The sequence below is a fragment of the Pelecanus crispus genome, chromosome 2 (genome assembly GCF_030463565.1).
Source record: "Pelecanus crispus isolate bPelCri1 chromosome 2, bPelCri1.pri, whole genome shotgun sequence".
NCBI lineage: Eukaryota > Metazoa > Chordata > Aves > Pelecaniformes > Pelecanidae > Pelecanus > Pelecanus crispus.
In genome coordinates this window covers 133,775,130-133,847,218 of record NC_134644.1, presented here as the reverse complement: position 1 = coordinate 133,847,218, position 72,089 = coordinate 133,775,130, and the positions used below count along the sequence as shown (strand labels likewise).

The following is a 72,089-nucleotide window of genomic DNA, read 5'->3' as shown; positions in this document are numbered from 1 at the left end:
ACAGCATGACTTTTGCACCAATTCCACAGAGATAAAACTGCTTCTGAAAGCAGTTTTTGGTTGTTCAGGAAAGATCATTTTCTTCCCAGGTTTGAATTAGACAAGGTTGTTTTATTTTTTCTTCAGCTTCCTATTATTGTTATGATTATTATCATCAATGAATTATTTTGAACATCAAGCATATGGAGGAAACTATAATTTTTTTTTTACATCATCCTTTTAATAGTAAGTTTTGGGCTGCATTTTTAATAAATGAGGAACCACCACTTACTCTGTTTAGGATTAATGCATTCATGAGTCTTATTTTCAGTGGCTATAAGGGAAAGAAAACATTTTAAAGCAAAGAGGTAGCTGATATCTTCCCTAATGCATTTTTAATGTATGAGACTTGGTAAGGACCAGAAAAGCGTTCGGTGCTCTGCAATGCAATTTGACAACAAAAAAATTGAAAAACAAAGAAAGATAAAAGCAAGCTAACAGAACGTATGGAAGAGGGAAAGATTCAGCCATGCTATTAGTCTCCAGTTAGATAATTTTATTGGGATTTCCAACATATGATGAATGAACATGATAACTGGTGGGGGGATGAGGATGTTGTGATATTAATAAGAATGTAATTCCACATGAAACTGTCCTGTGATTTATAGCTAATAATATTACTAAAATGAGGATAATGAAGGCAATCAATCCTATATAATCTTTTTTTGTAAATCTGATTCTCAAAGCATTTTTGATAGAAAAAGGACAGATTTGTCCTCTCCTCCCAGCAATCCCTGCTGACGTGAGAAATCCCACTGAAATCAATTGACAAGCAGTCTGGGGCATAAAAAAAAACTCTGTGGATGCACTTCTGTTCTGCCTAGCTTCTGTGGTTCCTCTCTCATGACAATGTCCTTACCACATTTTCTTTGAGTAAGAAAACTGCCACAGTGCATCTGGAGCGCAGTTATAGATCTTACTGGTGTACTAATAAACTCTAGCTGCCATGAAAGTTACTTTTGGTCTTGCTGACTTGAGTACTGAGCACAAAGGCTTTTGCTGTGCTATACCAGTCTTTCCAGACCTTTGTGTATTTATACAATTAGCTGGTCTGCACTGCACCCCACACTGCTTGGTTTCACTGGTATTAGTGCTGGAGTAAACTGAAGTAAGGCAAGCTTCATTGCATTTACCCATGTTGTAGGAACACCACAGACTGCAGTGTTTCTCCACTTCTAACTGTCATCTTTTCCCACTCCAGCCTGCCTTCATCTAAGTAACTGAAATCCATCTTCACTGAGGTTTGGCAGATCCCTGAAAACTTACAGAGACGGGCACTTTTCCTCCTCTTTGTTCTCCTTGCCTGTTTCCAGTATAGTTTCATTTTCCATTTTCCTGGGAAGGGAGAATGTGATTTAGAATATGTGTCTTTATAGCATTTGGAAGAACACCTATTTCTTCAGAGAAATGTCATGGGATATATTTAAGAACACAGGCGTTTAAGAAATACTGGAAGTACTTTTACTTTGCTTCGCTTCGCTTCAAGTACAGAACTCAGTTGTCCTTACAAGGGAATGTCTACCATGAAATTATTAATCCTGTGAACAATTTTGTGGATACTAATGTGTGACCGCCATTCTTGGCACAATGTGAAGAGAAGCTCCCACACATATTTATCTCCTCGAGCCCAACATCTTCCTCTCTAGGATTCTGGAAATGGGCAGTCTAGCAGAGGTTGTTATCTCCGTCACCAAGCTCATTTAAGTCAATGGTAATAACCTTTTTTATGTCAGTGAGGCAGGATAAGATCTTGTGTAAACAGCCAGCGCTCACACCTTTCCTCATCTCAAGAACCTTGCTGATATCTGATTTAACACCTTATATGTCCACCTCACCCAAATACATGAGTAGGCACAGATATGTGACAACAAGGAGGTATGAGGGTGAAGAAAAGGATATGAATATAAACTTGGATTAAAGGTATGGCATTATGGATAAAATCATGCCACCTATTTTTCCACGCAAGGCTTTTTTCTGGATCTGTTCCAAGCAGCTGCTGAGGCTGGTGGCATGAAGCACAGGAGATTATTGGCAAAAATGCGTTTGAAATATCAGATGCTCGGAATAGCTGAAGTCTCATCTGAGCTTGGTGAGAACAGCCTGAGATATGACATGGACTGGAGAAACACCAGCGACACAGCAAACAAGGGAATGGCTACGGGTTTCAAAAGAAAAATAATTGATTACGTTTTGTCAGCAAACAAAAGATTTTAGAGTCCTGACTGGTTATTTGTGTTTGAGGTTACTTATGAAAACCACTTACCACAGAGCAGATTAGATCCTAGCACTGTTGTGCTGTCATCACTGTAAATTCATTAATGCTTCACTGAACTGTTCTAATGCCATTAGACTGCCCCATGTCACATGTGTTGTGTCTATGAATGCTCTCTTTGTCTCCATGCTTAGCATGGAAGGTGAAAGGCACTGGACTTGAACTGATTTTGCAAGCCAAGAATCTTTGCAATCATAAATAAAATAAGTCCCTTCAGCTTAACATTCATGGACTCCTTTCTCATTTAGAAACAGATGTCTGCACAAGGAGAAAGCAGGTGCAGAGTGCCTCTTTCAGCTGCTTTTGGAGGAAAGGAGGAAGTGAATAAGTCTCAGGGAGACGTGGTGTACGTATCTTTAGAAAGGCACTTATAACTTCTAGATACATTTCCGTTAATGAGGGTGTGAGACACCAGCTCTTTGGAAGTTACAGCATGCACTGTTGCACTCTCATCAACTCTGATGGATGCAGTTTGTATGGGAATATGATTTAAACATGAGGATATAAGGAATGATTTATTAAATTACCAAAAAAGTACTTATGAAAAAAGGCCTAATACTAGAAAAAATGTCTGCTTTAATTGAATGCTATTAGAGCCACAAAATTTCTTACAAGCTGGAATCCCCCAAATGGATACTCTCCACACATTGCAGCACTGTCTGAATCTGCATATAAATACTCTGGAGCAGTAGTTCTAAAATATTATCATTGACGACAAACAGTTTCTTAAATCCTGAACTTAATGCAGGCCACAATCTTATTGTTGCCAATGATGTTATTGTTTTTAAAGTGAACAGCAATGTAATCTGAGATTATGTTATGTTTGGGTGTGTGGTGAGAATTTGAATACTGCCATTTTCCCCCTAGGCAATCCAACTCTCACACAAAACTTTGTTTTTCAATAAGGGCAAGATGAGACCCAGTATGATCCACAGTCTCTACAAGATGCCAGATCGAGGTGAGTAGAAAGGAATAAACAGTGCCATAGCCTCTCTTCCCTCTCTTTCCACATCTATCAAGCAGAGCTGGTTTGATGTGGGTGGAAACACACTATTCTGTGTAAAAAGCTGGCACAATTTGCCCTCATTAGCAGAGCATGCCCACTTTTATTTGCCACTCTTGCAGTACCTCATTTAAACACCATGCCACAGGGATTTTGCAGGGTCTCTGGGATTAGAACTATGAAAGGAGAAGTTTTTCTTGTAAGCTCCTGCAGCTTCCTGGGCTTGATGCACTGCATTGCCTGGCACGGATTTCACTTTCCCCGTGACACTGAAAAAGCACTAGCCCTCCTGTCACAGAACAACTTGCTTCAATGCCCTATGCTAGCAAAGAGGTTCTGTGATAAACAAGCTTTTAATTTTGTATTTCCACACTTTTAGTTCGTAATTTGCAACTTGACAAAGCTGTGTGTCAATGACTGTGCCAAAAGCTCAGCCCCGAACAGAGACGCTGAAAGAAGTGTGAGGGTAGGGGAGAAAGTGCTCACGGGAAGTTCACAGAAGAATCATACTTTTAGAAGCTTTGTAGATGCTTTGATTTAGTGCCATCAATCTTATTGCTGCAGGCCTTCTACTTATTGCTAATATAGACAGTCCAGGAAAAGTCCCAAGAAACTATAAATGATGTCTTCCAACCTGCAAAGTATCTTCTGCCTCCCTGAATTCCAAGGAGGGATCTGCCAAAGGCAAAAACGTGTGGGGACTCACAAGGAGCCTGCCCTTTCATGTGATAAGGTCTCTCTGGAATGAACTGTTGTTTAATCAAAGTATATAGGTAGACAGATCTCACGGAACATCAGATTTTCAGAAAAAAAGCCCTGCTGGCTCCTTCAATATGACGCCAGCCCAAGCGTGTCAGGTAGAACTGCTGGAGATGGGCCATCATCTGTGTGAAGGGAATACCTGGTGCTCGAATGTATGCTAACATACCCAAGACAGAGCTTTTCAGTGCCAAAATGAGATTTTAAGTGCTAAGCAGGAATAATAATAATAATAGAATTTAGGAGAATGTCAGTTTGCTATGAGAAATAATGACACACAGCTGGGAGGCAAAAAAAAGCTATTTCAGAGAGACTGCTTACACACAGTTGAGCAGTTTGGGAAGCAGCACAGGAACATAAATAGCAGAGGACCTTTTCTGCTTACCTGACAGTAGTCTTGTTCCCTGAAACCTTCACAATAATCCTTAAGTACCGCACTGTCTCCCCTGGTGCTCTTCCTCTGCCCGTTTTCCAGATGAAGAGAGGCTGAGCTTATCTGCTTTGCTGATGCAGATACAACAAAGCACACTATGCTACGAACTAACTCCCTTCCTGTGGAACAAACATTCGGAAGCAGCTGAAGAGATACTTATGACTCCCATGTTTCAGTGTAAACCAGAAAATGCCTGTTTTCAGATTCTTAAACAGGAAGATGGAGACTGTGAAATACAAAATCTTATACGAAAAAATAAAAAAAGCTTATTTCAAAACCCTTTTAGTGAAGAAGTCTTCCCTGATGACTTCCCCCCTCCTCCCCCCCCTCTCCCATTTTTTATATCAAACTTCTGTATACGGATGTACTGCAGGACATTGATAAAATATTAGAGCCACTGGATAACTTACTGCATGGCAATCTGGGACGTTTTGGGCAAAGATTTCATATTCAGTGTGTGAAAGGATTTTTATTTTTAATGGCAGCTGTTTGAAGTTGTTCGATGGCTTGGAACGTTAGCAGTCCCTTTGCACTTCTGAATATGAACATTTTCTGTGTCCGTGTAAGATCTCAGTTTTTTGAGGTTGGGGATACAAAGATAAATCCCTTTAGTGATTCTTTTTACAGCACATCTAATATAAGGCAGGTATAACTACATTATTTTTGATGATATCACCCTGGAAGAATACTAATTCAAGAAATCAGTGTTCAGTGTGCCTACCCCAAACATTTAAATTAGAACAAAATCAGTTGCTTCTTCCTAGTTTTCTACACTGAAACATGATTAGTGAATGGTAAAATCTAAATCTGAATGGAAACATCTCCTGTTCCTAGGTTCCAGTTGAACCATTTTGAATTGCAAAACTGAGGATGTGAGATGAGAGTCTTTCTAGCAGCATTACAGCGTTATTTTGCATGGTCCTCTATCATTTACTGCCTGGTCTCCCTTTAAATACTTGCTCCTTCATAATTATTATCTGCAGTTGACCACTGGACTTTGAAACTGCAAACTGCTTTCCATATCTTTTGCTTCCTGTTGTATATACTTCAGAATCATATGGTTTGGTTTCTGTTGCTAAGATTACAAGTGACATGATTTGAGAGGAAAAAGGTAGAAAAAATGAATGAAAACAGGGAGCTCTCTCATTGCTATAAAATGTGACAAAGTGTCACAAATCTGCAACTGAAAAAAAAAAGAGCAGCTGTACTTAGAATCTGGTGCTGAATCAGTGGTGAATAGAAAAAATAATTAGAAATAAAAACTGTAATAAGTGGGAAAAGGAGTAGACAAATATTGATATGAAGTAGAAATTGCGGACTATAAAAATGTTGATGAACACTTCAGGGAAAAATCCATAACTCGATTTCACACAAATAAGTAACAATTTTCTAACTACATTAGTAAGAAAAGAAACTCAAAGTCAATTACTGGCTGAGACTGTGCATTTGTTAATGATGATAAAGAAGTAAAATATTCAGAAATATGTTGGGGGTTCCATGTTTGGAGAGGAGTCTGGTCTGCTTACGTCATGTGTAGGTAAACAGTTTTGCAGTTTATTAATAGCTAAGTGGTATTATACAATATGATAAAACTTAGAATTTTTAAATCTGATTTAAGTCTATGTACTCACACCCTAGAGTTCTACAAGAATTGGCTGAACAGATCTTCAGTCTTTTCTGTAAATTTTTAACAAATCCAGTAAAATGTTACAAGCCTTAAAGAATTTTAACGTTTTGTAAATATCAAAGAAAAAAGAGAGAAATGAGATGATCTAGGTAACTACTGTTTGGTTAGCCTGACAACAGTCCCAGGAAAAATATGAAAAACATTGATATAGGATTACAGTCATAAAAGCTTAATGGAGAGGAATATAATTAATGCTAATGACAATAGATTTACTGAAAGTATATCTTGTCAAACAAACATATATAATGAGATTACAGATTTTTATGAGGCACATGACTTATTAGTGTACAAGATTTTGATTAAAAATGAACACTAGGACTCTTTCAGATGAATGGCATTTTTGGTCAACGAAATGTAAAATGATAATGCAGGCTGTGTCCACATTCTGTAGACTCATTCCTGGATACCCTGACTCAGAAAGAGGATTTAATATTTATACGAAACAGCAGCAGAACAAGAGCTCCAATGTCTGATTCAACAGCAAAAAAAGACTAATGTGAATCATCAACGTGCAGATAAAAAAGAAATGAATGAGAACACAGAGGTGAAAACAAGAGCTGCATAGGAGAATTCTGGTGTCTGTATTTTTAAAGTGGAAAAAGGGAAATGTGCAGAAAAAAAGCTAAAACCAAGATATCCTGGTCTTAACCCTCTAGTAAGTGTTAATGAGCTCCTTTTGTTTAGATCACACAGAGGTGACCAGACTAAAGTGGGTGAGTACATTAGAGAGAAAACACAAAGCAATAAAGGCTCTTCCATCAAGACAAACAAGCATAATGTGAATCAGTGGCTGGAAGTTAAAGCCAGATAAATTCAAATTAGAATTGGGTATCCCTTAGTTAACACTGAAGGGGATTAACCACTGGAACAAACTGTCAAAATAATGAATTCTTCATTTCTTGATGTCTTCAGGTCATGCATGCATTTCTGGAAAATGTGCTGTGGCAAAACACAAGTTATTATTTATTGATAGCCAAATAATTAACTTAATACACGAGTAACTGCATGAAATGTAATAGCTTGTGATATAGGAAGCCAGATTGCACTCTGAATGTATGACTTCATAGCTTTACTAGAACAGAGCACGTGAACACTTTGTCATCTACGCATGTTTACACATTGATAAGCAAAACTTAGCAGAATAAATGAAGAACTGACTCTCCTTTCACCATCACTTTACAGACTCAAACATGTTGTTATTGCCTTGCCACTTGATCCTGATCAGTGCTTCTCCTTTCTCACAGGCTTCCCAGATGAAAAGCCAACACCTGTAAGCCAACACCTGCTTGTGCTCTTCTAGTGAAAAACTGCTCAGGCTCAATATTTAGCTCATTCTCTCCTTTTATTTTAAACAGTAGAAGATACTATGTCTTTCCCTGACTCAGTGCTTCTTTTTTAAACATTTAATTTGCGAGTAGCTTCCTTTCAATAGGTATTAGATGAGACTTATAATCGTTCAGGACTCTCATCTAATGCTAAAGATCTAAAATTATTACAGTTAGGTAAATAAATGTTTATCATCTCCTTATTGCAGATTTTTCCTCTGAGCTTCCCATTTTCTTCCTTGAATTTGGGTCTGGGTGTATCTTCAGTTCTGCTTCCTTCCTAAAGAAATAAAGAACTATTTACATAGGAGTTTTGCCATGTCAGAGCCCTTGATTATCATTTGCATTCCGTGTTTCAGAGACATCCTATTTCATCCTTTATCCCTCTTTTCCTTTTAGTCTACTAGGGGAAAAAAAAATCTCACTTCCCTTCTACTCTTCTATTGTCTGCAGGATTTCACTTTACTTTTGTACTTACTTTACTTTGTCAGCAATTCCTGTTGTCTTTGCCACTTTTTATAATTCTTCACAGATTTTTTCCAGGGCTAGACCCTGTTAGGGAAAAGAAAAGCTCCAGGAGACTACGCTAGGTTATTTTCTAATTTTTTAGTATGCCCTAATTACACTGTATTTTTTATTATTTCTTTGCTTCTCTTTTGACTATGGTATTTTTAGTGCTTAGAAATGGCTTCCTATTCTGTGGGTTTTCTTTAAAGAACTTGAAACTATCCTGTTGTAGTTTTAGTGTCCTCTAGCTGTATGTGTGAATTCTCATGGGCAGCCATAATAGTCCTATTTTACACATTCGAACACTGGGAGAATACATGCCGATTATGCCCATTGGTTTAGAAATATTAGCCTGTTTCCTTCTTCCCTTCATTTCTTGTGCATTTGTACAGATGCAGTTTTGCATGTAAGAGTTTTATACCTGTACTGTAGAAAAATTTGTGTACACACTTTCAGATCAATGAATTGATATTTTAATTGCCCCCAAAGCCATGTATATTGCAAAGTGAACTGTGTGAAGCGTGCGCAGGACCAGCCTGCTATCCTATTAGCTGGCAAAGCCAAGAAGCACAAATTTACACTTACAGACCATAAAACACACAAGACCACTGAAACCACCCTTTGGTGTGGATGTAAGGGGAAATTGGGATCCAGCTGACATATTTTGCGATGTTTGCAGGGTGGCATTTGCCAGTGTAAACCTGACTTGCAAACATACGGAGTCTTTCACTGTAAACTGTTTCTCTTTGCTATAAATGGTTCCTTTATTGAAAATGGTCTCTCTTTACCTTTTCATCTTGAACTATTTATACTACCCGACCATCCTTTTCCTTTTTGTAACACATTATTTCAGCTGCAGAAAAAAAAATGATAGGCAAATAATATTATTCCAGGAACACTGGAATATTATTCTTGTCATGAACTAGTTTCTTTTAAAATGTGCAGAGAGATTTTTGATTTTGTTATATACAAGCTTGTGCTTTAGTAGTCAAATACAGAAACTTTCTGCTTATGCTTCTAAATTTGGAAAAGAATCAAGCCTATGGGAGTAACCCGGCAAGAAATAAAGATAGAAACAAGACCACATGAGAGATGATTGCTGGCCAACCTCATAGTCCAACACAGGAAGTAAAATAGGAAGCCCTATCCACTGAAAAAAGCTAGATGCTCCTATGTTGCTGTATGGACATGGCCTATTCTTTTAGGACACCTTGGCAAGAACTGAGATCTGGCTTAGAGAGGCATAAATGGACTCTAAATTGCCCCAAATGGAATAGTCTCATATTCCACAGAACATTTCTCTCCTTATCACAATATTAAGTGCTGCGTGCCCCTCAACTACTCTATGCTGGCAGCAAGGTAATAAAGAAAAAAGTGAATAATAAAGGAAATACGGTCATCTCACAGTCTGAATTTCTCATCTCTTGCATCAGAGAAATAACTGTCAGTTCTGTGGCCTGCAAAGAATCCTGCAGGTAGGAATGTGTAGTTTAAAATAACTTGTATATAATTCTGGTTTTCTTTTTCCTACAGATTTCTTAGTAACCTGTACAGTCCTCTGCATTGGACTCTCCCTTTCAGAGTGGTGAAGGCAGTAAGTACAGTTGTTGAAATGTAATCTCTTAAAAAAATGTTGCTAGTCATTAATGACAATTTACACATAGAAATTTCACAGTGTTTGGATGCAGAATTTTGTTTCAGGCCTGGTTTTCCCAATATATACATTTTAAGGTGTTTAGGGAAGGTATATTGTCTTTTGAAAAAAATCAGTAACTGTATAACAAATAATAATATCTAGATATAGGAAATACAAGAATAGTTGTTTGCAATCTCACCAGGATTAAGTGTTATACCCAACATGTTTCAAAATGCCATTTCTCATTTGACAAAAGGGAATGTCAGAGACTCCGCTGCTTCTTAACTACTGTCCTCTGAGTTCAAAGAAGAACTGTTAAGCCCTGGATCTGTGCCTGAGCCTTTTTTTCCTGGTATCATCAGAGGGTGTGATCATTAATCCCAGTTAAACAAGAAGTCAGCATGTTCCACAGAATCAAAGGTTGAACCAGGATTCAGGAGAGAGGTGCCCTGCTCTTGCTTCTGCTGGTGAGGTCTCATGTCACTTACGAAGGTCACATTGGCTGGGCTTCTCCTACTTCTCACCCATCAATTTGATACTAGCTTTGATACTAGGGCCATAACTGTGCCTCCCTACAGATTTTTCAGTATGCTGAGCCAATGTAGCAAACACCACAAGCAATGCATTTTTACAGAATAAAGAGTGTATTTAAGCATATTATAATTATATATTTAACATTTTTTCATAGTAAAGTCAACTATTGGGAGCTTCTACACAAACCTAAACTTTAGATGTCTAGTAATAATAAAGTTTCTGAAGATTGGTATAAGGTCAGTTTAAGAGTGAGATGGAACACAGATGGCTGGCATAAACCATGTGGTCCCCAAAAAGAGTGCACTTAATTAAAGAAGAAAGAACTGTAAGGTGGAAGTGGATGCCTTGGGACAACTGTATCAGGTAACATAACGCTACAACAGCGTGTTTTTCTAGATGATTGCACAGTAGATCAATATGTGGCAAAGGGCAGTGCACAGGGCACCATCGGTATACTATACATAGTATAGTATGTTGCTATGTAGTATGTTTTTTCCTATACTATACATAGGAAAAAACATGGACTGACAGAGCACAACACTTTCAAGAGGGCGCACATCATTAAAGGAGACCAAATCCCACTGATCTTGAACAAGGCTTATATCATGCCACTATCTCCATCTGATTGTCTCAATCCTTTTACTTGAAGCAGGGTCCATAAACAAATGAGCTGGTTTGTGCAGAGATTGGTCATTGGTCAACTGCATTTGTGGTTGTAGTTAAATACGAAGGCTCTGCCCCATGCTCCATTTCATTGTGGACACATACCCTTGAACTACTTTGTTACTTACACACTTGTCCTGGTTTCAGCTGGGACAGAGTTAATTTTCTTCCTAGTAGCTGGTGTAGTGCTGTGTTTTGGACTTAGTATGAGAATAATGCTGATCACACCCTGATGTTTTAGTTGTTACTAAGCAGTGCTTACGCTAATCAAGGACTTTTCAGCTTCCCATGCTCTGCCAGGTGCACAAGAAACTGGGAGGGGGCACAGCCAGGATAGTTGATCCAAACTGGCCAAAGGGATATTCCATATCATACGACGTCATGCTCAGTGTATAAACTGCGGGGAGTTGTCCAGGGGCCAGCAATCGCTGCTTGGGGACTGGCTGGGCGTCAGTTGGTGGGTGATGAGTGGTTGCATCACTTGGGTTTTTTTTCCCCAGCTTTTGTTTCTCTCTCTTGCTCTCCTTTTCATTACAATTTTTATTACTATTATTATTATTATTTTATTTCAATTATTAAACTGTTCTTATTTCAGCCCATGAGTTTTCTTACTTTTGCCCTTCTGATTCTCTCTCCCATCTCACTGTGGGGGAGGGTGAGCAAGCAGCTGTGTGATGCTTGGTTGCTGACAGCGGCTAAACCATGACAACACTTCACCATTAAAGAAGTTGTAGCAATCTTCAGTGGAATCTAACCTGCTGATTAGACCATGCTATGCCTGACAGATACCATGGAAGAAATAAGGTATTTGCACAGAAAACAACTCAGCAGACATATGGAAATAAAGAAATGCCAACTATTCGGTAAGGCTTTACCTGCTATGCCTAATTTTGCAGAGAGATATGGAAAGAATGGAAAGGTTAAAAGGAAGGGCAACACATGTAAGTAGCTTAGTTCTTAAGTCCAGTTTAGAATGGAAGCCATGAAAACTATGGAAAGCCATGAGAAGTACTTATTGCAAAACAGGAACTCGCAGGTCTGATAATGTTGCCCCTCATAAGTGTGAAATTCTAGAACAGATGTCCCACAGGAAAGCTACTGCAGGAAAGGACTTAATAGAGGGCATGAATGAAGTAGTGTGTTTCAAGGAGCAAGGGAATGAACCCAGCCTCCTAGGACTGTTTTTTTTTCAAAATGTGAGACTCTGTTTAAAGAGGAAAATTAATTTCCAGTCAGATGGACCAGAATCAGTGATGATTTAGGGGAATGTTTGTTTTTTCCCCATGTGGCTGAGCATTGATTTAAAGAGACTGACATTAACAGAAACAACTAGTGTGTGTTTAAGAAGTGATTAGGGGATAAAACTTAACAACCAATAAAGCCAGTTTGGTATGGGACTTGGGTATGCATATACAACATGGTATCTCATGTGACTAAAATTGATATTAAAAAATCCAAGTTTTCTGTTTGTACTGATGTCAGGTGCTCATTATATGAGGAAAAATGTCTATTTGCTTTTTTTGCCTCAATAAAGCTGCACGACGGTTGTAGTTTGTTTGGGTAGTCTATATTCCTTTCAGCTATCAATAGTGAAGATAGTAACTAATGATCTTGCAGAAGGAAACTTGTGTTTCTGTTCTGATCTTGAAAAAACCCTAACCCAGTACCTTCTACTTCTTTTGTCCTATTTTCTTTTCATGCACGCAGCTCATGAACCAGTAGTCTCTTGTTTCATTAATGAAGTCCAGCTCAGTCCTTCTTCTCCTTCCATCTCACTTTCACACTGATGATAATTTCTGCTCCCATGTCAGCCCTGCACAGGAATCAGAGGTACTACTGCTGAGTTGGGGAACACTGAAGCACAATGTTGTCCACACCTACATCAAACCTTGTGGATCAACAGCACAGGATCAGGATGTTATCCTCTTGGGATACCAGAATGCAGGGAGGTCTGGTCACTGTCTTTACATGGCCAAGGATGGTAAGCAAAGGGCACTTCCACTTACCATTATAGCAACTCTATTTGACTGCCTCTGTTACCTTTCCTGGTTGCTGTCAGGGATTGCAGGCTGTCAGTGCTGGGTTCCCAGTCCCCTTGCTGTCACTGATGCAAGTGTTTGGGCCACTGCCTAGGGGAGATCTCTATTACAGAGGCCCCTTCTGTGCTTTTTCCCCTTGACAGAATGAATGCCCTCTAGGTCCATACAAGGAGAAGGAAGAGTCCTGTCATATCCTTGAATTGAGGCATCCTCATGTCGGGGAGAGACTTTCCTCAAACCCTACGTCCTGTATATTCTGCAGGAGGAGTTGAAGCCACACTCCTGGATCTGGCCTAAATGAAGGGGTCACTGTAAAGAGTATGGAAGCCTCAACCCTCCTTCAGAACAGAAGGGACAGACCTGGGCTCCCTTGCTTATTCAGGGGCTCCCTTGTCCTCACTGAGGGCCTCCATCCCTCCATAGGAGGGGTACAGTGCTGTGGGGTGAGGAGGAACCACAGAATCACAGAATGGCTGAGATTGGAAAGGACTTCTGGAGATGACCTTGTCCAAATCCCCTGCTCAAGCAGGGCCACCCAGAGCAAGTTGCCCAGGACAGTGTTCAGATCAGTATCTCCAGGGATGGAGACCACAACCTCCCTGAGCAACCTGTGCCAGGGCTTAGTCACTCTTACAGTAAAGAGTGTTTCCCGATGTTCAGAGGGAACCTCCCGTGTTTCAGTTTGTGCCCATTGCCTCTGGTCCTGTCACTGGGCACCAGTGAAAAGGGCCTGGCTCCATCCTGTTTGCACCCTCTCTTCAGGTATTTGTGCACATCGGTGAGATCCCCCTGAGCCTGCTCTTCTCCAGGCTAAACAGTCCCGGCTCTCTCAGCCTTTCCTCACAGGAGAGATGCTCCGGTCCCTTAACCATCTTTGTGAACCTTCGCTGGACTCTCCCCAGTATGCCCACGTCTCTCTTGTAGTGGAGAGCCCAGACCTGTACCCAGCACCCCAGGTGTGGCCGCACCAGCGCTGAGCAGAGGGGCAGGGATCATCTCCCTCAACCTGCTGCCATTGCTTTGCCTAACGCAGCCCGCGGTACCCTTCCCCTTCTTTGCAGCAAGGGCACGTTGCTGGCTCACGTCCAGCCGGGTGCCCACCAGCACCCACACAGCTCCTTTTCTGCCAGCCTGCTTTCCAGCCCGCTGGCCCCCCAGCCTGAAGCAATGCCCGCGCTGTTCCTCCCCAGGGGTAAAGCTTTGCCCTTCCCCTCCTTGCAGGTGCCCTCCCCGGGCGCACAGACCGCCTGTGCCCAGCTCGAGGGGCAGCCTGGGGCTGGGGGGGGCCCCCCCGCCACCCACCCAGGCGGGGGGAGCGGGCCTGCAGGGGAAGGCGAGGAAGACGCGGGGGGGAGAGGGCAGCGGCGGCCCACGGGGGACGCCAGCCTGGGCTGCGGGCTCCCGCGGCCGCCCGCTCCCCTCTCCCCGCTGCGCCGGCTGCCGCCTTACCCCCGGCGCCGCTCCCCGCTGCCCCTGCCCCGCCGCACGACGACAGCCGCCGGCGGGGGCGGGAGGGCGGAGGGAGGGCCGAGGCGCGGAGCGGAGCGCCGCCAGCCCGCCTCGCCCCTCGCGCACACACACTTGCACGAGCACGCACACACTCACAGTCTCACACACACTCACAGTCCCGCACACACTCACAGTCCCGCACACACTCACAGTCCCGCACACGCACGCTCTCACACCCGCGCAGTCCCTCACACCCGCGCCGCCCGGCCGACGGGAGCCGGGGCCGCTCGCAGGGCGCCCGCCCATGGCTGACGGGAGCCTGGACGAGGGCGCCGAGCCCTTCCCGCCCAGGGAGGAGGCTCCGGAGTGGGGCTACGAGGAAGGTGAGGAGCGGGCGGCGGCTCCGGCGGGGAGAAACTTTCGCCGCGGCCGGGGGAGGAGGAGGAGGGAGGTGGCGGTGGGAGGATTTCAGTGGCGGAGCGGAGGGAAAATCGGCCCCCGGCCGTCCCGAGCCGCGGGCAGCGGGGACGCGCCGGCCCGCAGCGGGCGGCGGGTCCGTCACCGCCGGCGGGAGAGCGGCGCGGAGCCGGCCGGCAGCGGCCGCCGGGGCGGGCGGGCCGAGGTGCCCGGAGCGGCCCCCGCTTCCCGCCGCGGCGGCAGCGGCCGGGCGGTCGGTGAGGCGGGGAGAGGGTCTGGCCGGCCCGGGGAGCCGCCGTGCCGCGCAGGGTGCCGGGTCTCCCCGTCACGGCTTTCCCTTGTGTCGCAGGAGTGGAGTGGGGGCTGCTTTTTCCTGATGCTAACGGGGAGTACCAGTCGCCTATTAACTTGAACTCGAGAGAAGCGAAATACGACCCCTCGCTCCTGGAAGTGCGTTTGTCGCCCAACTACGTAGTGTGTCGTGACTGTGAAGTGATCAACGACGGGCATTCAATTCAGATTGCCCTGAAGTCAAAATCAGGTATGCTGAAACACTGGCCTTCGCTTTCCCCGCTGAAGCTTGTGTTGCCCTCAGACTCGCTGTACGTGCGTGTCCCGCAGCGTAGGAGCAGCAGCTGCCCCCAGCAGCGAGCGGTTGTGCTCATTCGGCACGGACTGCGGCCGGTAAGAGTGTTCCTGTTGACTTCGGTAGGAAAAAGGAGCAAGTTTTGCCGGTAGGACCTGCGAGTTTCAATGCCAAACTGGATGGTCGGTCAGATTGCTTCAGAGCATGTCCAGAATTTCCTCATGTGGTGGTGTCATCTAATTTACTGGCGTTAACAGCTCTCTGCATTCAGAAGCAGTCCAGACTATTGCTAAGACAGTGTGATGCCAAACTATCTTGCACAGCTAGCAAAATTTGTCCTTGGTCCGAAGACCATGTAAGTTAAGAGAGCTTTTTCGCTTAATTTGAGTGGGTTCTGAATACTAACTACAGAATTGGGTAGGTTAAGATGGATGCTCCAGTGATACACACTTACAATATTGATGAAGAGCAGGTAGCAACGCAGTCCTCATTTCTTAAAAGTTTTTTTTGGTGTCACTCATCAAATAAGAATTAGAAGCAAATAGTAAAAGAAACGTTGCCAGCTTAAGTGAAATTACAGTATCTTGTTCAGACCTTTCATCTGGATAAACTATTCTCTATGAAAGAGACAACTGTCAAGAAGGTAGGGGGGAAAAAAGGCCATTGCGCTTTCCGGCACTGTGGTGGTTCTTACCATGTGTTTGGAAGAGCATCCAGGTTGTTCTAACCAATCATAGCTAGTAACAGCCTTTTGGGGGCATTTAAACAGCTGAACATTGTCAAACCGTGAGACATTCCAACTTTTGTTTCCTTCTGAGATCCCAGTAGTCCTAGGAGCTACAGCTGTGATCAGAGTGAGGGATTCAGTTCAGTTTTACACTGATTTTTTAGAAAGGAAGGGTTTGTTATTTTAGTAATGATGCTTGCCTTTATAATTTCCTTTCCATGATAAATTCCATGTATTATTGCAACACAGAACATTTCTTTCCACAGAATTTTGCAGATTTGCAATAGAATAGAAATTTTGTGCTTCCAGTCAGTTTTAGTGCCTTCATCAGAAGCAGAGCTCTTTTCCCAAGGAGTAAGGTTCTCTCTGCAGGATCAGGAAGGTTCTTGAATTCTCCTGTGGAGGAAGTGAGAGTGACCACAAACGTCATCACTTGCATGCCAAAATGCAACTCCTTCAACTCTACCCTTCCCAAGGGCAGTTTGTAACTTAGTAGCAATAATTAACGAGATGGGACCAACACACCTAAATGCATGTGCAAAACTGTTGGGAGACATAGAAGGAAAGACTTCTTTCTAAACTCGAATGCAGTGTGATGCCAGACTGATGAGTCTTGAAATATAAGAAAATGTGAAATGGAATAAAAGTTTATGACTGAGGTATGGAATTATGATTTAGGAAATCTTGTTTTAGTTTCAGCTTTTCCTTAGATTTCATGTTACATAATTTCCCATTCTCCATTTATAAACTGGGGATAATTTTTGCATTTTTGGGAGGGGGAAGGTGACGTTTGTTATCCCTACCAAGAGGAGAAGAGAGTTAATAAGCTGTATTTGACCTAGTATTCTGGCCAATTTTCAGCGATTGCAGAAACTCCTGCAGCTTCTTTTCCTCACAGGGGATCTCTGATGACAAATCCATTTAGCCAGAATATTTTAATGGGAACTGTTGAGCACTAAATGCTTTTCAAACTCTGTCCAATTAATGTGCAAGAGATCCTCATGTACTGTAATGTTAACAGTGAAAGGAAAACTTCTTTGTGGAAAAAAAGTAAACTGATTAAGATACATATTAAAAATCAATTTGTCATTACTGGTGATTGATTTTATTCTTTAATTCAGGATACGCAGTCCATCTGGAATTCCCAAATCCTTCTCATTATTTAATTGCAAACATTTTCACAAGCTGCTTCCAGTTTGATCATCGTACATGTGTTATGCATTAGGTGGAAGAAGCATGACCAACTGTGTAATGGAATTGTATATTGAAAAATGCTTTAGAGGATATCCTACTAACAGAGAGACTTCTCTCAAGCCAGCAGTGGATGTTGGTTTCAGAATAATTTTCTAATGAGGATCAAAAATTGCTGAAAGGCAAAGTGAAGTTAAACATGTTTCAGGCATTGACAAGGATCAAGATTTGATGAAAGGCAAAGGAAAGATAAACATGCTTCATGCATTGAAATACTTTTATCGCGGGATCAATGTTATAACTTAAGCCTCAGAAATAAACTCTTTGAAGCTCCTGGAGATCCAGAACTACATCATATAGAGAACATTTATTCTAGTTACACTTTCTCTAGGAGTAATATTTTAAAACAGAGAAAATGCTCCATTTTCCTAAGAAAGAGCACTAATTGAGTATCATGTTTCTTTTTATTTGTCCAGATTTCCCTAAGTACTGCAATGTTCACCAGATTTGTAGATTTTCCCTATAGGATATAGATACAGATAGACTATAGATAAAACAAGTTTAAGAAGCAAGTCTGAATCTATAACTACATTTAGGACATTTCATTTTAGAAACCCTAATGTTAGGTAAGTTATGAAGAATTATTAAAGGAGGATTAATTGGAATATTTTACTTTTTTCTCCAGTGTAATTGCTTATAAAAACCATAATTGATCAGTTTTCTTTCAGGTTTTTTATAGTTCTGTACTTTTGCGTTTGTACAGTTGCAATATGATTCAATTGCTAAATTATGTTTTAGTATTACACTATGTCTTATGCTACAAACTAAGGCCATTTAGTTTGTGTGTCAAGGTAACTTTATATTATGGAACTTTAATTCCCTAAAGCTGTAGGTTATGCAATTAAATAATCCTTATCAATCATCAGAGATTTTAAAAGATTCATTCAAAGTATATGAAACGTAAGCTAGAATTTAGTGGATTCTGGGGAAGACTGTGAATGCCCTCAAGTAAAATCCAGCCCTGCCTAGAAGCCAATATTCAATTATTTCAGTGGCAAGTTACCTACAGCTTGTGGGGTAATATTTGATCTGAAACAGATTCAGAAATCCCTGGCAAAATGTTTCCATTGATTAATTACAAAGTAGATTAGGCCTCACAAGGTACAATCTCTTGCTTTTACTACTTACAGTGGAAGCCTCTATTAATGCGAAAGTATAGAGCAACTATATCATTTTTTTTTTATGTGTTGCAATTGTGGACAGATGCTTTTAAGACATTCCGGATGTTTAAAAAACTGAAGTAAAAAAAAGCCATGGCTGTCTAGAAGCTGTTTTTAAGTAAATGAGGTATGTTTTTGCTCCTGTGTGTAGGTTTGATTATATTTGGATATGGAGTCACTCTGTATCTCAGGAGCCTGACAGGTGGTATATGACTGAACACCTTTACCTAGCAAAATGTTGGCAATCAAAAGTTTTCTATCCATTTCTGTGACTCATAGCAAGTATAGGTGATGGAGATTAAGCATTCGGACAAGCTGGAAGCAGTTACCAGTTCAATTCAGAACCCCTGCCATCTGTTTAGAGCACACAGCTACTGTCTTGATAAGAGCAATAAACATATTCGCTCTTCTGACTGATAAAGGTACAATGTTTTTATTTTGTGTTATGACCAGCTGTTCTGCCTCATAAAACAAAGAGTGCAGCATGACAGCAATTTCACTGTTGTTCGTAACTGCCTGAATTCGCATTCTGTACCTGCACGGTACTTCAAAAGTAAAGATGTCAAGTCTGTCAACTTTACTCTTCTCCTCTCTAGTACCGCTGATAATAAAGTAGCTTGCAACAATCTCCCCATTGTATTTGGAGAATATATTTAGAGGCTTGTCTGCTTCGAAAGCCAAGTTCCTTACCATTTCTCTTCTTTCCCAGTGTTAATAGGGGGGCCATTACCTCGAGGACACGAGTTTGAACTACACGATGTTCGATTTCACTGGGGGAGAGAAAACCAGCGTGGTTCTGAACACACAGTTAATTTTAAGGCATTTCCCATGGAGGTAAGTGTGACACTGCATTGCATAACACCCGCTAAATGCAAAAGATTTTATTTCATAGCCTGAATTCCTGATAGTTCAAAAGCGAGTTTCTTTTAGCTCAGCGTTTTATTGCTTTATATTTCAACCACAAAGGTGTCTTGCTGGGGTGTGCTTTAGTGCAGGTAAATTAGGATATGCATCTGGAATAGAATGCCTCCAGCATTCATCACATTCTGTGATTAATTGATCATAAAGTTAACTTGCAGAATTATTAACTTCTCTCTTAATAATAATGTTCTAACAAGATCTGCTGTTTCAACACTTCCTATGTCACCTTGACTGATAGCTGTAGATGGGGAGAACTAGCCACTGGAAATACTTCCATGGTGAATAATAACAACTTAGGTAAATTTGGAGTAAGTGTAGAGCAGTTCGTTCATGAAATAGCTTTACATACCTGAAAACTGAAGATTATGTGATATTCTTGGGTACGTTCTGTAATATCTCAATGAATTACAAATTTTGAAACACAAGCAAAGTGATAATGTAGTCTTAAAAAATTCAGCTGTTCATGGGCTGTCAGTTTGGGCTCCTAGGCAACCCAAATGCTGGGACCTATTTCACTTGCCCTCCAGCAGCCCTTCATCATATTACCTCACTTCCCACTGTCCCATTGCTTACACTTGTGCAGGAGTGGCTCGGAGTGTCCCTTAGACCCTGGGCTGCAAGACTAGTGTTAACAGATACCAACTCTGATGTTTGGTGTCTTCAGCTTTGCATCTTTTATTCCATTTGTTGTGCACTATTGGTTTTAAAAAACCTCAAGATTTTTTCAGAGTTCGTTGAGTTATTTTTGCCCTATTTATCTACCATAATTCCCCATGAGCCTAAAACTCTGTTTCCTTTTTCTCTGTGTTGTTCAGTGCTAGGAGATTTATTATTGTAGTGTTATATTCATGAGTGCCAGACTACTGGAATAGAACTGCTTTACGGAAAAGGATATAAAAAGTATTAGAGCAACTACTGCAGAGCTAAGTGCAAAAAGCTTGTGGACTTACACCGTCAGTCTAATTCTTAGGGTTATTCAGGTGCTTTCTTTAAGAGTTGTGGGTCATTTTGGTCTCTGCTGTTTGCTGTTTTGCACTTGTCCATCAAAAAAACCCATAAAGTCATAAAGTCACAAAGTCACTCATAAAGTCAACCTTTGCAGGTTGAGTTCAGGCAGATCATAGAACCATAGAATCACTTAGGTTGGAAAAGACCTTTAAGATCATCGAGTCCAACCATAAACCTAACACTGCCAATTCCACTACTAAACCATGTCCTGAAGTGCCACACCTACATGTAGATCCTCTTTGCAGGTTGAGTTCAGGCAGATCCTGGCAATGCAGGAGAATTACTTGAATGGAGATGTCTCATCAACCAAAGGGAAAGCAGAGGAATCACCTCTGCATCCTGGTTACCTGGCATCATGCATACAGCATGATTTATATGGGCAGTAAGACCTTCAGGATACTGCAGTGTTCCCCTGAGGCAGGAAGTAGCTTGTTCATTATGAAACAGCTCTGCTTAGTGCTTTTCCTCAAGGCTGATCCAGTATGTGGTGATCGAGAAATATTGACATGAATTATGTTGAGAACTGTACTTGGGAGTCTATCAGGGTCTCCTGTCTCCTTGTTTATTAAGGATCACTTCGCAAACAGTCTTGGTGGTATGTGAGAACAGTCTTGATAATCTGCAGGAACCCCAGAATTCTCTAGTCCAGATCAGTCCAGAGAAAAATATGCTTGACCTAGAGAAGCAAAACAACAAACTTAATCAATCATGAAGGGATTTCACTCTTCATCCGCTTTAAAAGCAGCACAGTAGCTGCACAAACAGAATTCTGGCACAGTTGAAGAACATCACCTGGAGGTGAGCAAGTCGGTGTTATCCTGTCTGTTGCATCTAAGCAGCCTTCAGCTAGACTCTGATCTCCAAGAAATAACTACTGATGCAAAAATTCTGTAGCAGAAAAAAATTGACTCATAATAGATTTTAAATACAGTGTGGATGTTTAATTTTACAAACAGATCCTTATGCAGATTAATTCTTCTGGCAGAAAATGACAGCATAGCTTGTCGTATCCAAGGTCAGTTGCACACAGGTGTATTGGCTGAGCCAGTTCATCATCTTCTGCCCCATGTTGCAAGAAAGTGCAGGGCTGTGTGTTCGACAGATGAGCTGCATTTCCTTCTGCTATATGCACAAAGAGCTGCTGTATTAAATCCGTCTCCACTTGTCCAAATCAAATATTATACTTGAGCAATTATAAAACAGGTGCTTGTGACCACTATAAATCTTTATGAAGTAGTACATCTGAGACTCCAGAATGGAAGATCTTCTGTTTCCATTCCAGGGATTGCCCCATCTAATTTTTTTTTGTGGAGAACAATCATTTTGATCAAGAGACCAGGAAATCTTATTTCCTTAACTTTTAACATTAACATTCGTTTATACAGTTGTTGGAAATCACCATATTCTGAATGCATATTGGGCTTGATTTTCTCTGGGTTTGTTAGTTGCTGAACACAAACAGTGATGGGTGCCTATTTTGGCTATATACAAGCAGTTTGGTGTAGTTTATGTTTTCGTCCTGTACTGAATACACAATAAGCTGGCAGTTGTTTGTGCACACATGCATGCCTAGAAATATGTTAAGCACCAAGTGCGTAAGTTTGGAACTTCTGCCAGTGGAGCAAATGCAGTAGGACGTTTTCGTAAGAAACTAGAAATGATTTACAAAGCAAATTATAAGGGTTTTAAATTCTCAAGGGGAATACAGTAGTATGAAAACATAAGTGCTTGGTTTAAGTGGGTACATTAACAACACGACAGACTAGGCCTAGATTATATACTCCGTTACACTATTATAAAACCTGAGCAGTTCTACAGAAACTGACTTTGAGTTTGAAGAGATCTATCTGAGATGGCTAGCTAAGACTCTTTATTGACTGGAGCAGCAGTCTGTTTTTTTAGGACCGAAGACTGTAAGGCTTTTATTTTATTACATTGCACCAAGTAGTTGTGGAACAGCTTCAGATTATCAGTGTAATGATCTTTGTAAAGGATGACTTTAAAAAAGAGTGTTATTTTTCAAAGTTTGGAAGAGCACTGTTCAGTTACTTCCTTAGTCTCTTCACCTTTGATACCATAACTGGTTTTATAGAAATTAGGCAATATCCTGTATTAGTTGGGTAATATCCTGTGTCTCTTAGTGCAAAAATCTATTATTTCTTACTAGACAGCTGGGCCCTTTGCATGTGGTTGAGATATATAGGTTCATGGTGAAATGGCTTAGACTACTAAGCTTATGTAACCTCTGGAACAGCTTCTTGAAGTAATTCACACTGTCAAAAAATGTTGTTCATGTGGCTTGGACGCTGACTTCATTGTTATTTTTATTATTATATGAAGGTCAGCAAAGATGTGTTTTCCACCTTCCTTGACTGAAGAAACCAGAATGTTGACAGTAATACGCCAGTGTTATCATTTTCACTGAAACATCTGTGTCTGCAATCAGTCAGGAAAGCAGGACAAAACAATAAATAGCTGTCAAAGGTAAATACTGTAACACGACTTTTTAAACAAAGGAAAAGCAGAGGGCTGTACGTGTCAGTACAATACCCCATGAAAGCAAGAGCATGAAGGCTGTTCTTGCCTTTTGGCCAGAAATTGGAAGGAGACATTTGTGCAACTTTCTCCAGAAATCTTTCTCACCAAGTACTTCCGCTGCATGTAAACAGCGTTGCTTTGCCTTTTGGCCAAACTTACTTGGGCCACCACTTGCACGAAATGTTTAGTAGTGGTCTTGACATTGAGAGACTGTTTCTTGCCAGCAAATGGAACAAGGTACCAAAGACTAGATTGTGCTTTACAGTACACATTTCCACAGAGCAGTAAAATCCACACTAATACCCGCATGTGAGTTACCTGAACATGATTTAGGTGTAAGAAAGAGAGGAACTATTTGACATCTTTATTCCTCTCCTTCATGCCAAGCGTATGGATTGGAGAAGGAGGAAGAACAAATGAAGAACTGATGAAGCTCTGACTCTCTCCCTTACCTTTGATGTGTAAGAGGGAGATAGAGGGAGATAGAGGGGGACAGGAATAGCAAATTACTGCTATTTATTTTTGTTATTAACGAAGTTAAAATAGGGCCAGCTAAAAATGGAGTCCCACTGTACCTAATCTCTGTGTAAACCCAGCATACTATAGTGCCAGGCCGAATCAACTTACAGTCAAAAAAGACAGGAAAGACAGCAGGAGAAAGTGAACTATATGATGGCATCAATGCTGTTTTATGGGGGGGGGGGGGGGGAAAGTTTTCACTGCTTCTGAAGTGAAGGGAAACAGGGAAAAATATTCCTTAAAAGTGTCTCTTCCTCTCAGTTACTCAAGTGGTAGCGTGACCAAAGGCACAATCTGACCATGAGGGAACAGTTGTTTCCAGGCCGCTGCTTTGAAAGAAAACTGTATCTGAGAAAATCAAAAGGTTCATTTCACCGCTTCTAATATGACCAGGAGGATAATTCTCTGTAATCCATCCCCTTTAAAATGTCGGATTATATTAGCTGTGAACCATGTGAAAGCTCTCAGTAGAAGAGGATTGGCAGAAAATCATTTAAAAATTGTGTCCAAGACATGCAGGAAGATTAAAAACTGTATTATTGTCTGTCCTACAGTTTTTGAGTAGAACAGAAGAAAATCCAGTTGCCTGAAGGACCAGAATCAGTTCTGTACAGGAAAAAAAGATGTTCCTTTCTGTTGTGTAATGAAGAGCAGACTCATTCATTCTGTAGACTCTTTCAGAATTACTGAAATACCTGCTGCAATGAAGTTTAATATAATGCAAAAGCCATATCCTAGCCTTGATCTGATTTAAACCATTAAGTTTTCTTTTGTTCACGTGAAATGATGCCTGCCAAAGGATCTCATCAAACAGAGTTACAGCTTTAGGGCTTCAGGTTAGGCTGTTAACCTTACGCCTATCTACACAAGTCTTTACAGTCTTCGGTGTGGGGATTTCTCTGTGCCCAGCTCTGCAATCAGATGCCTGCACACTGTGCTCCTTTCTGGCATTTCTTGAGAGGAGGTGTCATGCTTTCAACACGGAAATTTATTCTTTGCCAACCTCTAATATTCTTTGCCAACATTATTTAATCTTGCTGTCTGTTTTAATCAGTTTCTTATTAGCTTGTTAGCAAATTGTTTGGTTTAAAAAAATAAACCAGAGTATTTATAATTGTAATAGAAGGCCTGGGAGATAGTGTGCATGCAAGAGACTTACAAACTGCAGTGCGATTGAGTAGCTGTGAATGGCAAGAAGGATTTAATCCATAATGACGGTAGTTTCTAATATGTGAGCTCAGTTCTGATATCTGTGGATTTTTGCCAGTAGCTTTAATGGGACTATGATACCAGTCATAAACCCTAAAAGAAAAGGTTTTAAACTAAGGAGTAAATACTGTTGCCTTAGCTGATTGCATTGATTACCTGCTTGTAAAAAAAAATTCATTCATTCTGCTCACTTCGGCAGCACAAGAGCTATGAATGAAGACTATCTTGCTTAGGCAGTCATGAATTTAACAGGAGGCAAAAAGAACAGATTCCAGAAGGGAGTACATAGCTTCATGCTGAGGTCTAGAACTCTGCTCAGAAATTGTCCAAGTTTTCTGGTGGAAAATTAACTTGTTATTCAAAGACTTGGACGATTTTCTGAATTTTGGAATCATTGCACATGAATACTGTGAGCTGTGATTAAAACAGTGTGTCTTATAAGAAAATGATGACATTCATGTAATAGCTATATCCTTGAGAGGTTATGAATAACAGATTAATAATAGTTTAAAGTAGATATGCCCATTGGACATTATCTAATTTTTGAGGACAGAATTGTGGAAAAACACAAGAAAATCAGGCCAATATCTAAGCAGATGTTTTCAGTTTTGTTTTCCAAATCTGCAATGATTTATACAGAAACAACCTATTACACATTATGTACGTGCCATTTGCGAACATAACAATAATACTTAGCTTTACACAGCATTCCATGTGCAAAATTGGTCCTAGCACCAATTCTGGGGCTGTCAGTGAATTATATTACGTGGGATCCTAGCCCGATATGTGCAGGTGTTTAAGTATTTTTCTGCATTTTTCTATGGACTGTACACTCTGCGGTCCCCTAATTGATGTGACTTCTCTTTGGGTTTTTTTGTAGTGATACAAAGCTGGGAGGTCTCCGTCCCCTCCCAGTATACTGGGAAACAGAGAACCAACAACAAGATAAAAACAAAATTACCATCATTGTAAAAGCACACATGAGCTGCTTATGACTCTTGAGATTGCTAGTTGCTAAGCTCTTTTAGTATTATATTTTTATTGTGGTTGAGGGTTAATTTGACCTAAATAGGCACATGCAGTCTCTGAAGTATACCTTGTTTCTAGGTAGTTTGTCGATATGAGCTTGGATTGGCCCTTGTTTTGCTCAGTCACATATAGTTTGAATTTTTCAGGGAATACATCTATGTGCTTTGTATTGTGGATTCGTGAAAAAAGCAAGTGCAAAAATGGGCTGATATACTAGCACAAACATGCTTTTAGCTTGGCTAGTGTCTAAGAAATGCTCAGCTAAGCTCTGTGGAAGAACTGTACACATCTGCAGAAGCAGCAAATGGGATTTCCCTTCTGTGCAAAATCTGCAATTTATTTATTGGATTGTGGAAGACACAAGCTGCCAGACCCCAGGTCAAAGAAGAGTGCTGTTAACAGTCTATAGTGAAGCTTCTTTATCCTTTTGTCTCCTTTTAAGAGTTCTCTTCTTTACAGCCAGTCATGTGTGGAGAAGCTTCGTGGCTCATATGCACCTAAAACTCTTTTGAGGTGGCAGTTGTGATGGTTGTGATTTATAACTTCTACCAGGATGGAAAATTGCAGTATCCTTTTAAGAAATAAATGGTCCAAACTACACATGACTGAGCAGAATAAGAAGAACTCTTCTAAGGAGAAATGTCGCAGGTGGAGAGAAGTTGGGTGAAGGAAATGCGAATGAAAAGAAAATGAGGACTGACTCAAGAGGGGTGCCCTTCTCTGGGCTCCCTGTTCCATCTTACCTCAGTTTATTGGTTTAGTTCTGCCAGGAGTTGAGGACAGTCTTTGTGCTTTGCCTGTAATAGACATTTGGCACCAAATGTTCTTGCAGTTACGCGGGGCTAAGATGCAATGTTCAGTCATAGCCTGTACTAACAGGTTTAGTGGTGCTGCATCCTTGCAGAGGCAGGCAAGTAACCTTGAATAAAATAGCTCTTAGCAATCCCTGCCTGCAGTGGAAACAATATAGCCTCTGATACTTTTTTAAAAGATGTGAATCTTTTCCACTCCTTGAGCAGAATTACGGCTTTGCTTTCACCTTACTCTGCTTTCTCACAGGAGTGACTTGGTGACAGTGCTTGTGCTCATGGATATAGAGGCTGCTATTGTGACATGCCTTATTGCAAACCCCATTCCCAGCTCTAACAAGTTGGCTACTTACTGTTTTCATTCTGCTGTGGTAGAAGAGCTTGTGTAGTCAATTAGAAGATGGGACTTCTGAAGAGGATTTAAGCCCAAGTTTGAGCACAACAAGATGGCTGCTCAAGACTCCTCCTTGCCGTTTTTCTTGGCTGTGTGCCCTTGATGTGATTTGCTTCAGTTGTACATAATTTTCTAATTTCTGCCATGATCGTTGCTGGCACTCTGCTCGCATCTTGCTTCAGTTTCCTGGTACCTTGGTTTTCCTGTTTGGTTTTCCTTGGCACTTTGCCCTAACCACTAGGCCTAACTGTTTTTCTATCTAACATCTGTCATTTGTGGAATAAGCTGGGAATGGAGATTCCTTATTTCCTCCCTTTCCACGCTGTATGCTTGTGTCAGGACCAGTTCCTAGGTTGGCCCCAGTGCATGAGTGAATACTCTAAGAGGGAGATAATAGCTTTCTGATGCTAAACCCCAAATTTTGTGTTCTTTGTGCTAATGATGCAGACATGGCTCTGTCCATTTTAAAGGGTAAAACTTGCAGATCATCTAAGAGCTGAAAACCTTTGAAGGCTTCCACAAGTATTTGCTGTCATGCCTGAGTGCTTCACAAGCACAAATAATGTAATCCTTAAAACATCAGTGTGAGGGAGACAAGTTCTACTATTGTCAATGAACTGGTGGAAGACAAGTTCAAAGGGATTAAATTACTTAGCCATGGTCAAACATGATGCCTTTTTCAGAACTGACAGAGAACTGACTCATTATTCCTAGATGCTTGAATTCTAGTAAGACTTGCAGACACCGTAGTACCAAAATATCTGATTTAGGTTGTAAATACTAGTTCAGCAATTTAACCACAGGGTTATCTTAGCCCTAGTCCATAGACCACCCTGTTGCCAACGAGATAGTCTTACTGGTCATTCCTGCCTTCTCACTGTGCCAGCATTAAGCCACATAGTGAACTGGACTGAGGAACAGGTAAAATTTAACAAAATTTGGGGAGTTTATGGAGCTATAGGAGAGCAGAAAAATGTAACACCATTATGCAATCTGCAAACTTGCAATTCAAGAGAAAACTGTTACAGATGCATAATAAAGTTTATTATTTCAATGGAAGCTTAGCCAACATTACAGAAAAAAAACCTGACTTGAGTTTCCTAGAGGAGTGTAGCATGGAAGAGCAACTGCTCACTGGAGAACAGTCAAGATTATGACTTAAGAAGATAATATGCAGCTGCAGATTCTCATCTCTTTAGAGAGACCCTTAGCTTTGAAACACAGAGAACTGTGGAATTCAGTTATTAGTAAAACAATAAATTAGCAGGGAAGGAGTGTTTTTTATTCTGCCTTCATTAGAGAATCTATTGTTGAAAATTAAATCAGTGATTTAAATCTTCCTACATATGAGCAGTCTGGTTTTAAATCCAGGGCAACAGATTGCAGCCAACACTTAGTGGAATTGGACATGGTTATATTAAATGCTTAGTCATATAAATAACACTTCCAGAATTAAATACTTAACCCATAGCACTTTGTGTTCTCTGTCTTCTTGATGGCATTGCTAGCCTGTAATAGCATCAACTATTCAGCGAGGGCCAGTCCTTTTTCCAAGCTTCGCTCTTTCTAACTGTGGAGCTATAAAAGCACATGGAGGCACACGCATACACCCACTCAGGCTGGCAAGAATCCAGAGGAAAAGCAGGATGGAGGGTCCTGCACTAAAATCCTTGCTTTTTCCTTCCTGGCCTTCATAGTTCAAGGGAAGGAAGAATAAAGGCTATGAAGGTTCCTGTTAGCATAGGTAAGGGCAGACCCAGGGCACCTCAGCCTACAGTTTTGCTGGGGCCAGATGTGGTATCAGGGGACAATAACCTGCTCTGTGGTGCTCCTTGCTTCACACACTGAGCAGAAACTTGGCACAGTGAAGAGCCTGACCTATGAATCTGACAGTAATAACTGCGTAGCTTTTCATTTTCTTACTGATAGGGTTGATACTGAAAGTTAGCAATCTGGAATCATGGGTGTTTTGTCTTTTTCATTCCTTTTCTTAGCCTGTATAATTTTATTACAGTTGGAAAAATGTTCATTTTTGATTAATTCCTGTTTTCTTTTCATCTCCTGTGTGTGCCAGTGGAAATAAGCAGTGCTTGTGCTTTCAAAGGGGAAGAAAAAATAAATACACACAAATTACAAATTACAGCACCCTGTTTCCCCTATGGCCTTGGATGCTGGCTTTTTGAAAAGAGAACAGATTTTGGAAGATGTTTTTGCAACCCTTCCTTTTATGATCCAACTAAAATAATTTTATTTACAGCCATGTTACAGCTCTGTGCTCCTTCAAAGATGTTCACGGAGAGGAGAGCACCAGGCAGCAAGGGTTCTGGACTACGCTGATGTCCCAGTCAAGCATTTGTTCTGCATGTTTTAGCTGTGAATTTAGCTTTTGACCTGACACATATAGTATCTCACACTGTGCCTACGAAATTGTCCAAACAGTATCTCCAGGGTACCTTGTACTCTGCTCCAACTTGATTTGTTTGCACCTAATGTCTCTGATTTTAGATTACAGACTTCTTTGTTCAGGGAATGTCATATTGTTCTCTACATACTTCGAGCCTGACGGTAAACCCAAAGACTAGACCTGCTAGATCTTTAACACTTTCAATGAATTGTAATAAGCAGAAGTTCAAGTTCAGCAGAAGCTGTGCTTTCCCTTCTCCTACATTATATTAATCAGGTTTTTAAAGCTAACAGTGTTGTCATCTGTGTTTCTTGGTGCTGCTTTCAGCTTGTCTCTCTTAGTGCTGAAATTAGCTTTGCTTTCAAAGATAGGCACCGCGTTCCCTTTATGCCAGTTTTTTATGACAATGATCTATGTATGAAATTTTAAAGAAGATTTCATTTCTACTGAAATTCAGTGGCATTTTGGCACCTATCCACAATAGAAGCATTGAAAAATTCAAGTCTACAAGCATAAACCAAGTACACTGATTAATGACCTAATTCCCTTGGCTACTTCCTCATCCTCTTCTTGGTTTTGCCCAGAGTTCATGATCTAGTCATTTGCTTTTATTTGCATTTGCATTTTCAAAGGAAGCATAGTTAGCTTGACTGAACTGTAATGTTTAACCACGCAGGCTTTGTTACTTTATGGGCTTTTGTTTCTTTTTTTTGTGGCATGGAGTATGTACACGTACTCCTGCTTCTCCTAAGACATTTTCAAACTGCCTCTGTATCAATTCCATTAACTTTAATTTCCTAAACCTCTCCTTTAGGCTGTTAATAACTAACTTTCTAATTTTTTAATCACTTTTCTTGAAGCTGTGTGCCCTGGTCATATCCTTGGTTCGGTCCCCTTGTGAGGATTTGGAACTTAATTACTGTTTGTTATGGTCACTGCCAGCAGCTGAGTCAATTGCTTCCTGAAACAATTCAGTGCCAAGTCAAGTATCAACTCATAAATTCTTGTGCACATGTATAATAGCAAGACACAATTTTTCCACATTTTGTCCTCCTGTGATGTTGTTTATGCAATATTTGCATTGTTGAAATTACACATCATAATTGTATGACTGGGCTGTGTTGCCTTCCATTATTACCAGCTGAAATCGTCAGCTTCATTTCATCCCTCTCAAACCTCTCAAAAGGCTTTATGCTGGTCCTAGTTAGGTAGCCAGAGTTTCCCATTTGTACTGTTCCCTCCTCAGTTTTTATGGCATGTTGTGAATGAAACTGGAATATACTGATCTCTGACAAACTTGGGTGAGTCCAGGAGAACAGTTCTTCGCTCTGTAATCTTTGGCAGAGCCACTTTAAAGCTGCTTTAATTTACCGTAGGGGTATAGATTCATCCCTGAGATGTGGAATCAAAACAGAGTTTCAGCTCCACTCTCTTTCTCAGCGGTGACAGAACTGACAAAACGCAATATGCTTAAAATTTCCAGACTAACGTTTTAGATGGAAATGGTTAAGATGCCGTGATGCAGTATTCACCTAACTATTAGTCTATTGAAGTACAGCCTATATGAATTGAAATAAGATTTGGGAAGATATGAGAGCAATAACGTATCTCTCATCCTTAGATGCCTTCTTGTCCTGTAATATTACTAGACTAAGCAGACTTTTCTGAGGCTTGTAATTGCTAGTTGCACAGCTAACAAAAAATAGCTGTATAACCTAGTTCTGACCAAAGAACAAAGCTTTCCAGAAGATTAATTTACACATGATGCAGCATGCATTGAAGAAAGAAGCTTTTGTAATAATTAGCTCCTTAGTAAAGAGTAAGAGTGTAGAGAGTGGAAAAAGTACAATGGGCGATTGCAACAGCATGGATTCAAGCAAGCCTAGTGACGATAGTGTCACAATCTGACGTTCTAGGAGTTTAACATGCAGATCTGAAGAGGAATTATTTAAAAATTATGGTCTTCTGCTGTGTGTAGAGCACAAACATGAGCCCGTTGAACAGAAGGATCCCCCATGTCACAACCTCTTGCAATATGGGCTATGGTTGCCAGTTAGGTTGAGGTGGGACCTACACCCAGGCTGGGCAGGTGTTTCATGTTGCCTCCTGCTGCCTCAGCTGCTGGTGGCTTTACCAGGCATAAGTCCCCTCTAGGGCCTGGTTGTGGTGCCAGGGAGGTCAGGAGGAGTTTTGCTGTTGGCACATTTCCCCTTGACTCCAGCGGGTGTGGGCTTGGTGATTTGTTCCAAACTGCCTGACTTAGCCAAAGGAAACACTGCACATTGGACAGTGTTTTATAGGGATCCCAACAACAAATTAGGGTTTCAGTAGTTTAGCAATAAGTATTCATAAAGAAAACAGTTATAGTATATGGACTTATTTTTGTGGTAGCAAGTCATTCCAGATTGTGCAGGTTTATAGCAAATTTGTAACATTAAGATCATATAAGAGTGCAGAAATGTTGGAGCAGAGTCTTTCTCCTCTTACCATTAATCAGATATATCATAACAAAAGATGAGCTGGGATTTATTTCAGAGTGTATTTTCCTATAAGGAACGAGCCTGTCTCATGTTTGGTCTGGCACTTGGGTGACAGATACACATCAACATGTTGCAGCAAGGGACAGAGCTAGTAGCAACTTTTCTGACGTTGCACGAGTTGGGTAGGCTTAGGTGAAAGTAGGCTTGGGTGAAACATGGGTCATTCACATAGGTGAGTGACTGAGAGGGTCTGAGAAAGAGGTGTCATTCAGGAGTCAATCAAGAGGCATCACTCTTCCTTGTGGCCTCTGCTCCTGAACAGAGACTCCTGGGGAGCATGAAAGGGCTAGAGGCAATGACACAGGCTGCAACAAGAGAGATTCTGATTAGGTGCAAGGAGAAAAAATTCTTTACTGTGGGGGAGGTCAAACAGAGAACAGGTTACTCAGAGAGGTTGTGGGATCTCCATTGTTTGAGACAGGCAAAACTTAGTCGACAAGGCCCTGAGCAACCTGATCTGACTTTGAATTAGTAGCTAACTTTGAAATTGGTGCTGCTGTGAATGGGGGAAGGAGGCCGTTGAACTTCAGAGACCACTTCCAACATAAATAATCCTGTCATTATATGTTTTTATGTGTGAGCTGGGAATAAAGTAAGGTCAGCAACAGAGCTTAAAAGATCATTTTTGTTCTCTGTGAGCTTAGGGCCGTGCAGGTTTCTGCAGAGCAGCCGGTGCCCCAGATGGGGGTGAAATATACGGTTTTTGTAACTCTGCTTTTTATTGAGAGAAGCTGGCTTCCAGAACTGATAAATGTGCTAGGTCTTATACAGTGACTCTGATTCCTGCCAGAATCTGTCATCCCAGGGACTCTGATTTTGTGTAAAAATCTACCATCCCAGGCCTTTTTGTATTGACATAAAAGATATTTCTGTGGTAGAGAAAGGGATGGATTTAAGTGTAGGGTTTTAATTTTTTTTATTGATTTTAAAGACAGAATCTCAGGTCCTTACTCAGTTTTGAGGAGGTCTTGATTTGAGACAGGCTCCTTGTGAGTGTCAGCTTTTCCTAAGCAAGGACTGGGATCAGTAGTCATTTGGTTGAGTAGGGACTGGATGAAAATTGAGAATATTCTCAGAATTTGTTCCATACAGAATAATCCTTCTGCAGGGTTTTCTCTGCTACCTGGAATAATTTCTTAATCTTTCCTGTGAAGGAGAGTCTCTCCAGCTGTTCACAGAACGAATTAACTTTATCAGCACTTTATTATCATTTGCCTTCATGAGTTTTCAGTTTATCTGATTTTAAGGAAGTCACTGCTGCAATTCTTTGATTTACAGCTGGAACACTGAAAGGCTCCAAATTATGTTTTTATCCAAGAAAAAAAGTATTTTTTGAGTGCTAAGGAGTTTCTCACAGCTTTCTGATTATTTTGTAAAAATACACTGTCTGGCACGCTGAGCCAGCCACCGATAACCGGTGACAGCATAGCTGACTCATTTTGGTTGTATAGAAACATCATAACTACCAAGTATCAAAACATTAGCTAACAAGTTGAGTAGAGCTTCTTCTGCCATACTGACATGTGCAGCTTGTTTGTACTCGGAATGAAAACCACACAATGGTAAGCTGCCAATACACTGCAGCTGATTATTTAAAAAAACCCACATGGTTGTGTTCATATCAGAGACTGGCACCTCTTGTGAGTATGTACTTTTTATATAGCTGTCTCAAATCAATGTAAAACTGAAGGTTACCAAAATACACAGTGTTAATCTAATAAGCCTCTCTGGCTGTTACTACTTGTAAGATACAGATGCATGGGTATTAAGTTGTCAAGGTGCATGGGCATTATATTATATTGACAGTTTCAAGATTTGTAAAAGCACTGGGGTCTTTCCTCTGTGCACATCTGATTCACATAAATATTAACAAGAGTTACAGGCATGTTGTTTGTGGACTGTACTCTCTAGAGACTTCAAATTTTGTAATGTTTGTAGACTTTTTGCCATCTTTTTTTTTAACTATTGTCTGATGTTTTCATCTGATGTCATATTACAAATAAAAAAAGAGCAAACAAAAGACAGAACAGCTGCAGAGAACCACATGAACACACAGGATAAACCACAATTTGAAAGCAACACTTTGCTATGAACACTCAGGCCTTACTGCTTCCTTGCTAATATTTCCCTTTCTGAATCACTTCTTCATTTACTCACCCAGCTCCCATCTGAGCTGCATTTTTCCTGCTCTGTAGAAGAATTCATTTGATTTGACTTCCATTTATTTAAGTGCATGTTGACATCCATTTATTTATTGTAATGTGCGTGCATGGGCTTATCAGAGTGAGAGCAAAAGATGTGAGGCCTGTTGGCCTGTTGTTAGGAAATATTATGGTATTAATTATTATTTTCCATTGGGTTGCTTGTCTAATTTCAGTTTGTAAGTCCCTAATGACAGAACCTTTTCTGTGAATAGCTATTCCAAATATCACCTTGGTTTGGAACATGGGAACATAATAAATACACTGTTGGATCAGGCCAGTGGTCCCTCCAGTACTCTGTCTCTAGCAGTGCCAGTAAGGGACGCTGGGTAGGGAGAGCACATGAGCCTGACTGCTTTTTGTTGTACTCCCCTGTCATCTACCATCATAGGACTAGAAGTGCTAGAAGCAGCATCTCTACTTGTTCTCTTTAGTGTCTGGTTTTGGACTTGTCCATGATTTGTCTAATCCATTTATGAACCTGCTGATACACTATTTGGCACCACAGTGTTTATGACAGCAAGTTTGCAACCTGCTGTGTAAAAAATAGATTACTAATCCACTGTAATTATCGCTGCCTCTAAGGAAGTAACACAGTAGCGTCTTAAACACAGACCAGAAGTCCATTCTGCCTTGGGCTTTAGCAACCCAGTACAAAATGATGATTCTTGTTCCAAGGAGCCTACTATGTATTTTAGGCATCATTGAGCAGAACCTCAAAGTTACAGAAACCTCTGGACCAGAAAGTGCTTACTGCCTATTTCAGTACCTTTAGTAATGTTCATTACTAAACCTGAACCTAGTCTAGGGGTGTCTAAATTAGCCTTAAGTACATCCCTTTTTTGTCTTTGCGTTATGCTTTTTTTTTTTTTAGTAGACCATCCTGACCTCTGCTGAGGTGGTGGAAAGGAAGGAGGCCTGGAGGGGATGCAGAGACCTAAAGATACTCTTAAAATGCATAGCTAATACTTAACTTACTCTCCCCATGTCCCCTGGAGAGGTGGGAAGAGGTGCTGCCCAGTAGGTATGTTCTTGGAAAGCAGTTCCAGCTGCAGGGCTTTTCACACTGTGGTCCCCCTTTCATGCAGCAGCCAAGTGTGTTTTGCAGCACGTCTTCCTGTCAGGCTGTTTATGCTGCTGCACAGACTAATTCTAGACCTCTTAATGTTTTACAGTATTACACAGAGGTTCTGGTGTCATTTTTCTAACTGATACATAGCCTTATCATAGGAAGGTCTCTGCCCTGATGAGGCTGCTGCCTAAGGCAGGACAACAGTCTGTTTCTGGATAAACTGGGGGTCATTGCTGGTATGGTCTGAAGCGCTTGCTCATTTTCCTCTTGCTAGGGCTCAGCATTTTCCTTTCAAATCTTCAGAAAAAACCCACTGTTGTCAGAATGCAGAGAAATGTCAGATTAGACTTCACCTCCAAAGGAGCGTAACATGCCGAGTGCCACGGCAGCTTTAGCCAAGACCCGCCTGTTGACACAGTCAAAGTCATGGTCTCTTTACATTTGGCGATCACCCTCAGCGCTATTGTTCCAGCCACCAAAGGACAAGCTTGCTTTGACATTTCCAACCAACCGAGTCGCGGTGCCATGCAGCGCTGTTCTTGCTCCACCAAGGACATTGCCATCCCGACTGCAGTCACCCCAAGCTCATTCTGCTCGCGTTTCCTTTTTAACGTCAGGATCTTGGTGAGGATTGTGGGACTCCGTGAGCCCCCTCTAGTGGGTAGCTGATGCAAACTCCACGCTCGTCTTGGAAAATGCAACGCTTTATCTTCTTGGGTGGTGGTAGTTCTGTGTCCGCTAAAGTGAGCATTGGACACTGAAATGTCATTATTTAATCCTGTGGTTTTGTTACTTTAAAAGCCAAAGGCAAATTAAAAGTATAACGAAGCTTTTTATAGATGATAAAATACACAGCACCAAGTAAATCCATCGGCAACAGTGAGATAGCTTAGTTCTAACAGGGAGCATTTGTACATCTAGAAGTTCTGTAGCCGTGAGCAAGTACATTTGTATTAGTGTTCTCATGTGCAAATTAGAAAAAAATTACATTTTTTAAGAAAAAGTTTTCATGTTTTTACTGCAGCAGATGCCTTTGGTCAGCATGAATAGAATTATTTGTATGATAATTTGGAATTTAATTTGATTTACAATATGTTAATTTAAAGTTTTGTATTGACTTTTGAAATGGCAATCAAGAAGCATGCCCAAAATTCTCATTGGAGATTCAGTAAGGGGAGTGTGATCGCTTGAGGAACTTGTCTTCTGAAATGCTGAGATGCCCGAGTGAACTCCTGCTGTGTAAGGGGCAATAAGCATTTCACAGAGGCCGTTACTGGGCAGAAATGAAACACAGAATAGGAAGACACACTATCTGTTTTAAAAACGAATTTTGCTGAAGGTAGAAGCGATGTTAGATAACAGGGTGACATTTTAACTTCTTAGACACATGACTGAGCAAAACATTGATCATGATTTTACAATGGGAATTAAATCTAAGAGTTTGTATTTTTTTAGCTGTTTTATCTATGTGGAATGTGCAAAAGTTGTTGGCAGATAAACTTCAAAGCAGCTGTGCTTAGGATGTTGAAGCTCTGCAATGTTATCAGACCCAGCCGCAGAGATTACATTTTAGCATTAATGCTGGAAAAACTCGTGTTTGAAATGCATATTACCTCTCAGTAGATAGTGCTGTCCCTTCTTTCCTTCCTCCCTCCCTCCTGCCTTTCTGCCCTTTCTTCCACCCTTCCTTTCTTCTGCCCTTCTTTCCCTCTTCCCCCTTCCTTTCTCTCTTTCTTTCTCTTTCCAGCTGTCAGTCTGTTTTCCAGGACTTTCCTCTTTCCCCTCTTCCCCCATCTCCCTTCCCACCCTCTTCCTTCCCCTCCCTCCCCTCCCTTCCTTCTTCCCTTTCCAACCACCTGCTAGTCTGTCTCCCACCACTTTTCTCAAACACCACTTCCCAAGTCATGCTGTGACACCTCGCCGCCGGAACAGACTTGTGTTTGCCATCCGGTGCCTGCTGCCTGATGTGTGTTCACGCATTAACTCCTACAGGCCCCGTTACCTTGCAGAAGGTGGCAGTTGAGGGCTCGTGTTTTACTCCTTAGCACTAAGGTGGTCCTCCAGCCATTTCTTTCTGCTTGACTTTCTCTATGTTTAACCTTTCCTGAAATCACTTCTCCTACTCTTACTACTGATAGAGTGACTCGTCTTGGGAGGTGATATGTGAGACAAGTGACATTTAAGATAGGACAGTCAGCCACTCAAATGTGTGTTTGGACAGCCTATGTCCAAAACCATACTCCTGCCTTAGAAGAGAGCTGGGTGGCTGAGAGGCAATGCTGGTGGGTTTCATTAGCTGACGTTATTTCAGTATTCAAAGTGAGGGAGTTGGTAAATCATCATTAGCATAGTTATTCACACCTTTGTTGTAGATATTTGGTAACTGGCTATACATCACTTTCTCTGCAGCTGACCTTTTTCTTGGGATTCCTGATGTTTGTAATAGGAATCCACTTACATATACATGCACAGCCATAGGCATGCACATATGTATATTCATGCATGCACACACACATGGGGAGGCTTTGTTAATTGACGTTAACTGCTGGTGGTTTTTTGTTACAAAACATATTTCTCTATTGGTCTATTTGCTTTGTTTTAGCTTCATTTAATGCACTGGAACTCAACACTGTACAGCAGCATTGATGAGGCAGTAGGGAAGAAGCACGGCATAGCTATTATTGCTTTGTTTGTGCAGGTAAGTTTCCTGTGTTGCACTTGTTATCATGCACTATCATTTGTCTGAGGAAAATAAGTTCCTTTCTGTTTTCTTTCATTTTTAATGATTTCATAAAATAAAACAAGGTATGGCTGCTGGTATTTTATTCAAAAGATACTTCTCAGTCATATCTTGTTTAGTAATTCTTGTTTAAACAGGATATTGAAAGTATGTTAGTTAAAGAAGGGGTAATACATAGTCATCCATCTCTCTCCGTGACTCTGGCTATAAGCAGACATCCACTCTCCATTCCTCTAAGGGCAGAATGAGGACTGTCAGGAGGTACAGGTGCTTTACTACCTCTGTAATCTGTCTTTCTCCATTCCTGGACAGGCCTGCTGTTTCAGAATCGAGGAAATTACAGAGGAGAGGAGGAAAGAGAAAAAAAAAACCCTACTAATCCATTGGCACAGCCAAAAACTGGTAGTACTGTTGTGTTTTCTGAATACAGTGACAAGTGTGCTTCTTCACACAGGACAAATATGAGGTGGAGTCGTATTGCTTCAGAGATGCCAGACTGAGGGTGTAAAGAGTCTTGCCACAGACCCTCAGAAAAGCCTGCAACGAGGAGGCTTAAAGCTTTCTGGGGAGAAGGTGTAATGCAAGCTGGGAAGTTAGCCCCATAATCTAATTGCTGTTGAAGGTTTTTCAAAGGCTGCACTCTAAAGAAGATTTTCCGTTTTAGTCCTCAAGCACCAGATTGTCATCCTCCTCATGAGAAATGGCAAACTGTTTTATTTAAATGGGTTTGGAGGAAGAGGTTTAGAGTTTGTGCTTAGATGAAATGGATTTTCTTTCACAGTGATATTATTAATTTGTCATATTCTGTAACGAGTTTATGAATGCCTTTGAGCTTTACCTCTGTTTGAATTTAAAGGTACATTGGTTACAGCTCCAACACTCAGATAGAACTGCTAAAATTGGAAGTTAGAAAGTCTTCAGTTTTGTATCCTAGAGGGTTGTGTGATAATTGCTTATGTAAGTCACCACCTAATTCCAGCAGAGGTAACCTCTGAGTGAGTTAGAAAGTTATATGCAAGTTCTTACATAAATCTGAAATTTCAATGATACGTTTTCCATTTCTGATCTCTCGCCCTCATCAGAGTTCTTAAGCATTCCAGAGGCCTTTTTCATTAGCCAAGAAAGACATCATATAATTACAATTGACCAAGTAAAAACAGTATTTATGCTGTTTATTAAAGGAACAGGGAGAGGAAATTTGGTGACCATTTTTCCTGCTAAAGGCATGGAAATATAATAGTTTTGGACCACAGTTCTCAAACACGTAATTTTAAGGTCAATAAAAATATTTTCACTGATTTAAGTGACAGCCCTTGGTGATAATTAATGTAGAAACAACATCTTTGAAGTGATTTCAATATCTTTTACCCACTTCAAAGGTTTTAAATGGAAATCCCATTCTGAAACAGGAGAAAATCCTCTTAAATTCCTAGAAATTACAAACTACCTATTTTTGACATTCAGTTGTTTCCTTCCAGTGAACAGTGTGGCATTCTATTCCAAGAGAAACAAAAAGTGAACACATTTTTCAGGGTCCAGCTGCCCTGTTCTCACTCATGCCCACTTCATTCCTCACCTCTTAGTGTACACGGTGGCAAAGAATTCAAGTGGAAGGCTGTTCTGAGTCTTACTATTTTGCCAATGTTGTTCTGAAGTTAAAAGCCAGGGTCCTAGGATGGGTGATTTAGATCAGAAGCAGCTGAAATCAGCGTACAGGGTGAACAATGTTCATACAAAATAAGAATATCTTATTTCAAGAATGGGTTTCTTTTGAAAGCCCCATTTTCTGTTCCTTAAAGATGTTCGGTAAAGGCAGTGCTGCAGGCTGCTGGGAGCAGGATCCCAGAGATGTCATGAGAGAGGGGATCTGCCATTCTGTGCTCTGCAGGCAGGAAAAAACTCCCCCAAGCTTCAGAGATACCTTGGGCCACATTTGCAACAAATTCAAAAAGTGTCTGTCATGTTTGTGCACTCTGTTCCTTTCTGTGTACTTTTCTGACAAAAACTGGTAAGGACAAACTTTATCCTTGGCATTTATATGCCATAATGCTGCATGATTTTGACTCCACATGCAGTATATGCTGCAAAACAGGGTTATCAAAACTTAGCAGGCTTAACTGTGACTCTTTCTTTTGTTCTGTGAGTTTCTGTCTCTGCTTTAAAGTTACTTACACCTTGTTTACTTTTGGCTGGTGTCTTTATTGTGATTTAATTGTTTGGAGTTGCCATGTATCGGTGTATTTAGTTAACACAAGGTTGTGTAGCTTAACTGAAAACAACTACAGAACTTACTGTTCTGGTTGACCTCTGTCTTGCCTCACAGTTTCAGAAATAGCAAAATACTGAAACTCATCTTTGCTTGCTGTATTTCAGATAGGAAAAGAGCATGTAGGCCTAAAGGCTGTAACTGAAATTCTCCAGGACATCCAGTACAAGGTAAGGCATTGTCTGAAGAAACGCTTCCTTCACTGACCAGAGAGTGAGAGAGCAAAGGGTATATATAAAACACTGAAGCCAAGTAAAGGGTTCCGGATACGTCTGTAGTAAAAGCACGTGTGAAAGCTGTAGCTTGGTGACCTGCATCAGAAGCTCAGCATTTTACACTGCTTTCAGATAATATGCAGTCTTTATAATTACTTTCTTTTCTGATGGCCAGAAGCTTTGATCTTCTATACCAGTAACTGATTGCAAGTACTACCTTTTCAGTGATTACCATGAAGTCAGTGTGAATGCAAGCACATTCACACAATGCTTAGTGAACACCAGCAGCAGCAGCATCTCCAATTTACCTGGTTTTAATTTGTAGAGGAACAGAATAGATGAACTGAGCGCCCATATTAACTTGCAGTGGGAAATCAGCAAAAACACAATGCCGTCTTGTCAGGTGGATTATGTGTGGGGATCCTGAAGGACAGATAATACACCTAGCAGGACTGAGGAGATATGAGTGCTCTCCAGAATGTTGATGCTATCTTAAATGACCTTGGGCAAGTTACTTCCATCTCTCTGCTTCATGGTCTCTGTCTGTAACATAGAAATAATCATACTTACCTTTGATTTTAAAGGATTTTGAAATGTATTAATGAGACATTTTGTATTGCTCTGGAGAGATTAGGCATTCACTTCAATGGATGCCAAAGTGTAGAAAAATTAGAAGCTGTTATTAGAAGGGAATTGAAAATTTTCTTTTAGTCAAATAATATATAGTAAACTTCAGTCATGATGGTTAATATTTCAAACTCATTGTTTATGAAGGTGTCAGAGAAAACTAGTGTATGGAACTCTGTAGTTTCATTACTGAAAGGACAGCCAAGTAGAGGAAGGTCATGAAAGGCCTCATCATTGTGAGCATGTTATACTAATGACATTCAGAGGGTCAGCATCGAACATACTTTTGGCATATGTAAAATGTTTTTGCATTAAATATGTGGAACCAGCTTTATTTTGTTAGCGTTATCCACTTTGGCCATGAAAAAGCTCACTTTGGCCCTTGTTTTTTAAACTCGTATTGTATGGAACCCCTGAATTTCATGTAGAGAATTTCAAGGCAAGGACCTGGAAGCAGCCCAGGTACTATAGGCAGAAAGTTAACAAATTGCTGAGATAACCTCAGAAGTAAAATATAAAATAGAATAAAAAACCGTGTTCATGTAGCTGCAAGGACAAATGCAATGATGATTAAATGGGGGCTATTAATGAGGTTGCTTTGCACAGGAATTCAAGGCTTAATGTTGTAAGAACACACAGTGTGTTTTACCTCTCCATTCATCATCATTTTAATAAGAAACTAGAGATGAGATTGATTTGTATTCATTTTTTCAGGGAAAGTCCAAAACAATACCCTGTTTTAATCCCAACTCGTTATTGCCAGGTAGGTGCCTTTGCTTACTTTTATGTGGGTGGATTACTAGCTAATTGCAGAGGCTGAGACAATCTTGATCTAAAGCGTAGTCTAACTGCAAGCCTGAGAGTGTGTCCCATAAGGTGGTAATGCATTTTGCATCTAGTGGTGCTGACAGGGATAGGGATGAAGTCCCTTTGGAATTTATGATAAATCCTCACCTTTGTCGTGTGAGTGGGATGTGATACTGTAGTCCATGCACTGCTGGCAACACTGTAGCTAGCTTTCTTGATGATTTATCATCCCACCTAGAGGGGGAGCTGTGTGTGCTCCTTTCTCAACTTCAGCAGAAAATACCCACTCAGCAAGGTAGCTTTCTGGCAGCATCAAAAGACAATGCCATGATGCAATGACAGTTGTATAGCGTACAAGGAGTAGTGACAACGGGAGGCAAATTCAAATTCATATAGCTAAAAGTTAGAGAGTAACAGTAAGAAACAACCACTTCCTCTACCTCGTCTTGAAAAAAATGTGACTTTTTAAAAAATGCGTTTCTACAAGACCAATGTTTCTGCAAGGAATCCTTCTGAGCTAAATTCTGTGTCATAGTGGCAAGATCTTTAATTTTCCAAAGTAATCCACGTCTACATTAAACTATATTAATTATATCAAAAGAATATTGTTTAGGTTGCAAAGTCAAGTGCTCAGCAATTAGGAATTGCAGGAATTAAGGCTGCCTGTGCCCCTTCATGCATATGCATTATAAAACGTCTTTTAATTGCATGGCCATAAGTTATTTTTTACAGGACCCCTGCCTCAGAGTTCCTGTTTGATGCTGATCAAGTCACATAAACCAAAATTTTCATAAGTCATCTCTAACTATGTGTTCCTCATTTTCTAGGTGCCCGACTTGAGATCATGGGGTCTGATTTGCAGAAGTGCTGAGTGCTTACACCTCCAACTGAAGTCAATGGGAGCAGTGCTCTGACTGCATTAAGTGCTATAGAAAGTTAACTACTCTGAGAAATCAGGTTCTAAGCATCTCATATTGAACACCTCAAACGAATAGATGCATTTGACATTAACTTCTCTGTGCCTCAGTTCCCCAGCTTTAAAGTGTGGGGGTAATCTGTCCTTCCTCACCACAGTGCAGTGTTGGAAGGATAGATTAGAGAATCATAGAATCATAGAATCATAGAATCGTTTAGGTTGGAAAAGACCTTTAAGATCATCTAGTCCAACCATTAACCTACACTACCAAGTCCACACTAAACCAGTCAAGGGTAGACTAGACTAAACCATGTCCCGAAGTGCCACATCTACCCATTTTTTGAATGCTTCCAGGGATAATTAATTCATGTTTGTGAAGCACTCAGACACTGAAGAAATGAGTGCATTAGAAATATGAAAAATGAGAAAATGTGGTCCTTCTAACAAGCAGGATTTTAATAGCATGGGGGAAAGAAGACAAAGGACCAGATATTGTACTGAGAAACCCAAATGTTATTAGATGGTTTTCAAAAGAAAATCATCCATCTTTGCAAGTACATGATGAAAGGTTCTCTAGGAAAGACATACGTGATCATGTAACAAGACGGTGTCACAATGCATGCACAGGATGGGCTGAATTAATTCTTGCAGTTCCTAACTTTTGAGTGTTTGACAATGCAACTTGCTTTCAATGGATTTGCTATGTAATTCCCTAACTGAGAAAGAAAATCACACCAACAAAACAAAATCCATTCACTGACAATCACAAGTTTCATTAGCAAGATTCAATTCTACTGATACTCCCCTGAGCTAGTAGTGAAATGGCAGTAACAAGTTAGATCAACCAAGCAAGTTTATTCCAGTTTCCAACCTCCCATCCTGTCCTTGTCAAGCTAGTCACAACCTTCCTCCTAGCTCTCCGTGCCATGGTTAACCAGCCTTTGTCTCCAGTTCTTCCCAAGGTTTGATTCTTGTCCCCTCTTTTACAGTGAGGCAGTTTCCTAGATGTACTTCTTAAGCTGTGTCAGGGAGTCATTTGTGAGTATGGCCTACAGCAGCAAAGGGCAGCCCTGTGTAGTCTCACTTATGAAGTGCAGTGTGACTACAATCTCTGTGGAATTAGAATAATTAAAATCAAACAAGTATGTAGAGTTAAAACTCTGGACAAATCATTGTACACGTTCTTGAGAGACAACTGTTTATTCTAACGCTTATTTATAAACCTATTAATAAGTTTATAAACTTATTAAAATAATTTATTCTTAAATAAACCTTCCTTTCTTTTCCCTGTAAAATTCAACTCACTTTTCCAAAGCTAGGAGACACCAGTGGATCTCAAAAAATATGTCACCAGAATTGTGAACTGAAAAGTTTGGCTTGAGCTGTTTTCGCTGAATTTTTCTAAAAAAATGAAATAAATTAATCCTTGAGACATATTCTGAATGTAGAAGTCAGTTAAAATTTAATTATCACAGCCCCTCTGCCTTCAAAATGGGATGTCTCTTGTACCTTTTGGCACCAACAGGAGTTATTTGCCACCATATTATTTAATCGCTATGCTAGTTTAAGGAGTTATCCACATTATTTTTCACATCTATGAAGTGCCATTTTCAGCTCTAAAATACTCATCTGCAAGGGGAAGTTACTGTAGTATAATGACCACAAGCTCATGTACATTCACATGAGAAAGTAGCAGACAGTGCTTCGCAGGTTATAAATTCACACCTTAACTTACTGCATACTAACTTCATAATATGAGCAAGCCCATGGCTATCGTAAGCTGTCATAATTGGAAAGACACAATTATCTTTCTTAATGTCATTAAAATTCCACATTTCTTTTAATTTCAGATCCTCTACTGCGTGACTACTGGGTGTATGAGGGCTCTCTTACCATTCCACCCTGCAGTGAAGGTGTCACCTGGATATTATTTCGCTATCCTTTGACTGTGTCCCAAGTGCAGGTAACAGCTGTGCTTAAAGTGACCTTGGAATATGGTTATGAGCTAAAGGTTATAGCGTGCAAATATATATATCAGGGCATTATATCTGTTCCCCTTGAAGATCCCATTAGATCAGTACATGGCTTTTCAAGTAAAGGTTAAGCCTTTTGAGTCACTGAAAGCAATGCAAAGGTCAGAGATGAAAAACCTTGTTATCATTTATCATCTACATTTAAAATAATTCTTTATTTAAGTGAAAGAAAAAGAAAGAAGTCAATGGGCAAAAGAAATTCAATTCTTTGTAATTGTAAGCTTTCAAATATCACTGCTTTTTGATGTTAAAGGAACAAAAAAGCATAGAGAGACACTATGTCCTGGAGAATGAAAAATGTTAACATAGTACAGGCTAGCTATATTGCATTGAACTATATTTAACTTATCTTGCTCTTTTTAAATTCTGTTTTGTAATAAATGTCAAATGGAAACTACCTATTTAAATTTGATTTCACATGTATGTATTTTAAAGGATTTTTTTAAAATTATATCTAACAGTCATGTGAGCCTTTCTATAGGAAACATTTCAAACCTTTCTACAAACAATCCCAGTAAAAACAATGAAAACTCCTGATGAATATTCTCCCACAGACTGTGAATCCCAACTGGAGGAATGTGGGTTTAATTTAAGTGAAACTACCTAGAATCCCTGAAGCTGAATGCATTAATTTTCATTGCCTGCTCTGAAGCATGTGCAAACTGAAGAGAAAAAAGTGTAAAAGGTGACAAATTCACATTCAAATTATTTCAGCTTTAATAATCTAAAATTTTGCTAGGAATCCCAGCACAATATTTTAACAATTGTTAGCAGTTTGAAATTGGCAGTGTTTCTTTTCATGTGAAAACTGAATTCTAGTTCTAATCATTAGATAAAAGCAATAGCTCCCAATAAGCTTATTTGTATGGTAGCTGCAACTTAAATGTATCCCATCATGAATCTGGTATTTATTTGCTTATGAAAGCATAAGTCTTATGGCTGCTTACTACTGAGTAAATGGAAACAGAACTCTGTTGGCGTTATTAGATTCAGAATAACTTCTAAAGACAGAGTGCATTTTGTAACTTGGCAGCTAATTTTCCAGATATGATATGGATAAATAAGAGGACTTAATCAGAAATATGAAGACCATAGCTATTACACTGAGACATTGTATGATATTTTATTTCATGCTAGTTGCACATTTTGTAGTCTCTGTTCCCTTTTAATCCAGTCAATGCACAGAGAAGGGCACAGTTCAAGCCATCTGCATGTGGTGGGAGATTGCAAGGGGGTGAATGAAGGAGGAATTAAGCAGAGAAATTCAACTTTAGTTGATATTATTATGTGCTCATTTACCACAAGAAAACAAGATGTTGGAATGTGGTGTGAAGGGGATGTCTCCAGAAGAGAATATTGTGCCTGGGGAAAAGAATATGATTCATAACCATGGCCTTCTTTAGATGAGGTGTAGCTGGTTTGTGTTGCTGCATTACTTTGATTGGTATAAACCCAATTCAACAAGAATATTGCACTGATGGAAGGCATACAAGTCATGGAGGGGCTTTTTCCCTGCCACTGACTCAGTATGTGTGGCACTGGAACAGAGTGAGAGGTTGGAGCAGACTTATGCCAAGATGATCCACAATACTTTGTACTTGTAGATCAGCATCAATTAGAAAAAAAATCCTCACTGCTAGTTATGAATGCAGCAGCATTAAAAGTCATGGTTGTGTAGAAAAGACTTATTAAGAACATGAAGGACTTCTGCCAAGGTGGGATAAAAATTTTACTTGCATCAGATACTGCTTTCAGATGTCAACTGAAGATAAATATGGGGACAAGTAAGTGAGAGACGGTGATTCTGGGATTCTAAAGTCAAAAGGGACTGAGAGTTCCCCAGGGTGCCCAAAATAAGATTTTGGGGCTGCCAGAATATTTTGCTGACAATATGACATCCAAGATTTTAACTTGTAATTAGCATTTTGGCTGCAATTAAGTATCTGGCCTCTTTTCTGCATGTGGGCATGAGTGCCTACGACAGATTCTGTTTAAGGAGAGATTAGAAATGCAAGGGCTTTTGTCTATGGAAAATAAGAGGATGTAGCATAGCATATACCATTCTGAATCATCCATGGAAGCCTGGTAAAGGCATTTAATTTTATTAAGCCTGCTTGTAGTATTAAAGCATAGATATCAGTGAAAATGCATTTCTAATGGATTTAAATACATTATTTTTACATGTGTCATTAACTTGTGGAACTTTCTTCTGTGGGATACTAATGAACATAGCTTATGAAACTTCAAGTGATTTATATAAATACTTGTAGCATCTGTGGTAATAGCCAGTAAGAGACAAATTCAAGGCTTTCTATTTTCATTTTTCAGGCCATAAAATAATCAACTTCTGAGTGTCAATAACAAGTAACAATAAAGAACAACACAGTCTGATATGGAACAGGTTTTATTGCCTTCCTCTGATGAAGCTAGTTAATATATTGGAGACAAGATACTTCTTCACATTCCCATTTTCTGTAATTAACATAGCAATATTGATCAGCTTAGCAAACTGTGGGTCGTAAGGGGAAAAAATGAATAAAATTGCAATTATAGTTCATGGTCACATCTACATATTTCCACATTGCTTATTTTGAAACAGTGGAGAAGTAACTATTTTTGCCTAGGCATAATAGGCTGACCATTGCAAAGTAGAGAACCTCTTTCTGTTTCTCCTGAAGACATTTACAGAAAGTAAAGTTCAGCTGATGAGTTGATTTGCTACTGATCTAAGTCAATGTTAAGTGAAAGGAGATTCATCTCCATATGCACCTCACTTCAGCAGCTGGGATCTGGGTGTGTTGGTTATATCAACAGCAAAAGAGCAAGCCAGGACTGCAGCGTCAGGATGTGCTTCCCTGGCACATTTTTTCCTAGAAAACTCCCTCCTATTAGGACAGTAAAGAGCAGGAAATAACTGAAAAAGACTTGCTCATGCTGCTCTCCACTACATTTTTTAAAAATTGGACATTTGTGAATAATGTGCTTTGTGGTTCACTGAAGCCCAGAATAAGTACATTGTCTAAGCCACTCAGAGTAGGGATTTTAAACAATGATGCAGCAAGGAGCTGTCGTTCTTCTGTACTCATTGTCAGAGTTAACTAGTTTTGTATTGAATGGTGAGGTCTCTAGTCCTTTTGTCTACCTCATTCAAAATCGAGACCTCCTAAAGGACAGAAATAGTAATGAGCGTATGGAGCTGGAGTGGGAATTGTGCAAAATTTATGTAGTTTGTGAAATAAAGCACTCTGAGAGATTCACGGTATTCTGTTCACTGAGAAACAGGTCTGTGTTCTTGGAAGGTGTCATGGAGGCATGTGAAATTTTCAAACAGAAGGATAATGCTTCTATTCCTTGTATAGAAGAAATGTTTGTAGAGAAAACATGCAAATTCTTTGTTTTGTGTGTTCTATTCTTCAGCAAATTTTTAAGTGAAACAGAAGAAAGCAGTACTCGGGGTCTGAATACAGGGAAGTGGTAAAAGTATTCTTGCAAAACTCTACATAATATAAACTAACTTTGTTTTTACTCAGTAGGAAAGCTACAATTATGTATTTACCCTTTCACTGGTTAGAATTGGATCCTGAATTTTGGTGTGAACAGGCCTGGGTCATCCTTAGTGTCTTCTGGGCATGAGAAAAACATTTTATAAATGGCTATTCCTGTTGAAAGCATGTGAATACCCCAGGGTGCTTAGCCATATGCCTCTAAAATATCTATTTGCTTGGCAGTCCTACAGGGTGTACTTCACAGCAATGACTTGTGAGGGGTTGGGAGGAGATAGTAAATGGTTCCGTATCAGAGGAAGCAGGGTAAGTGGGGCACACATATTATTGCCTTACCACATGGAAATTTAATATGAAAAGTAATGTCAACACAGCTAGTATCCTTTTCTGACAACTACTTTTCAGGAGTGAGGCAGACCACCATGTATTTAGAGGGTCTCTGTCATGGGGGTCTGAACCATGGTATGAAAAACTGAACAAGGAGGCTGGTGGGCTCAGAAGCAATTCCCCCTTGGAGTAGGGCTGCAATTCTTGACTTCCCTGAAGACGAAAGAGCAGGCACAGGGATCAGGTCAATCCTACTTTCCTGACTGAAGAAACTGGAAGCTACTTTGTGAGGAGTGCCTTCTGGAGAAAGATTTCACTGTGGGGATTGGGGCAGAGCATTTGTAGCTATTGTAGGAGACAGCTCACAAGTGCCAGCTTTGCAGAGAGTCTGCTCTTCCCTCTCCTTCATCTGTGTTTGTTTGAAGTCTCTCATTCTCAAAAGATCAAACAAAACCCACATTTTTGTAAAATGCTTCTTCCTAAACTACAATTATTTCAGACTTTCTGGAGTTGATTCAGATGGTGAAAGAGGGTACCTTTACAAAACCCATTCAGTGATTTACCAGCACTTGACTCCTGAAGACTTTTTCAGTTCCAAGCCTGTAGTGGGTTTGTTTTCAGTTTGCTTTAAACAAACAAACAAACAAACAATCTTCCAAAACAGAGTTCTGCCTCTTAAAGCACCTTCAAGGAGCTTTATAGTTTGTTCTGCTTTTCATCTTTTCAGTCTAAGCTGTTGCCTTATATCTCAGCTGCAAGAAGCTGAATGTTGATTTCTAAGCACACTGGTTTTTGAGGAAAATACAGCAGAGCAGAGCTAGCCTCTAAATCAAGTAAATAAGTGTATCAATTCTGCTGTAGAGTGGAAAACAACAATGAAGGCAGTTGTCTTCAAGGTTGCAGTAAGACAGTATTCTCTGCAGGCAATATAAGAATAAAAATGCCATTACCTGCTGTTTAGTACCTCATTTCTTTTAATTCTGGAGTCACATTTGCATTCTCCCTGTAATCCCTCATAGGGTGTTTTTGGTTTGAGAAATTCTCTCTATAATTTCTTACGTGATAAAATGATTAAATACTTCAGGCTCCATTTTGCTTTCTGTGTAGCTTCAGTTTCAAGGTACAGCTGAGTTGGATAGTGAGGCATCAGAAGGTCAGTACAAGTACAAAGGCTAAGGCTAGGCGAGTCAGCCTTCAAGCAGGTTTGCTGTATCCAGCTAAGATAGCTTGTCAATATGCCAAAGCAAAAATAAACACAATTTCTTTTACTAGTTGTAACTACTTATTTAAAATACCAGACTCTTACAAACAACACTGTTGAACAGTAAGATGTAATGTTGTTGAGATATGCATTGATTTTCTTAGTTTTCTATCACATGGAGATTGATGCTGATACCAGGGATGGAGGTGGAAGCTGCTCACATTCTTCCCTACACCATATTAGATTTGGAAACCTCTAAAAAGAGTCTATAAATGGGAAACATATTTGTTATGGCCCAATTGAAATGTTTTATATTGATTTTTGACTGTATTTGATTTTCTAAGTATGCTTAGCACCTACATCTGCAGAAATTTTGAAGTGTTAATTTGTTTTGGTGTGAAAAACCATATTTTTCTATATAAAATGTCAACAGACTTCCTCTAAAGCTGAGAGTCTGTTCACGATTTTCCTGGTTTAGAAAATAATTATTATTTAAATGAAGCAAAAATTTCGGGCAATAAATAAATCACTGGAAAAAATTCAAAGCAATTTATAGTCAACCAAGTTATTCCTGAAATGCACTTCTTTGAAGACCAGAATGATTACTCTCCTGTCACAACTGCGAGGTTGGTTCGTAGGATGTAATCTACAATGGCTAAGAAGGTTATAGATCTCAAAGGAAGTTGCGAAAAAGCAAAGGATAAGTTTGCCAAACCATGTGTGTAAAAGTTCTTATTTTTCTCTATATGTTAAATGTTTTGATAGTGCTGACAACTATTTTCAAATGTTATTAATGACGTATATTGACCTTAGTATATGGTACCTGAACAGTCCAAGTTTCAAAGCTGCAGAAGTGGCTGGGCAAGGCTGATTTTGATCATTAGTCCCACAGTGAAGAATGTATCTCAGCTTCTTCATGTCTGTTTTTCTGCCTTTCAGATAGAGGAATTTCGTAGACTGAGGACACATGTTAAAGGTGCAGAACTTTTAGAGGGCTGTGATGGAATCCTAGGAGATAACTTCAGACCAACTCAGCCACTTAGCGATAGAGTCATCAGAGCTGCATTTCAGTAGCAGAAGAGGAAGAACAACAAAAATAAGTCTTTATTCGGGTAAGTAAAAGCTTAGCAAAAAAATCAAAATGTTGAAATAATTTTAGTAGGGGAGATGTAGCTAAAGGAGAAAACACACTGAGTTCATTTCAGCTAATGTTATGATATATTGTCACAACTGTATATTTTGACACTGTACTGTTTTATTTTATCCTATGGTATAATAGTTTGGTTACTATTGGTTCTTTAGTGGCTGGAATCTAATACACAATTTAGTGAATTGAAATATTTGTATTGACTTCAGTAGGCAGAGGATCACACACAGTTATATCGCAGTTACTTCCTGTAGCTTTAGATTTCTCCTACTGCAGTGAGCAACAGCACAGTATGCCTAGGTTATGTGGTAGATTTCCCCACTTACTGAGGTTCACTGATTTCTTACCGTGTTTTTGGGAGACCAGTCATTGGTGAGTCTTTCTAGTGTTATCTGTTAAAAACCAGGCTAGTAGTTCTGGAAGGAGACCTTTACTTCTCAAAGTTCTCAAAGGAGGCCTTCTTTTTTTGTTTTGGATCCCTTCTCTCTGCTTTACAATCCTGTTCTTTCCCAACAAGACTGAATCTTGGGCAAAATCGCTGCAGATACAAGAGGAAACTAATGAACTTCTGTCACGGCTAGTTTTTCATATTTCATTCATCAAAGTAGTTGCTGCTTCTTGTCCTGAGTGATATTTTCAGCCTTCATTGGCTCACAGAGCAAGAACTTAAGGATGACGTTGGATTCAACGTATAAGAATGAATACACATGTGAACCTGCATTGTCCCCACATCAGTTGTTAAAATGTCCCATGTCATGCTCCCCTAGCCTCTGTCAGTTACAAGATAAATTCCCTCAATGCTCAACAGTTACTCCTAAACCTCATTATATGTAGTTAATCGACGTTTTACAATAATGAAAAACGTGGTAATGAGATTCTTAGAGAGTTAAAGAAAATTTGCTATCAAGACAACTAGTTACCTTGAAAGTAGTGAGTTAAGACACCAGCAGTTATGGTTGATTTTGTAATGAAGTGGCCCCACCTTAATAGAAAAAGTAAGACAGCTAATCTGGGAATTCTTCAAGAAAAGAATTAATCTGTTCACTTCCTTTCTTTAATAAATCCTACTACTTTTTAACATAGTAAAATTTTTCATCTACTATCCTACAATAAACTTTGTTTAAATAATGAAAACATTGGGTGCTCACTATTACGCTATTTTACTGGTAGAATCCATTATATAAAAGCATCAGTTTTTCTATCTGCATATTTCTTCAAAGTCACATGCTCACAAGAGAACCAATTCATCCAGAGTTTCACCTGGAAGCATGCTGCTGAAAGGTTTTTGATATACACTTTTGGGTAAGGTCATTTATTTGTACATTAAATTCTTGCCCTATCTAGGTCAGTGATGGAGCTCCTTAGTTCACTTCAGGCTCTGTTGTGGAGTTAAGCCTCTTCAGAGCATGCTCTGGGTCCAGCCCCCAACTTCATATGAAGTTAACAAATGATCAGGCAGCGGATAACCCCTAAAAGAGATTAATAATTCAGTGCTTCCAAAAATGGATCCATTAAAACCGAGTGGGACGATTATCTTTCCTCCTGCATGTGACAGAAATTATTAAATGGGCTGGGACAGTGGCCAACAATTTCATGGTCTTCCCATATAGTGTAAGCATTCAATGTAGTGTATGCATCTAAACATTTTTGAAGTAAGGGTTTATTTATATTTTATAACCCTATTTACTATCCACATCCCAGAAGTTAAGCAAAGAAAGCAAAACATTGGTCCTTTTATTAATCTTGTTTTCTCATTCCCATATTTAATTTTGGGCACATCCCTAAGCCCAATTCTCAATTGCATGGTTCTCTGCAGTCACCAAATGTCGTCACTTTAATCTTGAAATGGATGTTTCGAATTCATCCTGGCTTCTGCATAAAAATTACTTGGGAAAATCATAGCAATATTAAAGTACAATTTTTCTCAGAGAGTGAATAATGCCCTCAGGCCAGTGCAGGTAATTCAAGTCTGTAACAGTGAAATTACTTGACACGCTGAGTTTGAATTTTAAGCATGAAAGAGTTTCCTTTACAATGCTGGAATTGGAATGTAAAAATTTCTCTTTTGCTTTCATGTTTGAAATTTTATTACATTTGTCAATACTTACAAAGATTTGTTTTAAATAATAAGATTTATCTTGGCCATGCTTCACAAAATAATCTGCAGTTTTAATTCCCAAATGATGGATTTGTTAATGTAAAATGATAGTCCTCACTGTAGGGCTGTGCTAATTATGGACTCTCAAGCACTGAGAAAGAACTGTGACTCCTGGCATTGTGTAGCCCACAGAAGAAATGGCACTTGGCTCTCTACAACTGATGGAATTATGTTTCAGAAATTCATTTGGCCAAGTCTTCTTTTTAGTTTTGGATGCATCAGTCCAAATAGCACTGAACCAATCAAGGGTTCACAATATATTCTTGCTATTGAGTTTGTCTCTGCGGAGCTGGAAACTAGATATATGAAGTGTAAAAAGAAATCGTGTAGCTTTGTTCACCTTTCTTCTATGCAAAGAGGAAGAAAGGGAAGAAAACAATCCTACCTACTTTGTAGTGACCTCCTCACACAGTTTTCTCCAGGAGGAAGGTGCTGAAGAACAGTAGCTCCTTGCACAGACCTCAGACATCCTCAGAAAAGACACCTTCCCTCATTCACAGGAATGGGTAATTGTCCTTAAGCTGGGACTGCTGACATCAGCTGAATAGTGCTACGAAGGCCCAGCAGCAGATAGTAGTTTGCAGGGTGGCTTCTATGTAGTGATCCAAGAGGGAGCATTTCTTCCTTTCAAAGAGGAGATTACCTTTTATTTTAAAGCTCTGGTATGTCTTGAATATTACAAACACACTGGTGGACTTCTTTTCTGACACGATGCCCCTCTGTCAAGGCTGTGGGAACTCCTGTGAGTGGAGTTCTCCGTATTTTGTTTTATTCCAAGCCAGTGTGGTGCAGCCGCTTGAAGAACCTCGAGGAACACTAGTTTTCTATGACCTCGTCACTCTGTCTGGGAAAGGAGGAGACAAATGTTTCCATAAGTGTTGCATACCCAGGTGTAGAAAGAAGTTGCCTGAAAGATCTAATTAGTTTTGACTGAATCAGAATGCAGGCTCTATGCATGCCATGCTCACAAATCTTCAGGACATCTGCTCCTCAGCCTTGATTGAAACCTGGGCAGAACTGAACCCTTTGTGGCTTATGATCAAATGGCTTATAATCAAATGGCGTATGTTGATCATTGATGCAATTTGTGGTAGTTTGTCGAATTGAAGGCAGAGATGACACAAACATGATATATCATGGTGTGTAATTGCAGGTAAAGAACTGATTTTTTTTTTTTTTTAAAATGTTTCTCTATGATGGGAAAGCCCAGATCTCAAAATACCCGCCCTGCAGTTCTAGAGCAAAGTTTGGCTAGGGTCTAAAGGAGCTTTCAGGAGGACAAAACAGGTAGAACGTTGTAGCTTCACTGCTCTCTTTAACCCGTTGGGCCTTAGAATAATTTTGTTGCTGTCTGGTAGGCCTCTTTTGACTCTGCTTTTCTGCTAAAAATGCATGTCTCTCCTATAGCCTGGGGTTAATGAGTCTTCGGACTCTGCTATGTGGGTGTTTTTGAAATATATCCCTTAGAGAACAGCCTTTACAGCCTTCCTCTCCTGCAGTTGCCAAAGTTTTCACATATGTTTCCTTCAAAAAAAAACTTTTCTTTCCTTATTTCTAACCTCTTTAATTCATATCCAGTAGTAATAAACTGGTCAGGTGTTAAGGCATTTGGAGGGAAAGCTCAGTACAGATTTGCTTTCAGACATGGAAGGTAAAAAAGTTGAGTTCAGTTTTAGACAGTGAAGAACAATAGAATCACAGAATAGTTGTGGTTGGAAGGTGCCTCTGGAGATCTACTAGTCCAATCCTCTGCTCAAAGCAGCGTTAACTACAGCAGATTGCTCAGGGCCATGCCCAGCTGGGTTTTGAATATTGTAAGGATGAAGACTCCACAACCTCTTTGAGCAAACTGTACCTGGTTTTGACCACCCTTGCAGGGAAAAAGTTTTTTCTCAATTGTAAATGAAATTTTCTGTATTTCAATTTGTACCCATTGCCTCTTTGCCTTTCACTGGATGCCACTGAGGAGTCTGGTACCATCTTCTATACTTTTTCTCATAAAGTATTTATACACATTGGTAAGATCCCTCTTGAAACCTCTCTTCTTAAGGCTAAACAATCCCAGCTCTCTCAGCCTATCCTTCTATGATAGGTACTCCAGTCCTTTAATGATCTGTGTGGCTTGTTGCTGGATTCAATCCAGTATATCCATGTTTCTTTTGAATTGTGGAGCCCAGAACTGGACCCAGAACTCCAGATGTTTCATCAGGCTGAGTAGAAGTGAAAGATCATCTCCCTTCACGGGCTGGCAGTGCTCTTCCTAGTGCAGCCCAGGAGGCTGTTGGCCGCCTTTGTTGCATGGGTGCATTTCTGGCTCATGTTCAACTTGTCGTTTACCTGGATGCGCAGATCCTTTTCTGAAAGAAAAGACAGAAAGGATAACATTGTGACTTCCTCAGTGTTACCACTAGTTTTTTTGATACTTCATGCTTGACTCAGAGCCCTTAGTGTGGGCACCAGGGTATTTCTTGATAATCTCAGATGATCTTGGAAAAAGATTTGTAATTCTCATTGTTATACAGCAAAGCTTAACAATGGGGACATCAAATGCTACCACTCCTAGAAATGAAATAAGAAAAACCTTAAATCTTCCATTTTATTAAGGGCTAGTTTTTTGGCAATTTGAGTCCTGACTCACTGTTTTTAAACATGCGAATTGTGAGTATATCAGCAGGCTGTTTTATTTTGGGGCTTGCTGCCTTGCCCAATGCATAAATACTTTCTCAGTAGTGTATTCTTCACTGAAGACAGGATCATTTGTGGTTTCCAGTGGATTTATTACCCTCTCTTTAATCCTTGTTGCTTTACATGTAACTGATTTGATAGACACGCCTTTCTCCTCTATTACATTAGTAGAACAGCTTTATCTGTGAATGAGCAAGCTGTCTGAGTTCAAACACTTGAGTATCAACTTGAATTGCTAATAATACTGAATTCAGTATGGCATGTCTGCATGTCTTCATCCCTTTATAAATCATGGTGTGTAAGCATGATTCCATGCATAGGATAGTTAAATGGCATTGCTCCCATTTACTAAGAGGAGGTCAAATAAGTGCCTGGTACAGAAGTCATTGAGATCTTTTAATTCTTTTAATAGATGACAGTAAGACCTTGTTCTAACACATAACTTGCTAAAGTTATATTGAAAGAATATTTTCTTTTGAAAGTGATAGCTTTAATTTATTTTCTACTGAGCATAACCAATAAACTAAAGAACTTGGTCTTCAATGTGTTGTCTCAAAAGTGCACATCCCAGACACAACTTAATTTATTTTGTATCTGTAAATGAAGAATTCTCCTCCAAGTGTGATGTTTTATACCTACTCCATCTACCTGTCTACATTACTCCAGTTCTCCTGAACATTTTTTTGTGACTGATTCAGAAACTCCTGAAAAAGCATCACTTTTATATACACAAATGCATGCACACATTCATATATACACGTACATCTTTGATACACCTCAGATTGTCAGTAGCTGCAAGTTTATCCAGTGTCCTCTAAATTATGATAGCAGAAATTAATTGGGATTAAAACCCATTATTAATATTATTACCATTTTCCTAGTTGTACATTCAAGATTAGAGGAAAAAAAAAATTACGTCATTAAAATATCAAGGTTGTGCTAGGCCTGAGGAACAGGAAGGAGTAATTTAGGGTGGGAAGAACAGAGACTGCGTGCCTGAGACCGCAGAGACTGTCTGCATATTGAGAGGTCTGAGCAGACAAGCAGAAATTGGCACAGCATTAGTTTCACAGTGAGGAGAAAGGGCAAGTGGTGACTGTATCCAGTGCGTTTAGTGAGTGGATAGTGCAAATTAGTTGCTTTTGAAGCTGCTGAGCTGCTCTTGTGGCAGCAAAACTATGCTGCCCTTTCCATAGGACATTGAACAGGGGATCAGTGTTGCTGGTGAGAATGAGCTAGTACTCAACAGGTAGTGGTGCGCTTCCCTCTTTGTGGCATTGCACATTGTATGGTAACAGTAGCTTAAAGACTATGAAGGGACATGCAACTACAGAGTGAGCTATGGAGCTGTGCCTTGCCTTTGAGAAATGGAGGTAAGAGTGGCACAATGCTATGGTCTGTATTTCTTTGCCTAAGCAGATCTCAGTGAACTTTGCATTTGAATGGATGTTTACATTACCAATCAATGTGTGTCTTTACTCTCAGTTTACTAGTAGCCTTTGTAGTTCCTGAAGTTCACAAACAAGTTGATCTGCAGAAGTTCCAGCACTTGAGGATTTTATGCTTTCCTGTTGTGTAGATCCAGAGCTGGAGTGAGCTTTCAGCAGCCATGCATCATTAGGCTACTATGACCATTCTTCTCCTTTTCCTGGTTTAAAAAAAAAAAACAAAAACAACACAGAGATTATCAACACTAGTTCTTTAGAAATACAAACACCAATTTCCTAGATTTGATGAAATACAAGTATTTATGCTGCTTCTCGGCAAGTGGTTTTTCATTGGTCATTGTTTGTCTCCATGACACAAAAAAACCAGGTTTTGTGCTTAAAAGGTGGTTGGTTTAATTGTTAAGTTTCAGACTTCGAAAGAAACTCAACTTCTTGTTATCAACAAAACTGACTATTGTTCTTCTGTTTTTAAGAGCTTATGTATAGTGCCCAACACACTGCCGCCACTTCAGAGTACTTGAGAATGTGCTTACGTTTGAGTGTGTGACTGTAGGACAGAGGGCCAAACACCTTTGGCTTGTGAGCCACAAGCATAATTGCAGATCTACCAGAAACATATGAAAACTTTTGGAGCATTCAGGGAACCAAGAGCTTCAAGAATGGCTGAAAGACGGTGCCTTTTCATGTTGCTTCTCACTACTTTGTTATAATAGCAGGGAATGGGGTATGCACTGAGATTGTAAGTGAACCCTGTAATGTCAGCCTAACTTATTTTCCCACTGCTGAGGATTCAAATTAGCGAGTAGCAAAACACTTTTGTTGCTTGTGTGACATACCTCTGACACAGGAGCCACAATTTAGGGATTTGGATTTGGTAGCCACAGGCAGCCCAAGAGTCATAGACTGGTCACTGCTGTAGTAGGAATTTATGCTGTGTCCAAGCCAGAGGATCAGTATAGGGAGTGATCAAACCATTTTGAGTTGTAACTGTTTCCAGGATGAGTACCATGTTGTAATTGTCCTTGTTCAATCCTTTACTGAGCTCTTAGAAATGCACAAATATTGGAGGAATGGAAAACAGTCAAAATTCCTTAGCACATAAAGAAGAAGCAAAGAAGAAACAAACCGTTGTGCTTCCTTTTCAAAGCTAAAAAAATCATAAGGTAGCCTAGGAATCAGACCCCTGCTTATGCTTCAAATAAGATACTTCATGCTGACAAGGGCTCCCAAATTTCTTGACCTGTGACTTTCTATCAGCATCACACATTATTTGCTATCCACAATGCACTGTTATCATCAGCTTTTTTATGAAAAGCATTTTGAGAGTGTAATTTCCAGCTGCTTACCATAAACCATGTATGGTTTGTACACTGCTACTTTGGAAGTGATAATGTAGCCGGGAGTGCCTGTCATAAAAAACACCCTCACAGCATGTTTATTGGCAATTTCAACACAAAAGCTAGAGTCTGAACACACACTGAAACTCTGCCATGTTATTTTCACTTATGAGGAAAACGCTGCAAATTAGTGGTGAGGCAAAATAGTAGGAAGCTTAAATCATCTTTGATAAAACTACACCTATTTTTTAAAATATAGAGACTCCAGCTTAGTACATGTGAAATATAGTAATGTAACAGCTCTCAAATGTCAAGGATATTAGAAGGACATACAGGTACATGTGTCTGACCACAGGCAGAGAAGAAAGCCTACAATATGCATTCCTCCTTCAGCAATGTTATACATGTTAGGCAGTGGGAGCATGCTCCGTTTTACCGAGATGAAATCACGCAAAGAGTTTTAAGCAGCACATTATTACTTCATTGAAACTGAAGATCCAGGTGGTCACAGATCCTTACTCTTATTGGAATTTGTAATTCTAATTATTTCATATGGATATAAACAATGCAATGAATATATGCAAACAAACTCTTGCTAAGCAGACAGCAATGTTTTGAAAATAAATAGCAAACAAAACCAACAAAGTTATTTGGGTTACTGAAAATGTTTTTACGACTGCTAATTGTTACTCAAGGAAGAGAATACCAGCAGTGGCTGTTGTTAGCAAATTTTTTGACTAATACCACAGTTTATGACAGAGCAGTGCTAGAAAGCAAAACTTACTGTAATTTTTAAAAGATTTTTGTGCATCCCAAGAGCTCAAGAGAAACAAAGGTACACTTTAGTTAGCTAGATGTTGTTAAATGCCCACAGAACTAGATGTAGACCTAATAAATTGTGACCTTTTCATGGAAGGAATGCAAAGTGTTTCAGGAAAGATAAGGATTCATAAGGTAGGTAGTTCTCTTTTCTGAGACACTCTGAATCCATGCGTGACCATACTTTCAGGTGCTGTTTTTAGGAAGGTATAAGATAATGGTAATGCGTAGTCAGTGTTAAAGTGGTTTTTACCTTTGTTTTTTTTTAAACTCTTAAATGTTTTGGTTTAACCTAGTGTTAAGGAGGAGAAGGCAAGATGGTTCTATAAGGAAAAAAAGAGACATTGTGTGAGACACTAATGGTAAGGAATAAGGTAAGACAAAAGAGGTGGAAAAGCTCTACAGAAAGCAGATTGACTACTTTTAAGCAGCAGAAGAAAGTTTTTGATCTTATGTAGTGATCCTGACCTACGGCTGCTGCAGTGGTGTTCTTATTTCCTTCCTGTCAGATGGAAAGGCATATTATTGGGGCCATCCTATTTCATTTCTCCATAGTCTGTTTATTTGCACTCTCTCAACACTTTCAGAAGACTTTAAAAAATAACCCTTTTCACTGAAGTTTTCGTATATCTTCTCTTTTAAATATGTTCTGTCTATTGCTATGGGAACACTGGGACCTTTGGTTCTTAAAAATATACCAGCTTGGCCCTATCTTTGCTCCTGCCACTGCTCCCTGTTTCTGAGATAAAGTTACAGTCTTGCATTTATCCCAGTTTTGTACAAGAAAATTTATTCTCTGTGAGGATTCTAAGTACATACAGTTATTATATGAAAGAATTAGAAATAAATATTGTTGGAAACATAATGATTTTTCTACATTATGAGGATGATTTCTGAATTTTTATTGACCTTGTTAATATTTCTCTTTTTTTAAACCATGGGTATTGTGATAATAGCTCTCAGATTTCCCAGGTATTTACACTTTTTGGCACTGATCCTGAAGCTTTTCTTTGGAAATGGTTGCCTGGTCTGTAGAGGACTCCACCAGAAGCAGTTGGACTCTCTATATAGGACTCAACCCAAGCAAAGGAAATTTCGGAGGCAGAAATACAATCTATAAACAAGCAAGGCATCTAGGCAATTTTCTGATTATAATACACACACCCATTTGTACAATTTTAGCTCAAATATTACATTTCCAAAAACTTTTCAGAAGAGTAAGACAAGTAGGTATCTTCAGATCTACATAAATCTTTAGCGTGAATAGTGTGTTACTTGACCACATATATTATGGAACAATGCTATTAATTTAGCATGGTAGAAAAATTACTCTTAAACAAGAATAAAGGGTAAAGATGAATAGCAATACTACCAATATATACCATCAGTCTTTTGTCAGAATACGCTAAGTATTTCTATAGCAAACACAACTGAAATCTTCAGACTGGCTCGTAATTAGGCTCCTTTCCAAAAGTAATCCATTAATACAATAGCTGCCAAATCCCAGTTCAACTTAATTTCACTGACTTTGATTTTTGGACCAAAAGCATTAAGCTTGAACTAGTAAAAGAAGTACAAAATGTGCATTCAATTAAGGAGTAATTAGATACTCAATCACCCTTACATCACACTAGGGATTATCCAAGAAAGAAGAGAGATACTACTCACTGCAGTGTATAAAACAGTTTTGTTAATTAGTTTAGCACTAATTGAGATTGAGAAAGTGTCACTGTGTCACAGCGTTAGTTTGCCTACACGGAACCTTAAGAACACAAAGTTTTGGGTTTCTTTTGAGCTTACTCACTCAGATTTTTCAGTCTAATTCCCTGATCCAGTAGCTTCTGTCCATGCAAGAGGAACCTTTCTGTTCACTTCAGGCAGGGTGTTGGTCCCTGTATACTCATATCCGTAGCCCACTGAGAAACATGCCAAGAGTTTTTCCAGAGATGGAGAATAACTTATTATTACATTTTTTCTTTTTTGTTACACCTTCATACCAAACCCCAGGAAGAACTGGGAATCCTCTGTGTTATTACATAAAGTGTAACTGTGGCTCAAACCAGCTGCTCTGTGACTGAAACCAGCTGCTCTCTGAAGAGCTTACAGCCTCCCTTAGAAGGCAGCTGGTAGAAAGTTCTTCAAGTTCACTGTCAAATGGTCCTGCTGCCAGACATCATGACTTTTGGGGGTATTGGATGATAACCAGGGAGCACGTGGAAATCACGGCACAGGTTGTGTCGTGGGTAGACACTGACTTCTTAACAGCACTGCTGGTGACTGACAGCCTCTACACTCCCTTCCTTTTTAAGAAAAAAAGTGGGAACTCCCTAGAGACGTGTTGACCCTGCAAGCAGTTGTAGCCCCAGGTGACCATTTTTACCCAAGCATTTACAGTTTGTTTGTGTGTGCGCGCTGAGCTATAGTTGGCACTAAAATAACCTCAGGAAAAAATGAGATTATTAGTACAACAGAATGAAGTGATTCGGCACTCTTATACCTGCCGCTTCTGAACTGAGAGCACTGTGACAACCTGAGCAGATGATTTCCTAAGGTTATGCTGAAGCACATGAATATGTGTTTGCATGAAACCAAGTATTGATTTTTCTCTGCTGCTAATGAATAAGAATATTACTGCTATTAGGAAGGACAAATTGGATGATTGCTTTCTATCTCCTGAGCCCACCTGACTCCCATGAGAGCTGCGTACTCAGCACTTCGTTTGGTAGGGCCCTAAAATGGTAAATGGTAAAAAATTCTCTGTGACTAGTATATTTTCCTTTGTAGTTTCCTACCATGCTCTCCACATTAGAATCAACTACCTGATTGATTCAGAAAGCCAATTGTAAAGCTTTATTTCAACTTAATAATTTTACCACTGCATTTAACTTTGCATTTTTATTGCCATTTCCTCCATTGCTAGTAAATCTTCTAGCACTGGCTTTACCCTGAAAGAGAAGAATCAGGACCATTATGTCACTGAAGTGTATACCCTGAAACTGCCCCCACCTGCTGTCGTGAAATCCCTGCTTTTAGTTTTCCCTGTCTCCCTGGCTGGACATAAACAGTCTTTCAGACCCACTGCAGAGGAATTTCAGTAACATAATTGTTCCATTCTCTTTTCAGAGAGGGGGAAGACAATGCTCCCACAGTGCCCTCGGATGAAAAATGGAAACTTTTGAAGCTGCTGCTTCAGCTGAACCACAAAGCCTGTATTGTTTGTTTTCATCTAATTCAGCCTTGATAGACAGCTTTGACAGTTGGTCTGTCCGCACAGTCCAGTGAAATTCTGGGAATGGGGCTGTACATTAAAAGAAGAAAACACATTAAATCTTCCAATTCACAGTTAACTATTTTTAAATGGTAATTACCATTGGTTAGATAATTTCTTTGCCATAGCATTCAATAGTGGTCTGTGATCCAAATAGTACTAATTTTAAGCTTGGTATGAATGTTAATATGTAGAAATACTCATTATTGTTTTGAATGTTACATTTAATTTTGTTCTGTATCATCTCTTGTGCTGTCAGTAACCATCTTTTCTGTAGAGGGGAGGTGCATTCTATAAAGCTAAGAAAAACATTGTTTGTTCACGGAGAGTATTATACAGATTCAGAATTAATTTTGGGGCAGAAAGGAACACTTCTCTGCTAAACGTATGCACTTACCATGGTTAATCGGAATAAAGGTGAATGACTTTTGCATTGCTAGGAACCTTACTGAAATGAAGGACAATTTTGAAATAAGGAAAATTAACTGATGTAACAATAAACAGAATCATCTGGATTATTTTCTACTTGGTCAGTCATGGAACTTTGCAAAGAAATGTTCAATTCAGGCAGAAAATGATGGGCCTTTGTTCTCCTGTGAATTATGACAGTTCTGTTTGTTTCTGTACATTGCTGAGGATGGTGGTCTGGGGACCGGCTCTGCATGTCCTGAGCTCACTGCACAGCATGGGGATTGCCACGCTGGGCCACACATGACACGTCTGACAGAACAGATAAGGGAACGGTAGCCTAAACCAGCTAGTCATAGCTTCTGATTCCTGCAAAACACCAAGATCTGAAGGACAGCCAGTCATGTGGTGGGCAGTATCTTTGATCACCATAGTTGTCAGTGAGGTCCACTTGACTAGCATGAGGAGGGCAGGTTTATGCAGAGACCTATGTGAGTGGAAGAACGCTGGAGGCACAGATGGCAAGCTCCAGGCAGGGGCACAATGGAGATGCAAATGGAGGGTTCACAAAGGGGAGGTTACTCCCTTGGAGCAGATCTGTGAGTCATCAATCACAAAGTCATCACCAGGCAATGGTAAATGCAGCGTCAGGAGGCATGCTTCATTCACCTCTTCAAGGGCTATGGGGGGAGCTGCTGCTGAATAATGGGTTACGAATTCTCTGAGTCATTTATGTGTATATTAGGGAGAGCAGAAACAATAGGACAAACCCACACACCACACGTGAGCTTTGGGGGGGGTGGTGGTGGTGATGTTACTGCTGACTACTTCATGTGTTCATAATTGAGTGTACTGCAGAAATGTGCTTCCTTTCAAGAGACACACAGCTGCCCTTGACAGTATGCATTGCAATAAATGCATAGAAAATGTAGTGCAAACAGCCAACCGTGAAGTCATCTGTTTATTTTGGGCTTAGCAGAGTAGCAGTTGGCAAATTGCTCCTTGGGCCTATAGAAACTTGTATTTCTTAGGGTTATGTTTAAGGAAGTCCCTCTCCACCTTCCACCCAAATTTAATGAGCTATAAACCTATACCTAGTCAAGGGGTTCAAGATTTCAGTGCTGGCCAAAGCCACGCATTCCATCTGCAACGTCCATGTAGCATCTTCACTGGCTGCTGCCCCTCTGCCTTCAGCAATGACTGCCCAAGCAGCTGCAGCCAGAGCCCAACCCCAACGCCCTGGTCACCAGGGCCTGGCCTCCCACCCGTCCACACCTTGCCATGGGCCAGGGAGGCGTCTTTGCGTAAGGTCTGCTGCAATGGCCTGCAATGGCTAGACTGGACTGTCTGCAGTTTTTGACAGGAGCCTGATAATTTGTCCTAGTTGTCAGGTTTGGTACTAAAATCTTGAGAAAAAAACCCAAAAAACCAAAAAAAAACCAAAGCCCTGTGCAGTGGAAGTCAACTGGTTTCTGCCAGTTGAAGACCTATTCCTTTCTCCTTGCACCCAGCAATGAAGGAACCCTCCACAAGAGGAGCGAATCATGTTCCAAACCTGGCAATTCCCAGATTATATGCACAGCTCATTTGGAAGATCTTTTTCTCTTTGCACACAACATATTCGCTACTGAGTATTAACTGAGAGGAACTGTGGTATTAATACGGCAAATATTGACATTATGATGAAATCTGAACTAGATTTATTCTCTAAGTAAATGTGTTCCTTATCTTGGAGCTGGCTGATATTATTCTGGCTGTGAAATACAGATACATTGCAAAGCAAATGATGTAATGTCTCCACCAAAACATTGAAATCCATTATTTCCCTTTCCTGTGCTCCCTTCCTGTGTTTGCTGTTCTTTCCTGCATTGCCTTGTGCAGTGAACTTCTAGTTGTATAAATACTACTACTGAGGAACTGAGGTTAGAAAATTTGTCTCAACGTTTGTCAGACTTTTTTTTTCTAGGCTTAGCTTTGAAAGAGAAAAAAAACCCACTGGTAAAAATACTTATAACTGTATTTTGTCTTTAGAACCAGATCTAATTGTAACAACAAATTAATTCACAAAACACACCCATTCTAATTACAGATTGGTCAACCCACATTCATGGTGTGTTGGGAAAAGTTAAATTAGTCTTTCTGGTTTTGGTAGGAATCTGCAGGGAGGAATTTGCAGGAAGGGCTCTCTGTGTATTACTTCAGTTACACTGCACGCGTGAGAGGTTTTATTGAGTGTGGCGAGGCTCCGCTACTCTCCAATTAGAGTTCCACATGCCTGCTTTTGTATTAACATTTTTAAGAAATCATAAAAACTGATAAATGTGTTCTGAGGGTACCATAAGGCCCTAAATTAATAATTTCCTCTTCAAGCCTACAGCCGCAAAAATCCTTCTGAATCAGATTGCTATCTGCACTGGAAGTATTTTTAAAGGTAAGTATTAATGTGTGTGATGTTCCACATAGTTTTAAAGATTTATTAGAAATGTGAATTATAAGTTTCCAAGAGATGTTGAGCAGTTACACACTTGTTGATCAAGAGATTAATGACATAATACTTAAAAGCAGCTATGTGCCTCAGGAGGCAAAAGCTGGCTCTGCAGCCCTGTGGTAAACTTTGGGAAGGTATTGGGAATGAGAAGAAATCCAGCTCTTGTGAGAAGGCAGGTGAGTCGGGGCAGGACGTCTGCTGTCGATGACCTTCCCTTTGCAGGTGACATGTTCTTTGGGTTCCTCTGTAGTTTCCTGGAGCTGCCAGGAAAACTTAGAGGCTTTAAGCTCATAGCTTGACTTCAGACTATGGTGCGATGCGCTTTGCACCCTGGGCTGTGATCCCGGGCTCCTGCCTCTTGAGATCAGAGGAGCCTCTTAGAGAGCACCATGCCTCCCTACAGCTGCCTTCTGCCCTGGCTCCCACATTTCCTTTGCATGAAAATCAAGGCATAGGTGGAGCAATAATGAATACTACGTCTGTTCCCAAAATACACTTGTGAGGTGACCAGGCATAAATTGGTGTGGGTTAAAGGATAGGCTTGATCCCAGACATTACAGTGGCAAGCATGGTATGGTTGCTGTGTATAGAAACAGGCACGACCTAGGACACTGAGTCTAGGAGGAAGTAAGGGTGGTCCTTGGCCAGCATCCCTATCTGTCTCCTAAAGGTTGACTCATTGATGTTTCTGAATCCCAGAGGGTAACTGAAGGCTGCCATTGCTGAAGAGTTAAAAGTGCTGAACAGCAGGGCAACATAAAGAAAAAAATTTACTGAGAAATTTCAGCTGAATCTTGCTGACACTGCAGAAGCAATGAGGAGGGGATGATCCATGCGCAAGCAGCTTCACAAGAAGTCGTCAGTGTTCTCCCGAACCTGCCAGGGTGCAGCTGCCATACGCTCAGACTCGCCTTCACTGAGGCACCGTTCACCAGTACTGGTGCAGCAATGGCCTTGTGCAAATTGATCCTTTCATGGTTGTCACATCGACTCCAGTGAGGATGAGGAGAAGCTTCCTTCCCTGTAGAAATGGGGGAACCCCATGGTTCTGCAGAGGAAAAGGGGAAAACCCTCTCTTAGGGTTGAGGACTCTGGAAAAAGGACAAATTCTGGCTTGCCTTTTCCTCCTTGTCTGGGTTTCATTGGGCATCATCAGCCATGGAGTCAAACTTTGAGATGTGTTCTTCCTTTATACAGCAGCGCTGCCTGCTGAAATGTCAGGCAGCTAGAGAACCATCCACCATATCTCCTGAGGCTGGACCATGCAGGATGTGTTTGGAAGTGTTTATGTGCACATTTATTTATGAAACAGTAACTGTCATTGTAAGCACACATCTGGGTGTATATTCATATCTTTAGAATGCCATACACAGAAAAACTATTTTTAAAACATTAATTAGAACTTCTAATTAAAGCTAAGAAATTCCAGTATGAAGACTGTGTGCCTGGTGTCAATTCACCAGCACTGTACATGTACTGTTGGTATTTGTATGATTGGATATTTTTCCCTTTGCTTAGTGAACATGTGTTAAAGTCCTGTTCCCTTCTCTTTTCCCCCATTATTCATTATTCAGACCCAGGTCCTTTATACCAAATGCTGTTCAAGATTTGCTCTGAAGACATAATAACACATTGTCCTATGGGGCTTTTTCTCTTACAGTATTCATTTGAATGCTTCAGATGTATTAATGAACTTACCTTTACACTCACTTTGCAAATGCCTTCTCCCCCGTATCACCCGAGGGATATTTCTCTCTGATCATAGACTGACTATCCATATGATGCCAGGAATAAGAAAAAGACTCAGCAGTCAGCCACTTTAGAGAGACACTCTTCATATTGCCCTGCAACACATGCAGTCCTTGTCCAGGAGAACTTGTTATGACCTCATCTGCAAAGTTAAAACCCAGCATTGACTCAGTAGTCAGGTCACCTCTTCAGTCGTCTCCCTGATAAAATTGCTGAGAAGATGACTTCTATTGCAAGGTTTGTTTTTCATTGCTGGGTCATTTTTTGTGACCCTTCTGTCCAGTATCTTCACATTCTCACCAGTGTTCTTACCATGCTGTGTACAGAAGCAGTGGCAGCTCTTCATTTCTGCTTGGTCTGCCCCAGAGCAGAGCCTGACCCCATGCTGATCCAAAGAGGCCCTTCTCCTCCCCCCATATCAGGCAAACAACTGAAGATGGGGCCTGAGAATATTAGTTGAACTTGAAAATAACTTGCCCTATAAAGTACACAATGAGCTCTTTAAGCCTTGAGTAACAAAGAAAAAACAAATCATAAAGATAGTATGAAGCAAAAGCAGTGTAAAGAAACTTCCTTAAGTGTCTTTTTCTCTAGCAGGGATGTGGTTGGAAATATTCCTTCTCTATTTCCATCTCGACTTGATTGTGTTGGAAATGGTCCATTCTGGGTTGGGTAAAACCGGCTGACTAACTCACAGCCAGCTCCCAAATCAGTGATTAGAAACCATGTCTAGCAAGCCTTGTTCCCAAGTCTGCTGCTCTCCCGCCGCTCTCCCACCAGTGCCAGGAAATTGGCTGCTCGTCCTTGGGCAGCACATCCTGATCCTTATCCCAAACCCTGACTGTTCACTACATTCCCTGTGTTGGGTTACTCCCCCCTGCCCCCCTGAAGACAATAAAGAAATAAGGTCATAACAGAAACTCCATTCTTTTAAAAAGTGAGGCACTTGAGAAGGCTGGAGCTTCAAGCGCATAAGTAACTCTCGTGCTTAGTATTTAAGGTGATGTCTGAGATGGAGACAAAAACATCTTGATCTTACATAGACATAAACTCCATGCATCCCTTAGGCTTTAATACAAATATACACTACAAACAGTGCTTTCTGAAGTGCCTCCCATGTAAACATCTGACAGTGGTGAGCATGAAACAGATGAAAGCTATGGTAAGTCAGTGAAACACATACAACTCCATATGATACACTATGTCAGCAGTATTATAAATAGCAGGTATAAAGCAATTCTGGAAAATGTGTGTTTAACATCATGTCATGAAAATACCAGATTTTTTTTGATGCACTATAGGTCAGTTGGAAGTGAATTTCATTATCTTGAATCATAATTAGGAAAAAGCTTGGTCTCTTTAGTTGGATAATCGTGTGTGTAGCTGAGGAAGAAGAAAATGCAAACCAAAGGTAGCAGAAAGATTTATTCATGGCTTAAAAACATGTAGTAATTCACATAGATAAGGAGATGTTTACTCAAGAGACAAATCAAAAACAAACACAAAAAACCCTGAGAGCTGTGTGCACTTGGCAGGGAAGCCAGTAATGATTATCAAGTGCATGAGTCTCAGTGTGAAATTATAGGCTGTGATTTAGCAGATGTGCTGCAGCATTTTGAACCTTCCTGATTTCTCGGCATTTTATGTTCTGACCACACCAGTTCCACACAATTTAAAATGAAATCCTAGAAACACACAAGGCCAGAGCATCTCAAAATACCCATGACTAGGGCCGTAATGAATGAAAAAAGGACTTGCAGAGCCAAAGAATCTGTTCTCAATAGGAACCAAGGTATCTGGCCTTCAGATGATGATGTGACTGCGCAAAATTTTTACAGGTGTCCTGTAAAGATGTTTAATTGCACTATATTATCCAGCCACTAGATGTCTGCATGCTATAGAGCTTCAGGCAGAGTTTGTTCCCCAGCAAAAAAAGCAAACAAAGAAAATTCATATCTGTGTATATCTCTCTCTGCGTCATAATTTGCCATCTGTTTTTTTCTGACCTATGCCCCTTGTTCAAGGAGGGATCTGTGGGCAAAGAGATACTCTGCAAGAGAAAGTACATGTAGGAAAGTTGAGGCTGGTTGCTCTTAAAAATGGAAAGAAAACTGTAGATTAAGCCATTTGTTGAGATCACATCTACTCAGATAAGATTCACAAATAAATGCTGGAAATCAAATCCAAATTGCCACTACGCAAGTCGTCACGAATTCCAATTAAGTGGCTCATGTGGTGCCGGGAAGCAAAATAACCCGCAACAAAGACAGCGGCAAGTCAGGCTGTGGTAGCGATGTCCCCAGGAGCAAGGGTGGCTGTGACATCTGTCCTGCAGCCCCAGTGGGTGCTCGGTGCACCTGTGGCTGAGGGCACCGCTCTCCTGGCAGCACTGCCATTGCATCGGAGGTCTCTGTGGTGTTGGGGCCGCTGGCAGCAGGGCCACCAGTGGCTTTAAGGAGCACCATGAGTCCCAGTGGTGGTTTGCTTCCAACTCTTCAGGGAGCCCCACTGGCTTTTGCTGCTTCTTACTTGCAAAATGGAGCTCATCTGTTTGTTTTTAATGCAATCGGTGCTGTTAGGAAATGCAAAGCTGAGAGCTGTGAGCGCTGTGAGCCCAGGTATAGTCCCCAAGGGCTTCCTTTGTAATAATAAAGATAAGGTAATAATTTATTATGTTAAAGCAATGCACACATCTTCCTGAACAATAGGACAGCCCAGCCTAAGTGTGTGCTTCATGGGCAGATGTTTACATACCTGTTTGGCATAAACAGTTTTCTCATGGGATTTCCCCAAGGCACAATGATCGGCAACCCTTCCTAGGTGCTTGCTGTGCTGAAATCCCAAGAATGGGATGGGGAAAGACACCCCTCTGCTTTCAATGCCTTTGGCACCACCTGGAAAGCTAGTATTGCTTGAGTTCAGATGCCCAGCTTCAGAGGTCCCTGTTATCTGTGTTCACAGTCTGGGAATAAGTGAAGTTTGTGAAGATTTGTGAAAATTAGTGGTTTATGCAAAGGCAGTACCTGCGGTACCTCAAATGAGCATCACTATAGAGCGAGATTAGTAGATCATTTACCGTATCCTATAACCCTTACTCTTGAACTCTGCCTCCATCCCTCCAAGGCCTCTTGACACCTGTATCACATTAGTTTTGTTTGCTTGCTCCAAGTTACAACCTCCTCTTACTTCTCCTGATTGGACACCTTCCCTTGCTGGTGTGGGTTCTTTCCCAAATGCATTTAGTAGTGGGTAGCTGCAGAGCACAGCTGGTCTTTGTGTGCTACTTGATATTATAGTATTTACCTTTTCCCAAAATGATTTGAGTGGTGTATTACATTCGGGCTTTCCCTGCTTCTTTTCATCTCTTGGTTAGTTAATCAAGTAACAGTTCTTAAATCCAGTTTCTCATTAACAAAATTGAATCTAATATTAAAGATTCATTCTCATTTTAGAGTTGATTACCATAATTGTGGTTAGTGTTCCATCACAATTAACTTTGTTTTTAATCACTAAAAGGCTAACAAGCTCATTTCACACCCTTTTCATTTGGTCAATGCAGAGAAGGAAGATACAATTGGTGTCTTGCAGTTATGAGCTGCAGAAACTTTCTTTCACTGTCCGTAACAGAGAGTGTCAAATTTGTGAAGCTGAGGGACAGAGTCACGAGGACATTTTTGCGTTTTTAAGAAGTGGATGTGCAACCAGTAGGGTTGCCGTTGACACTTCTTTTTGAATTAGAGCAGAATCCCATGTCCAGTTACGTGAGTGTTAAACCGTGTCATTTATTGCATTTCTGCACAGTAACACCCTTCTTTTTAATTCACAAAAACCCTGAAATTATTTTGGGAGGATGGTTTGTCTTGAGAGAAGAGCCTACACTGTACATAATGTCGGGGTCTCAAGAGTAAGGACCCAGTGAAGCCCTTGGAAGATGGGTCTTTGTTTCATCTGCAAGGAAAGCAAGTGCCCTTTTTGATATTTCTAGTATTTTTCTGAACCCGAATGAAATTTTAATTATGACAGAATACCCTAAATTATCGAGATTTCAAATTTCAACCCCTTTTGTTATATCAGCTAAAATTCTCCTTTCATTTAGACTCCAGCTCCTTTCTAGACCAACCTGCATACTACTTTTGTTTATTAAGTAATTGATTTTATTTCTCAGAGAGAGGAAAAAAAAAGGAATGCTCTTAGAGAAAGTATCTGGCAGTTGTCCTGTAAATGAAGAGGGTGATAATGTGTGGTTACACTACTGTGTCTAATCAGGAGAGACTTTGTGATCTCAAATACACACCTCCTCTTGCTGAATAGCCAGTTAGAAAAGAGTGATCTGGTATTACTTTGGTAATAGTTTCATACAGAAAGACATCTAGCGATGCATAGATGAGATTGCTTTTACAGTTTTTTAATCATGCTGCTTTCCAACTGATTTCTAAGAAGGAAGAACCCAAATAACTTCAATTTTGGCAACTTCATTAGGCAACAACAGACCAGGTGATGAGATACCCCTGTGGCCCTCACTTTCCTTATGCCTGTCCCTTTCCCTAGCAGCCAGGAGAAGGAGAGAAAACCAGCAAAACACGGTCTCCTTCGCAGCAACGAATTCCAGCTGACATTTTAGCTGTGATGGTCATCTACCTGCAGGGCTAGAGCTGTTGTCACCCAAAGCCAGTTGCACCTGTAAGAGGAGGATATTTGGCTAGAGGAAGGAAAGGAGTTAGAAATCTGTCAAGCCTAAATCTGCTCTCAAGAGTTTTTTAATTACTAATTTAATGAGATCATGTGGTATTTTTTATCTCCTTAGTCTCTTAAATTG

General features: G+C 40.2%; 1 protein-coding gene across 1 annotated transcript; it reads left to right on the top strand.

The window, feature by feature from the left end:
- The first annotated feature begins 14,650 nt into the window (after positions 1-14,650).
- Positions 14,651-50,840, top strand: CA8 (carbonic anhydrase 8). The gene is made up of 8 exons (XM_075706014.1): positions 14,651-14,729; positions 15,113-15,304; positions 19,197-19,321; positions 37,734-37,829; positions 40,245-40,307; positions 41,694-41,742; positions 44,553-44,665; positions 50,706-50,840. The coding sequence occupies exons 1-8, from the start codon at positions 14,651-14,653 to the stop codon at positions 50,838-50,840; spliced, it is 852 nt and encodes a 283-aa protein (XP_075562129.1).
- The last annotated feature ends 21,249 nt before the right edge of the window (positions 50,841-72,089 follow it).

Excerpts from the sequence above, each read along its gene's own strand:
- CA8 (XM_075706014.1), top strand. The coding sequence starts at position 14,651 with ATGGCTGACGGGAGCCTGGACGAGGGCGCCGAGCCCTTCCCGCCCAGG. Across the intron at positions 15,305-19,196 it reads TGCCCTGAAGTCAAAATCAG|TGTTAATAGGGGGGCCATTA; the intron begins GTATGCTGAAAC and ends CTTCTTTCCCAG. Across the intron at positions 44,666-50,705 it reads TGACTGTGTCCCAAGTGCAG|ATAGAGGAATTTCGTAGACT; the intron begins GTAACAGCTGTG and ends TCTGCCTTTCAG.